The 72089-nt window shown below is 41.7% G+C and overlaps 1 protein-coding gene across 1 annotated transcript; it reads left to right on the forward strand.

Moving 5' to 3' along the window:
• The first annotated feature begins 4076 nt into the window (after window positions 1-4076).
• Window positions 4077-33064, forward strand: LOC117498881 (E3 ubiquitin-protein ligase Midline-1-like). Its single transcript, XM_034151040.1, has 10 exons — window positions 4077-4255; window positions 14695-15488; window positions 22722-22817; window positions 26481-26588; window positions 27980-28128; window positions 28541-28668; window positions 29687-29830; window positions 31586-31747; window positions 31899-32106; window positions 32194-33064. The coding sequence occupies exons 2-10, from the start codon at window positions 14763-14765 to the stop codon at window positions 32540-32542; spliced, it is 2070 nt and encodes a 689-aa protein (XP_034006931.1). The 5' UTR covers window positions 4077-4255; window positions 14695-14762; the 3' UTR covers window positions 32543-33064.
• The last annotated feature ends 39025 nt before the right edge of the window (window positions 33065-72089 follow it).

Raw genomic sequence — 72089 nt, forward strand, 5'->3', positions numbered from 1 at the left:
TCCCCCCTCTGTATCTCTTAATCTGTCTGCATGGCTCCCCCTCCCCCTCTGTTCCTCTCTTAAACCTGTTTTCGGGGCCTTTCTGTAGTTTGTCCCTGATTAGATCAGTTTATTCCCTGATTCCACTTGACAGAGACAGATAGCTCACAGACTCCACAGCATAATCTAAAGCCACAAAGTCTCTGTCCGGCTGGCACCAGCTGCATCTTCTCCTCTCTGATTGAAGCCACGCTTTACTGCCCGCATGTGAACTTAGTTAAAAAGGCCAGAGGTCAGTGAGAGGGTAAATCTGTTTTGCATTTCACGAAAGTGCCCAAACTTTGACTAACTTTAAATGAGTAAAATACAAATGTAGTCAGGGCGCCAAAGGGAGACACGAAAGCACTCAAATGTATGCAAGACCGGCTGCCAGCCTCCCATGAGTCATGCCACATGAATGCATATCTAATGTACTGTCCAAGATAGTGATCAGCAACTGGGAGGGGTTTTAAGACACTGTATATCTAAGTCGTAAAGATGCCTCTTGAAGATGGAGCTCATGGATATGTGTAAGTAATGGATGTGTCTTTTTGCACAAATGAAACCTGGAGGGGATTGACTAAACCCTTAAAAAGATCAGTGTGTTGTGGTCACGTGTCTATTTGCACATGTGTGATGTAAAATCCCACAATCCCAGACTACCCACAGCGTCGGTGACCTCTCCAAAGGTCCTGGTCGTAACCCTGTCTTGCTTGATCCCTGAAATGGTCTCACCCCGAGAGAAGAGACGGACTCCACCACATTCCACTCATTCCTGGTTGTTAAAAATAAGACCTCTTTAAAGTCAGCCGAGACTAGCTTTCCTAAACTCACAGAGTGGTCATTGGCAGGTTGGGAATCAAAAGCAAGAGGAGGTTTTCCCCCCCCCCGCATTGCACACAAAGCAGTTTATGTTAAGCAAACAATAAAAAAAGTAGTTTAAAAGAGGCTTTGTTTCCATAGCTGAGCTTTTATCGTCTCTTTGCTTGATTTATCTTGTGCCATTTCAAGTGAAAATCATGATAAAGTATGCCAAATAACTGCAACATCATCTTCCTGGTATTAAGTTTTCTCCTCAAAAATAAAAAAGTTGTCCATCGTGCGTGACAAATTACGGCTGAACTCAATACCCTCTGTCTGCACTCACACAATGTCATTTGAAGCTAAAACTGAAATATCACCCGGAGCAAGGCGGGAACATGTAGTTCAAGGTGAACAACTCGACTTTGCGGTGTTGACGTAGAGGACGCCTGGAAAAGCTTCAGTACGGAGGCTGATGAGACTTGAATGGATGAAGAGGCTTTGCATCTGTGTGCTTTCATTCTGAAGAGTGCTGCTGGATAACCTCCAACTTTGGGGAAATGTAACCACTTTGCAGTATCTATATCTACTTTGTGTGTGCATAGCTGTGTCCCTGCAGGAAAAAAAACGTTTTATTCAAGCTCATGGTACCAGGAAGTCCCATTGGGATTAACCAAAAATACACTTACAAGAGAGACCTGTACAAGGTCTCCAACTTCCAAAGAGTTGAGTTTTATTTGCACATGTTTACTGCTGTGCTAATAGGGTCACCAAACTTAGTGCAAACACTGTATTTGTGTGGTGTCTCTTCCCAGATCGTAATGACATCATCCTTAAAAGGATAGCATTCAACATGGAACAAATTACAGAAAGTAAGGAGACTTCTTGGAAAAGGCCTCCACCCATTTTGTGTTACTTGTAAAAATGTCTCTATAGCAGAACACGATGCATAAGGACACATTTTTACCAACTAGTGATTTTTGATTATACTTGCCTTTGCCTTGCAGCTATTGTAAAACTAACACTGAGTAAACTACAATTATAATCAATTTAATTTCTAGTATTTCAAAAGCAAGCCCACACATATCAAGTTACAAACTAAAAATGTGGTTAATGAATTCAGCCTTTTAGATCCATCCATCATAATAATCTTATAGAATAGAACAGTGTGTGTGGTTATATTTTCCTTCTTGGGGATCTAGCAGTTTTCACAAAGCCTGTCTTCCTCTCGCAGGGAACTGACCCGAGTTGGAAACTTTTTCCTTGTCCTTTTCCAAAAGTGCATTCTTAAGCAGCAGCCTCACCTCGACTGATCCCACTCCAACTGCTAGACACACACCGCCACAATCCCCACCACAGCACACACACACACACACACACACACACACACACCAAATCTGTACATGGACCTAACAGTCCACCCAGGATTAAAGTTAACAATAAATAGCATCCACACCACTGCTAATGACCATGATCAATGGAAATCAATGGAATTAGGGAGATCTAAGAAGATTACATTTTCACTGTATTAACTTAATCAACTTTAAATTGACCTAACACGTCGTCTAAAACACTTTATCTATATCTATTAAAAGGTGCATTCAAGTTTGGAACCACTTTCTAAAACGTATCAAACCTAAACCAACCGTTTAAATGTAATGCATAAAACTTCTTTGTTTTCCAAAAACCTCTATAGGATCCTGCATTCTAGGATACAGGATGGAGTTAATCCATAGTCCTCTGCAATGTTCTAAACTTCCAACTCCATGACTCACTTCCCAACGGCAAAATGTCGGGGATTATTTGGGATCTAGCGACCAACGAACAGATTTCAAAGTCCTTCGAGTCCCATTTCTAACCCATCACACACTCTAGAAAGTCCTAAATAATGGTTGGCTCTGACAATTCTTTTTTTGGCTTCACGCTTGTTTCTGTTATGCACAATTGGCAGGACTAAGAGCAGCATCCTCCGTGAATCAGACATGACCGTGAGGTATAGTTTGGAGCGAGAGAGCTGAGGACTGCTGATCAGACTTTGCACTCAGTTTGGCAGGGCAGAGTGCTTTGTGTGGGAGGCTGAATGACTGACTAGAGATTAATTTAAGCTGCTTTCCTTGTGGGCCGCATAAAGAAAGGGGGTTGTTTTTTTTTTTTACGAGAAGCGGCCAAAACAGCTGAGGTTTCAAGGTAGAAGGGGAGACAGGGGAGGGACATTAAAAATTACAGAGACTGAATTGATGCTGGGGACGTGTCACGGATGCAAAAGTGGAAGCAGATGAAGGATACAGCAACATCTCAAATAGTGGCCTTTTAATACCTTCAACTACAGAGATCCATCCACTTGAAAGAGGCTTATTATATAGACATTTGGGAGTTGCTGTCATTGGTTTTTGTGGTGATATAAATCCAACTTCTGCATGAGCTTTTATAAAAATGTATGTTTCACGTCTGTGAACAACTTGCATTGGCAAGTCGGACAATTGTTAGTATGTCTTTGATGACTCTCTTTTGGTATTCATCAAGGGCGAGAATTATTCTAAATCCACCCTTATAGCAGGTCATTTCCACCCCAGTAGTGTTTTTCAACCCAGCCTTTTTAAAGATGTGACACGAGCCTTCTGTTGGACGGAATTGTCCCACCCTCTGCACGGAAAATGGATGTCATGGCTCCAATGTGAGTAATGCATACAACTGCAACTGCTGGAAAAGTTCAACTAGATGAGATTGCACCAAAACAGGAAAGACATGCTTGAATTTCACTGAAGTGAATGGGAGGACTTGGGGAGGGGCCGTGCTTTATTTCTTCCTGCTGGGCATAAAACACAACGGCAGATTTGAGACGCAGCGGTACAAGGCGTTCAGATCACGGTGAGGTCCTTTTAACCGAAGCATGATGTATAACCTGGCTTTGGATGTGTACACACACACATGTCCACATATGACTTTGCATGCAAGCCAGTGTTTAAGCAAGGACATGCACACACACTTACTCACGTATGGCTGCAAACTCACACACTTGCACACAGCCGGGCCAGACTCCGCCCCCGGTGGCTCAGTGATTGGCCTACTTAAAGGCAGGGCAGCCTACTGGCAGATTTGAATACAGGGACACAGAGAGGGAGGGATGGACATGAGGAGGAGGAGGAGGAGGAGGAGGGGAGATAGAGAGGGGGGTGGTTTGCTCTCTCCCTCTCTCTTTCTCTCTCCCTCCCTGCCGGGTCAGGATGGAAAGGCTTACACAGGCAGGGGAGGAAACATGTCATGAGAGGTGATGACACAGCCACGGAGACAGATCCACATCCTCGCTGACTCCCAGGTTCTCCGCTCGCCGCTGCGTCTGCTGCGTCCCACAGAGCAGAGAGAGAGCCAAAGATAGCCTCCTCTCTCCCCCTCTCTTTTTTCACTTTGTTTGTGGAGGATTTTAATCATGTGGAAGGTAAGAGGAGGGAGCTTGTTTTTGTGTCCTTTCGCAGACTGTACACAGGGCCTGTCTCTGGGGGAGTTTGTGTGCTTTTTTAGTTTACTTAAGTGTGTGTGTCCCTGGGGGATTCCCGCATGCTTTCACCCTCCGTCTCAGGTTTTCTTCTCAGTGGGAATGTGGAATGGGACCTTTGAGTGCCAGCAATACAGGAATGATAATGATAGAGCAGTGGCTTCGGGACGCAGCCAATGAAAGCGGTGGAGCCATCTGTATCATGGTCAGGGAGAAACTTCTGTAGTAACCAAATGTAGATGTTTAACAATGAGTTACGAATGAGTCCTGGAGTTCGGAGGAAGTTTAGTTATGTAAAGAACTTCAATTTTCTGTTTCATCGTCCATGTTTATTCCCTGAAAAGTGTAATAACTTGATGCTGAATTGTTTGGATTTTTGGAAATGGTTGTGTTTGAGTGAAAATGGAAGATTCACTGGTATGGACTGTGACACTTTCAGATATTGACCCAACACACACATCCAATTATGTGTGTGGTGGTGGCGGGGTGGGGGTTGGGGTCTAGGTCGTATATGAGAGTCTGTTTTGCGTGACCTAATTTCAAGGAGCCACTGTGTTTTGGTGCTTGCTTAAAGCCTAAGATACATAAAGATTGAAGACAGCGCCTTGAGGGATGCTTAAAATGTGTGTGTACTTCAGAGTGCTGTGTGTGTGTGTGTGTGTGCGTGACTTTAAAAGGTCCTGAATGGTCTTTTATGCACTTAAGAGGCAGCATGTCTGACAGTGTTATTTAACAGTTAAAGGGGAAAGCTGGACGGGACTTTTTTCTAATGTTTTCAATGTGTATGTGAATGTAACACAGCGTTATGCTCATACAGCCACATGCTATACACTCTGCATGTCATTCTTCACTCCGTCAGTTTAAATGAATCACCCAGATGTCAGATTATTCAGTTGCACAGCCTCTCCTGTGTGCTGAGGCGTGTTTATGAGTGTACAGTAACTATGCAAGTGTGTGTGCATGCGTCTTGTGGGCGCTGAAGCGTGTGTGTGTGTGACAGCTGGCTGCCACAGGCTCAGTGCTACTACTACTGATCCCTGTTCACCGGCTCCGGGTCACACGGATCAAGGAAATCCAGGTTCAGTGTTCGATCTGTCGGACAATGAGAAACTGAAGGAAGGGAGGCCACTGTACTGGGACTGTGGTTTAAGGGAGGATGCAATTAAAATAAACTTGTGCAACTTTCGTGGCAACTTCTTAAGATTTTAGTCTGACATAATGCAACATTCTGTACTAAAAGTACATGAAAAGTCTCAAATCTGTCGCACAATTAACCAGATTTGACCTACACCATATGTGTTTAGATCACATATGGGTCTTAAACAAAGTTGCTTTCAGGCCTTCAAATCCATAAAAGCTTGCAGGTTGCCACATGCATCCCACATTTGCTTTGACAAACAGAGACAAGGAAGGCTATGTCTGATGTTTTGTTGGTGGTTGTCACTACACCGACCGATATAGCAACAATAGTATTGTTTGCCGTTTCTTTTCCTGTTTCCCCCGACACTTTTTAGTGGCATTGTCAGCCTGGGCGTGCAATCATCTCAGCTCTCGGATCCTTCTGTTTTTAAACCTGAAGATTAACTGTGGGAACCACGTAGACAAATATAGCCCTGGCTGTATTGTCATGTCTCTTCCTGAGTGGGGCACATCTGTCACTTTGTTTAGGCTTGGTAGGGGGAAAGGTGCCCTCTTGGGTGTTGTTGCCGTAATCACGAGAAGAAAAAAACAACCTTGTTGTTGGTTGCTGATAGCATTAGCCCCCATGTTGCCCTCTAAATATCCTGCTATCATGTTAAAATGGGGAGGTGTAACTCAGACTCTTATCTCCCCCTAATTGGTTAATTTGATCTTCAAAGTGTCAGCAGTCTCCCACCTCAGACGCTGGAGGGGCTAACTGCTAATTGCTATCTAAACATCCTTCAAAAAAAGAAGACAGACTGGAATACTTTTTCCCTCTCTTCCTCCCCCCCCTACTTCCACTCCAGTTCAGTTCATTTTATTCACCCCAGTGCGTTCTTTAATCACCAACCGCATAAGATGAGAGTGCAATGTTGCCATGGAAACTTGTGACAATGAGTAAAAATCGGTTTTGTGGGACTTGGCAGCGTGTGCAGTCCTGTGGTGAGGATAAGTGATTCCTCAAACTTTTTTTTCCTACAGTGTGCTGTAGTAGGCTTGTTTCTGGTGCCATTTGTCGTATATATATACATTTGTTTGCTTTTTTAGTGCTAAAAAGTTGCCTTTTGTGTCATATTACAAAGTGTAACCCTTAACTCACATAACTTCCTCACAAAACTCACCACTCTGCATATAAGACTGTCCTCCAACTTGCCAAACAAAGCTCACATCCTTTGAATTATTTAATAAAAACATGACCTTTTACAGCTTTTCCTTTGGAACCAACAGCTCTGCCTGACAAACAACCTTCACAGGTGTCCCACGCAGCTCGGTGTTAGTCATTTCCCTCACCAGATTGTGAGTTTGAAGATATGTCGCAGCCATTTGATATGCATCAAGGCTTTTTGGGTAATCTGCTGCAGACCGGCAGATGTTCAAAAAGTCAGATCACATACTTTTGGAAGATCTGCCACTCGAGGGGCCTCTCAAACTCAATATCATCGTATGTGTGTTTTTTGACATTCCTTCCCTTCAGATTGAATGTAAACACAGATCATGTCGAGTCTCACTTCACTCTGAAAAGTCATACTCCAAAAATGCACGCTTCAAAAGCCTGTGTAATTGTAAGCATATTCCAAAGCCGTCCATATGGTGGGTGTTTTGGTATAAAGGTGCTCTATGAAGCAGGGTCATTGTAGACATGCTCAGGTTAAACTGAGGTCACATGTGCAGAGAAACAGCTTTTAAAGGAAATTCCACTCAACAGCAACTCTTAACAAAGTTCCTATATCATCAAGATGTGTCTCTCCATAATTGAGACCTTATTTTCTTATTCTTAGCTCCATAAAAACCCTCTTCCAAAGAGCTATTTAATTTTGACTGAGTAAGTGGGGATTTGAACACTTAAGTATTTCAACAAGTTACATTTTTTTAAATGAGGAAAATACTGAATCAAGAAAAAATAATGTAAAGAATAATACATAAATTGAAAATTGCATTCAAAAAAATCTAAAGAAACATTTTCAAATTATGAAATGCACAACAATAATGTTAAGAATGATACATAAATAAAACAATACACACAAATAATGTAAATAGTAAATAAATTAAGAAACAGAAAGAGATAGAAAAACAGGTGTCAATAATAACATTTAAAAAAAAATATTCTGCACTTGGAAAAATTGGATTGCAAATGATTCAAATACGGCACTTTGGCGGTGTCTACTTTGAAGTTAACATGACTGTCTTTGCAGCATATGTATTTATATTCATCCCACTACTGATGTGTGTATATATGCATTAAGTAGCTCACCTCGTCTGCCAGCTCTCTGGGGCCGCTTTAATGCTGAAAACATTTCATTATCCAATCAGAGTCACGATGATAATTTAGCACATTGGGGAATTACCGCTGTTTAATCACTTTCCTCTCCACCAGGGGATCCTAAGCACATATTTTGAGGCAACATTATAGAATAATTGTGATCACAGAGGGAGGCGTTAACTAAATGTGTCTGAAAAAAAATATATAGAACAAGTATGCTCATCAGTTATTGCTCCATCATCCAAGGCAGCACTTTATCTATATCCCCCCTTGGCACATGTTTAAATAAAGACTAAAAGAAACAAATAAGTATCACATGTTTGTCTTTTCAGTATCAGACACAGTCACCTTCATTATTCAAGATACAACAAGCACTTTCATTTCCATCTCACACTCTCCTCCCTGTGTGTGTGTGTGTGTGTGTGTGTGTATATCATGGGGTGTGGAGATTAATGACCCTGATTCAATACGTCCTTGACATCACCAGCCTTGTTTTTGTCCCCTACTGTATAATCTCTTGTCCCCAAACATCACATCTCATTTCACATGCAGCTCTACACACAATCTGGGTCACACAAGCAAGAGTCCAGACAGACCCTGCCACACACACACACACAAACACACACAGAAAATCACAAATGTCACCCTTTATCATAATCACTAATAGCCTCGGCATCCCTGGCTACGACCAGCCAATCCTGTTAGGTGTGACTGACCGCTTCGCAACATGAAAGGCCACCATTGGTCACGGCTAGTGTGGTAGGAAGCGGATTAGCGATCAACATGGCGGGGTGTCTGGAATCAGACAAAGACATAATGTGTGTGTGTCTAGTTAACTGGACAGGGCAGAGGAGAGGGAGTTGAGATGTGAGGAGATGAGGGAGATTTTTAAAGCTAATTCTCCTTTGATTTTGACTTCAAACACTACCTAAAAGTGTAGTTTTTAACTAACTATTTCATTGCGCTCCCACCTGCAAGCCGATATGCAGTGTAGACGACATTTAATTCATTTCTTCCAGCACTTGGGCGGCACAATTTACTTCCTACAAGCAGTGCCAAAGACAAACATTTAGCAAGGAAACGCTTCAGAATAATATTTAGCTCCACATGCCAGGGAGCACTTTCTGTTTGGCTGCATCTGAACACCGTGTGCTGGATGATGACATTCTTGTTTTCCGAGCAAAATATAAATCTGCAAGGAACATTGCTTTGACCTTGGCCCTGGAGAGCGTGACCCTGAAAAGACAACGTGTTCTCCACGACTCCGTGAGGTCGAGGTTAATCTCTCCATGCGGGCTATCCGCTGTTGCTATGAAAGCAGATTATGAATCACAAATCCCATAAGCGGGTTGAGGGTTCTTTAAAATTATTCGACAGAAAGAGAGGTAAACAAGGTGTGGAAATGTTTACAGTAGATGTTGAAGAGTGGGGACGTTTTTAAAGGTTGTGTTTTATAATTCAGGAAAAGTTTCAATCATTTATGCAGGGTTTCACAAAAAACTTGAATAATTGAGCACTGGGGAGTGTCTCTACTGTGAACGTAAGAGATGTTTGTGCCACAAACCTTTGCAATAAGCTGTAAATGTATTACATGTCCGAATTGTTTCTTAAAAGTATTGCCACCTTCAGTTTAATTCCATGTGAAAATATTTCAGAGAATATTGCCAACGTGGCACTGGAGAGGCAGATTTGATAATGTTTGCGCTCAGCTGCGGATGGTTTGCCCTCTTTCGCTTGGTACCAACATATCACTGTGTGTTTGCTATTTTCCGCCTCCTGTGATTTAGGAGAGAATTGGAACATCATAATCATACAGCTACACACACACGCAGTGTATGATGATTGTGTGAGTCAGGTCAATGGGGATGACCTACTTTTAGTTTCTGCTACATGGACTGCCACAGCCGCTCACATCAACCCACCAAATGCCCCCTCCACCCACCAAAATGTGTTTTTTTGAGGAGTGTTAAATAGCTTTTGGCTTCTCGCTGTATCTTTGTGAGTGATATTGGAAATTGAATGACTCCCCTCTGCCATTGCGGAATAACTTCTTCAGCTCAATTTGGCAAAAGACGGTCTTGTTAAAATATTAATCAAACCGAAACGCTAAAAGTAAAATATAACCCCCCTGAAGCAGAGTTTAAAGAGGACAAAATATCATAAAGTCAGACGAATAAAGAGTCCTCCAATCATTAGGAGTACATCAGCATTTTTATCTACACCATATATTATGGAGAACCACAGAAACCACTCACATTATTTTCCCATTTCAGAAACACAGCCCCTGTTTTTTGCCCGCATTGTGCTCATGTAGAATGAGTTTTTAGAAGATGGATAGAAAGAGCTCCTATGAAAATTTGAACAGCTTAAACTGCGAGTGGAAGGGAGAGCCACAACCTCCCTTGACCCAAAGTCAATCAAATATTTAGTAGAAGAGCGCAGACTAATGGCGAATTCTAGCCAAATACAAACAGGTTGAACGAGTTTTAAAGGGGCCCTATTCTGCTCATTTCCAGGTGTATATCAGTAGTGTCTCTACTGTGACCACCCCTCTGTCTGAAACCAAAGCCCAGTCTGCTCTGATTGGTTAGCTGGCTGCTCTGTTGTGATTGGTCAACCGCTTAGATATGTAGAGAAGTAAACAAAGGGATTGTATCCTTTGCAGACCATTTACATGCACAAAAAACCTGTTTAACACACTACAGGGCAGTTAAGGGCCCCTTTCATATCTGAGTGCTGAAATGGTTAAGTGTTTACTTTCTTAGGGTCTCTTCCAAATATCAAAAGTGAGCTTTCTCTCCAACACTGAAAACATTTCTAAAGCAAAAGGTTATTCGCTGACATTTACGGATGAGAGACCATATACAAGGTTTTATTTCAAAATAAGGACACTACACATTTGCCAGTAGCATCAGAGAAATGACATTTGGACTTTGGTTACACGGCTCTGTAACCGGAGAGAGGCAGAGCAATACACATAAGTGCCAGGAATAGAAGGAGAAGAAGAACATGATACAGGAATCTGATTCTTTTTGAAGGAAGGGCATATCTCGTCTAACACACACCAAAGCATATCATATCTGTCAGATATCATTCTGTTATCTGTAGACGGTAAGGACGTGAACTTGAATTGCAGCTGTGTGCAGAGGTTGACACGACAGTATGTCAAGTAAAAGTACTGTAATAGGGCCAAACATTTGATTTTATTTGACTGGTATATCTTCCCATTGAACTACAAGATGTGCACATTTAACTGCAATTTGATACAGCCTTATTTTGTAGATGTCATTTCATCTTGGTTTCAGTTTTGACCAAACACCGTCAACTTGACCTATACATTCCCCGACATACTGTAGACTCCAGTTCATTCGACTTCAGCTTACTCTAGCTGATGGCAACGTACATGAACTTGTGCTAAAATATTAAAAGGTGAAGCTGCATGCCCCGGGCAAACAGTCACAATCTTTCCAGCTGATGATTTAAAAAAAAAAAATGCATTTAAATGTTGCTTACTAAAAGGCTTTAGGATAACTCATCAATGTTTTGGAACATGTAGTACCATGCTGGTGAACATTTGCTCGGGTTGCTAGACCCTACAATTCCCAACATCAATTAAAGGTCAGGGAAAGGCTCTATGCATCCAGACGAGGCTACAAAGGAAATTCAAAGTAACAGAAATCATTATATAAGGAACTCATAATGAACAAATATGATGAAGCTGTCCCCATGACAGTTGGAGAGCTGACATATTAGCAATTAGGTTTCAAATAGTATACATACCGATACATGATGCTTTAGAAATATGTGGTGCCAATTTTGAATATTAAATAGGTTTTTAAGTGACTTTAATGCAAAGCAACACTTGTTACCATACTTGGCAGAAGAAAAACTACAAAAAACACATATCATGTTTGTGTATTTTCTTACATTATTATGGCCCATTCACATAATGCACAAGCATATAAACAGTCTTTTTCTGCTGGGTAAGACGCCTTGTTTATTGCTCACATGCAGACGCTGAAGGGAAATAGCTGGATGATGCTCCCACTGATGCTCTGTTTTGTATTGCCCCCCACTGAAGAGAATTGGTACTGACGTTGCCAGCACTTTAGACGAGTCTTTCTACACAGTGGCAGCTCTGACAGTCATGAGGCGAAAGGGGATGGTGGGAAAATAAACAACTTGGATTTGTTTCCTCCTCCAGTCTGACTTCCTGTTCCTCTCTCTTCCTCCGGTTTTGTGCCTCGTCACCTCGATGCACGGTTCAACAGTGTCATCTATGGTGTGCTAAGAGGCATTTCACCCAGCCAGTTTGGATCCATCTAACTCTGTATGTCAAATGTAGGATTATATGTTTGTTTTTTGTCAGAACGAGATGGATTCATTCCCTTTATGCTTTGGCGCCCCCATATTTCCACTTCCTGTCAAGGAGTCAGCTGTCAGAGCTCCATCAGTGTCAAACGTTGCCTTCTTTGTCAACTCACTTCCTCTCTCTGCTTCTTTAGAATGCTGTGTATGTTTCCTTGCTGACATTTGTGCACAGGGATCGACTGCAGCATATCACCTCGATTTATACACTAACTTAATGCACATTACACACATCATACATTACTGTTTGTTATAGATGTTGATTGAGACATTTCAACATATTATAACTGGATACTGTAAACAATGAGGGAACTGTGCTGCAGGATTTTTAAACGGTGTTAGCATGTTATGTAAGATGATGGCCATATTAAACATGTTATAATTAAATCCAGGTGTTCAAACATTGACTTTAGGTTATTGCTCGTATTCAATAACAGTCGCCAGCAGTGAGACTTAATGAACCAGTGCTGGTCCTTTTTATTGCTGGAACTGGCCTCCTACATGTTAATATGCCAAACCTTTCAATAATAAAATATTAAGGACACACCAATATGTGCTGTATTACCCCAGAAAATACCAGACAGAAGACTGCACACTTGTAACAAAGCTTGATTTAAGATGACTACTCAAAAAGTACAAATTGGAGACACGCATGATGATTTTCATGTATTAATGTTGTTGGTAAATTGAGCAAAAAGGCTAATACATCATGATATTCTGAGTTTTACTGGACTGATATAATATCTCTGGCAACACAAACACCTGAGGGAGGCTCTTCTGTGTCTCATGCTGTGTGTTTGAAGGAATCTAAGTGTGTATCGATGCGTATGGACACGTGTAGATGTGAGTGTCTCTGAGGATTTGCTGTGTTTACAGGCCCTCCAAACACATTTCATTTCATTTGGAGTGTGTGATTGCTGCCTCTCTTCCATCTCTCCTACTCAATATCTGGCCTCTTCTCCCCTCTAAACGCTATCTGCTATATGTTAACATACGGACTATCTTGGACATCAGAGTTTCTTGACTCGCACAATTCTAGTTTTGATGATAAACCTAAGAATGTCATTTTTCCTTCAATCCGTTTACTGGTCCTCCTCTGCACTGCAAATGAATGTTATCTAACCTCAGATATGACGGGCGACTTAGTTTATCAGAGGCACAGAGGATGAAAGGAAACCACGCATGAAGATGGCTAGAAAGCAAATCAGAGGGATAATGTGAGTGTGGCGATCCGAGCAGACGCACTCAAGCCCAGTAAACAGTGACATCTACTGAAACAACAAATACGGTAGACTGGCCGTGCCTCAGTGACGCATGCATTCGATTCAGAACAGTAATTACAGTGATTATTATCATTTGTAGACTAGAATTATATTAAATATGAGTTTGAGCTATGCTTCAATTTGCATAAATACGCGTGTCCACTTGGGAAAAACACATCTTCACTATGTTTGAGGCTTTTTCTTTTATGCATTCAAACAGCACAAGTTAAATTGTGTTATTTCATCTTCAATAGTTTGCATTTGGGCTAGTCTTATCTATACATCGCTTTCTTTGCTTCTGTAGAAATCAATTTCTTCAAATCTAATTTCCTTGAAGGGTTTGTTTAGTTTTCATCTAATCTTAAAAAGATAATAACTAGATGTTGATTGCATTCATATGCTTTGAGTGTAGGCTTTTCCCTCTGAGGCATAACCAAACTTCAAATGAAAATGCAGACACACACACACAAACTTATCCCACGTGTTGAACATGGGTGACTTTCAGCACCAGGGTCAAACAGAAATGGAGGCCGAGTTCCTCTGCGGGGGAATAAATGGACATTTGCACTAATTACCAATTGACTACAGCTGTGCCTGCAGCTGCCACTGCTGCACCCAAAATCAGAACTACACCCTCCTGCCACGACGCTAAGTGCTGAAACTTAAAATTAAAAGGATCAACATTATACCCCTATGGTTCCATTCTCAATTACTGACATGCACAGTTTAACTTTCTAATCAAACCACGGAGCTTCACAGAGGGCATTACTTTTACTGCAGAGAACACATGACTACGCATTGACTGCTAATTTAAACATGGGGATAAACTATTAAACAACATGGTGTCTGTCCAGGAGCTTTTGGAATGCTGCTGTAAGCGTGCACTTTTTGAACACTCTTCCTTAGTGGTGCATTTAAGGGTCTGCTGTGAAAAACAGTCTTGTTAAACCAAGCTCAATCTGAACTAAAGTGTTGCAACTGCAAAGCCAGAAACAATACCGGTCACATCTGCAAACATTGGTCAACACACAGCATGCCTTTACCTAATTATTGCATCATTGCCGTTGATTTGAAGATGTCACATTTTTTGAAGCTATTCTATTTGTCTAGTATTTTATATCAATTGCTTTCATGGTCCGTTTTCACACAGACTTAGATAATCCAGCAGTTAACACTTCCATTCTTTAAGTCTGCTCAGTGATCTGCTCCATTGAGATATAAAGCAGTAAGAAGTAAGCCGTTTCTCACCATTTAATCACAAATCCCCTTTCTCTCCTTCCACCATCTATCTCTCTGTCTCCGGCCTGCAGACAGCTGAGCGGCTCTTCTGGATTTCGCTGACGCTGCGCCTGGTCCCGCCTGGCCTCCTCTGAGCAGGATGGACACACTGGAGTCAGAGCTGACTTGCCCAATCTGCCTGGAGCTCTTTGAAGACCCACTGCTGCTGCCCTGCGCTCACAGCCTGTGTTTCGGCTGCGCCCATCGCATCCTCATCTCTCACTGTGCCACCAACGAATCAGTTCTGAGCATCGGCGCCTTCCAGTGCCCCACCTGTAGATATGTCATCTCCTTGAGTCCTGAGCGTGGACTAGAAGGACTAAAGAGAAACGTGACCTTGCAGAACATTATTGATAGAGTACAGAGGGCCTCATCCTCGGCTGGGATCCCTCTTCCGCTGGCGTTGCCTGCGCCCCACAGCGGGCCCAACTCTCCCGGAGAGGAAGGGAGAGACCGGTTGGCGTTGGTCCCGTTCAGTGCCGCCATGTCCAGCCCGGGCACGCCTCCTGAGCCCATCCAGTGCCAGTTCTGTGAGCAGGACCCGCCACAGGATGCCGTGAAAACGTGTGTGACGTGCGAGGTGTCGTACTGCGAGGAGTGCCTCCGAGCAACGCACCCGAACAAGAAGCCGTTCACCGGCCACCGGCTCATCGAGCCCATGCCAGACTCCCACCTCAGGGGGCTGCAGTGCCTGGAGCACGACGAGGAGAAGGTGAACATGTACTGTGTCACGGACGATCAGCTGATCTGCTCGCTGTGCAAACTGGTGGGAAGGCACCGAGACCACCAGGTGGCAGCGCTGAGCGACCGCTATGAAAAACTCAAGGTAAGCACAGACCTTGGTTAACTTTTCTTTTGTTCCAAGTTCTTTTTAATTAGTTCCTTTGTGAATAATATGTCTTTTTGGGATGATTTGGCTTTAAAATATTTATCAAAGTTCTCTAAAACCTGAACTCTAATTAACCTGGAGCCTTTAACGGCAGATACATCAAAGTTTTTATATTAACATTTTTGGACAGCTTACACTCCATTAACACATTTTTTGTATTTTAAGCTGTAATTTTATGCTGCTCTGCAGTATGCAATCTCCTATTATCCTTACCCAGCTATCTAACTCGATTATCAAGTGAGATGTTATCATCTCATGCTGACTTATTATCTCTGCTGAATAATTAATCAATTAGCATAATCACTATATCCTGCCAGTGTGCCAGGAGGGTATTCAGAGGCATACACACACAGTGAATATGTGGAGTGTCATTAGTGACGAGGCATGGTGTCTTCGATGAGGCTGCAGGTTAATGAGCGCCAATTGCCTGCAGGGTGTAGGTGTGCTTAATTGAGCATGGCTATTAGAGTGTGCTGGTAATGGCCATAGAGGCAGTGTGTGTGTGTGTGTGTGTGTGTGTGTGTGTGTGTGTGTGTGTGTGTGTGTGTGTGTGTGTGTGTGTGTGTGTGTGTGTGTGTGTGTGTGTGTGTGTGTGTGTGTGTGTGTGTGTGTGTGTGTGTGTGTGTGTGTGTGTGTGTGTGTTACATCAGAGCTCATGGAGAAGGATGTGTTACTCTGAATGTCCACCGGATGCTTTTCCTAAAATAATCCCATAATCATAAAAAATAAAGAACATTTCTTAAAGGGATACGCAACTATTTTAGAATCGCATACACTTCGGGGTAAGGGTTAGGGTTAACCCCTTTACTGCCAGTTATTTAACTCCTATAATACAGCAGATGCAGCAAATTAAGGTCAAATTCTGATAATCCCATATATCACAGACTTTCTCGCAGAACAATGGCCGAGAAAAAACAAAGCGTTTCCAAAGCGTGATTTATCCATCAGTACCCTCTTGCACGCTCACTCTGAAAATGTTTGTTCAGCCTTGCTAAGCTTAAAATGCAAAGCTGTGGTTTGACTTCTATGAGAAACAGGTTTCTCTTTTAACAGAGGTTTGAAACACATGTTCAAGTGGGTTGTTTGTAATACTTCCTCAGAGCGGAGGCACAACTTTGGTGGTACAATGGAAGAAACAGACACACAGCAACAAAATCTTAGTTGTGTAGAATAAAAGGTATTACTGAGACATGTGTACATGTAGCTTTGTTACATTAGTAAAAGAGAAGACCAAACAATAGCCAAAAGCAACACTTGAAAACGTTTTTAGTGTCAGCTCTTTTCTTGTTTCTCACGAAAAAGAAAATCAGCAAAAAAGCATCCCACTCATTGATCTGTTATTATACGCCCGCTGCTGGTTTCCAAGTGTTTCTGCTCCACATGACGGGCTTTATGTCCTGTCATCACGGCTGACAAGTGTGTCTGTGCCTCCTCATCTTGAGTGTATCAGCAAAAGAAGAATAATTAGCGGGGAGGCTACAGGTCAATGCATCATCTAATTATCCTGCTCCCTCCATTCATCCAGAGAGAGAACGTAACATAGCACAGGTCAGCACACCCAGCCGTTATCATACAGGCTAATTATCTGCTGTAATTTAAAAAGCTCTGTCGCTCTGACATGCTCACAGGTAGCAAAATATGGCCTGTGCACGCAAACGAGACTCAACAACCATGATGCCTCATAGATGCATTATGTACGTACTCTGAATCCCTGCTGTGTACTATTACTTGCAGTTTAATACATGTTTCCAACCCCTGAAGAAATACACTAAGTAGAATTAATCCCATTATTAAAGGTTGCATGCCACCATATACTTTACGCTATACATGTTAGTTTAAATGAACTGCCTGAGGACATTCAAACTGTGTGTCTTTTACAGTTTGAGATGATGAACATATAAACATTTGGGGTTAACAGCTTTAGTAGAATGTCCATATCAACTGCAGAGAAAGAAAAAAACGGTTTATTAACTTCCAAAATCCAAAACTATGCAATTACTTCAGAGACAGCCAACAAGTCAATCAGGATATTTCCATGACTAAACCAAGTTATGTTTGTGAATAAACCTAACCAAACTATCACCACAGTTTTGGCAACCATTTTTTTTAAATGTTCATTAACGTGCACTCTATTTGGAACTTACTATTTTAAAATGTATTGTTTTCCTTATCAAATCTTGCTGGTTCAGTGAAATTATCATTTACATTATTTAGGATTTAATTATGTTGAGGATTATATATAAAGTCGTAATGAGGACAGGCAGATTGAGAAACGATACACGTATGACTGCTTCATTAACTTAACTGAGCCTGCCCTCTGTCACACACCCAGGCACACACACACACACACACACACACACACACTTGAGACTACCCTCTACCCTTACAATAGTTGTATAAACACGGGCAGCATCTACTTTCTCACACAGAAAACAAATGTGCTCTTCCTCGCATCAGTTTGGGAGGATTTGACCAACTGTCAGGCCCTTAAAAATCTCACGACAGCCATCTGGCACATAACGTGAGTTTGATACACACTACGGGTTAAGACCCTGTTAGATTAAGAATCTAGGCCCAGCATTTAAGGGAAGACACGCAATATGCTTATTTTTTAATTATTTTGCCGCATCTTGAATAAAACATATCTCAGGCTTGGGCTGAATTATGTTTTAAAGTAGAGAGTTAAGTTCTGTATGTCAGTTCAATCTTAGTTTACTTAATCACAGCTAGGCTATTTACTTCGTACGTGTCAAAAACATGCAAACAAATCCTGACAGAAACACTAATCTCATCTTCAATTATGGTTATATAACACATGTAATCTTAATGAAATCTTTTTAAACTTTCAGCAAAACATGTCAGTTCTAAAATGTATAATACATTATAATTTACTATGCTGAGTTAGGTCGACGCTTTTAAGAGTTTTGTTGCAAATGGTCGCGGTTTTGAACGAGCGACAGAAACAGGGTAGGAAATAAATGGAGGTCTCGATGTACGCTAATTAGCTCTGAAAACAACCCAACAGCCCTGCAATATTCATGCTGAACAACACATTTGATTTTTAATTCATAAGTACAGAAGACTTTGGGGGAACTTCTTAAGAGAGAAAGTGCTAACAGGCACGAAACACTCTTGTCAGGTAACCCAAATGGTTCAAACTTGAAATACTTAAGATGTCTCAGACAGCCCTTTCCCTGAGATATGGTGCTTTTCTCTCATTTTGGAGTCTGACAAGTCAAAACTGTTTTGGTCATATTTTCCGGACCATTTCATACACATCGCTCTTTGCACTGATCTTCTGGAATTTGAGATATCCCCTCTCAGCACAGAGGGGGGGGGGGAAGAGTGTAAGATGATTGGAATAGTTTCCTCTTTTCAGTGACAGCGGTGGTGTGTCTGATAAGAGCCGTGGAGGTTATTGTGGGAACACCCATCCTTTTTCAGAGATAAAATTACCCCCGTCACAGGAAATTGACGGAGAAGGCGCCTGGAAATAGCTTTTAAAGTCCTTGGCTCTGGGTGTGAGGAGAAAGAACCTTGAGGTACAAAATATGGGCCCAGTTGTGTGTTTGTGTGTGTTGTCAGCTTTAGTTTCAAATCATAGGTTTGTTGTGTTTATGGAGTAATCAATTTCAGCCGCCCTTCAGTGTTGGAACAACAAACTTTGGGTTGTCAAGTGGCAACACGCACAATAAAACATGAACAGACACACAACATTTCAAAGCTTTGCCGATAAGCACAATATAACCTTGATGTCCTCCAGCTGTCTCATTCATCTGTTCTATCGTGGGTACACATTCCCTTCCTCATATTGTATATATTATTATGTTGACGTTTTTTACATCCTTAGTAATTCCTTAAAAAGCAGCCAAAGAAGTTCTACAGCCAAAAGGGCAAAACATCTTTAAGTCTTTCCACACATCCCTTATAATAGCCAAGGTCCCTTTAAAGAGGCCCTATTACGCTTTTGGGGTTTTCTCTTTCCTGTAGTGTGTCATATAGGCTTTGGTGCATGTGAATGTTCTGCAAAGGCTTCAATCTCAAAGGGATACATGCATTTAATTCATCGTAATACTTATAAATCACAGCCGGTTTAAGGATTATAATGTTGGGGCTGGATTCTGCAAAATCCAGACTAGTGACTTTGAATTAAAAATGTCTATAATGTCCTTTGCCCCAGTTTTGTTAGAGATCAACCAGTTTGTAAAAATCTCAAATAAAGCCCTGGTTCTCTCTCTTTAGCCATCACTTGAGGATCTACAGTGCAGCACCCACTGTCTCCTTTCTGCACAGATTGTTCCCTTTGCTGGGGGTCTTCTTGACTCTCAGTCAAACACAATCACAAACACCTCTGTGTCCTTTCAGTTTCCCCCAGCATAATGTTCTTTCCTTGTTTCCTTGTTTCTGTGTTGTGCTTTGCTTCCAAGTCAGGGCTACTTTCTTTCCAGCAGAGTCATCTCTGTTTCCCACAGACTGATACAAACAAACATATTGTTTCAATGTACACATGAGTTCACTTGTAGGAAAGAGTGTGTCGAGCAAACACACCGTCGCCCACCATCAAATAGAGAACAACCTATAAACTTAGTATTATAGTTATTTACAAAAGTATAAAAATATCAAGAGCCACAAACACTATTTTTAAGCCAGGAGGGAGACGTTCAGGATGAAACACATGCAAAGTGTGCCTCGGTTTCAAAGAGTGGATTCTGTGAGAGATCTGAGCGCTGCAGCACAGCATGATGCACACAAAACTCACTCTACTTCAGTCACAGGAAGACATCTGCTGCCATGAACTTCACTGAAGATCAGAGACCTGTCAACAATCCTTTCTTTTAAAGACATGGCAGGTTATATATCTATGTATGTTGCAATGTATACGTTTCATTAAAGGTAGCACCAAATAGTGATGTCACAGTTTACTGACACACCCTTACAGTAAGTACACTTGTACATCACTGCTGACTACTCCAGTAACCACTGGATGTCACCAAAAACAAGATTTATAGCTGCTTTTTCCCCTCAGAAATGGAGTAGAGTATATAAGGGAAGTATACAATGGAAGTACTCACTCCAAAAGTATACTTAAAGGACTAGTTTGTAGCATTTAGGGGGAGTCTAGAGGTCGTGGATCACACCCCCTTTCCAAGTGTAAACGGAAAACTTAAGGTGGCTTACACAAAATGATAAATATTCTTAGTTTCAGGTGATTTTGAAAACATAATGCTGAACATAATATTCCATTTCTCCCTAAAGATCCCCTTTTTATTTACCATACTGTTCCTTTGACTATATGTACTTGAATCGCGCCTCTGGTTTAGGGGTGTGAAATGATTTTACAGGCGTGCAGCTCAACACTTTTAATCCAAATCTATTGGCTTACTGTGTATCTAAAAACTCATCAAGTCAACATGGTTTTGCGTAGTTGGTTCAGAGCAGAGATTAAACAACTGTTGGGTACAAATCTGGCTTGCACTGGCACCGGAGAAGCAGGATAGCAGATAGATGGAGAGATATACTCAGGATAAACAAGCAGTGTGATAGTCAGGTGAGCGGCTGGATGGCAGAGATTAACACTAGTCAACATAGATGCTGAATATGTGGGTTAACCCCTTCATGACCATTTGTAACCGTGCATACAATCTACAAACACACAGATGAGACTGACAGCAGGTTTCATTTTTTAAATTCCCTTATGTCACAGGGTATTTTACTTACTGGAGATGTGCGTGTGGAGATGTCAAGTTTATTTTCTCAACATTTTATGCACTCCCATAAGCGTATACATGACTACAAATATGTTTTTCGCCCTTTTCGCTTACGTTTGCATGCGTGCGTTTTGCTGCATACACCGCTTAACATCTGCTGACTTATCGTTGTGATGCTTTTTCTCATCATCCCATACAAGCCTGGTTTATTTGTATCCCTATGGATGATAATGGCCATGACAGCGCCACATTCATCTCGGAGAAGACCTTTATGCCGCGTTTGATTTTGTGTGTCATCGGCGTATTAAGGCCACCCATTAAGCCCCCTAGTGCCACAGCAGCACACAAGCACACACAAAGACACACAAATCCCACAGTCTCTTTCTGTGTCTACTGTGGTTGTTGTTTATTCAATATTCCCCCTGGGATAACTCCTTTTTAATCCTCCACGTACGTAACATCTGAACCTGGCTGTGTTTACACTGCTGCTTAAAAAATGGGAATGTAGCATATCTAGCTAGTTTGCTTGCCATATTTGTTTGACTTTAGATTAAGAAAGTGAAGGATTTACCCGAATGCATGCTGTGTTCAGGAACCTGGGCTTTCTAATCTAAGCTATTTTTGGGATTTGACAGTCGGGCCTTGCTCCAATTCCCCTTTTACAGCATTTTCAAAAACATGCAGCATTTGTGAGTTGAAATTCTTCAGAAAAACAGTTTTGCACGGGACGGTGGAGACGTGGTATTAGAGCGGCTTAAGCACGCTCGGTTTGGCAATAACACGACGGTCTGGAAAGCAATAGAGACAGCTTGTGCCTTAGCGGATGAAAAGCAGCCAAAAGCAAAAAGGGGAGGGGAGATCAAAAAGAAGGGAGGAGCGTTAAGGGACAGAGCTGACGTGCTGTCACCTGTTTGCCGGTTCGTTAGCCGAGAGCGCTGCTTCGTGCTCTCATAGGGAAGGCTTTTGATGCCTAATTTGCCGCTTGGTCGGGTTTGCTCTTGGCTTGGTGCTCAGTGGAGAGGCTGTCCCAGTCACATCCTCTCCTAGAGAAGGCTCCTCTGTCGGAGGCTCGCACGGGGCAGGATGAGGAGGCAGTACAGGGATGATGATGGGTACCCGGCGCGCTCAGAGGTACGTGGAAACTGAACGCACCTTGTCAGAAAGACGGGGGAAAATGAGTTTGGGATGTTTGTTAGGAAGAAGAGTTGAGGGAAGATAGTCTTTGCTGCTGAGGAATCAAATATTCTTTGCTCAATTTATCTTGTTTAGTTGTTTTCCACTTGCTGTTGAACTTTGTTGATGCATCACCTGAGGTTTTCTTACAACTTCTTGTGTAAGCAGAGTTGCTTTTTCACCCTCCTTTGATTTACGACTCTGCCTTCCACGTCTGTTCCTTTGCGTTTATTTTTCCCAGCTATTTATTTTTACTTTCTCACTCCGTGTTGTTTTGTGTTTGCCACAGCAAGCCCTGGACTCCAACCTGAGCAATTTGATCAAGAGGAACAATGAGCTGGAGTCTATCATGGGGAAACTGATCCAGACTTGTCAACATGTAGAGGTGAGTCACAGCCGTCCTCTAAGTGCACTAGTGTCTATAAACTGTCATCATGCTGTTGTATGTTTACTTTCAGAACTATTATTTAAATACTTTTATATATAAAACATATAAATAGTTTTAATTCTACACTGACATCTCCTATTTTACTTGACATAATTGACATTATTTAGCCTACTGTTAGCCACAACATTAAAACTCTAAGAAATAATTATTCAATTGAAAAGATATTTGTAAAGCAACTGGTTTTGTCTAATATTTGTATTATGATAAATGTGTGGGTTTAGCATTACTGAAGGGAATTCAGTGTAAAGCCTGCCTGTTCATGTTACGCTGGCCCACTAAGGAGCTTTAAATAAAGCACTGCCACAGGGTTAAAACGCACTGACATCTTGGCTTAGAAATAATAGAGGGCAGCCTCTCTGCATGGCAGGCCATATAGAAACTGCAAGCAGAGGGGATTGTGATTTATTAAGCAGATTTAAAAACGTTTTCCTTAAGTGCAATTTATTTTGTATCTTTCAGTGTCACCATCCTGCTTAAATGTTTATAGTGCAGTCATTTTAAATACAAAAAAACACCCTCTTTGATTCCCTCAATTCTCACAAAAAGGAAACACTCCACTTTAAAAATCAGAAATGTATAAATAATGCTTTTAAGAGAGAGCATGACCCATTTTCCCCCAGTGCATTATGGTCACAGCGTTACACACACACCGTAGCTTGTGTACTGTGTGGGTGAGAAAAGACCTATTGCACAAGTAGAGGATGGAACTTGGTGGTGATCATGAAAAAATAAAAGCATAAACTCATAAAAATGCATAAAAACCTGCAGCTCTCCATGACATGGCTGAATGTGACTGGGATGAAAAGAGTAAAAGCATCGCACTGACAGCTTGCTGAATATTTCACATCTTCCCCAAAGCTTCTCTGGAGTTTGCTCCTGATACTTTCTGACATTTTTGAGACTCCATTTGTTGTTAAATGAAAAAAGCACATTGTTCATTCAAACTTAGAAAGGAAAACTATAATTGAGAAACTTTGCTGAGGTTTAACTATTTTCACAATTTAATTCTTCCGCACCACACCATTTAAAATCCTGGCTTTTCTTTATTGCTGGCAACATGTGGATCAATCGCACTATGCTACTATACAAACTGACATTTAGATGGTGTATCATAGTGGAATGAGCAACAAACTACCAAAACAGACAGGACTATTTACCCAGAAGACCTTTGTCGGTGCCTGTGTAAAACGAAGAACAACCCTAACCCTGAGAACATGATTTTTCGTCACCAAGTAGTTTTTTTGCCTAAACCTAACCAATGTTGTTTCAATTCACAGTGTTAATCATGTTAAAACCTATCCATCTTGTTTGACTCCAATCCATGATATAATCACAAATGGTCAAATGCAGCAGTTGTCAGTGTCTGTATACAAATGCAATAAATAAACTGATTCCAAGTGAGGGGAAATGAATGCTTACACTGGAGCACAGTCACACAGCTGAGGTCTCTGGCTTAATGTCGTAGAAAACACGCATCGTGTCACTAAATATATTGGACTTGTGACGTTACCTCCCTCGAGGAAAGCTCAGTTTGGGTGCCTTTCAACAACTTTGCATATCCTGGAGGACTGAGTCATTTATGAATGTGTGTGTGTGTGTGTGTAATGTGTGTGTTTGAGTTTCTGAGACTAAATGAATCACGTAATGTCTCCACCAGGGAGCAATCTGTCATACTGTTCACATGCTCCAGAGGGCTCTGCCCACAGCCATTAGATGCTCCACATCTTTGCACATGATGTACTTTGGTAAAACACTGTGCGTGCGTGTGTGTGTTTGGCTACTTAATCAGTCTACTGCATTAACCAATTACCCACAGATCGACTACTATAATGTTTGACACTCTTTGTCTAAATGTTAAAATATTCGTTTTTACTGGAATGATTTGTAAGTGACCGCAGTGTGTGTGTGTGTGTGTGTGTGTGTGTGTCCTTGCAGCCTTGTGGGCGGTGGCTCCAGTCAGATGAGCAATATTGGAGGACGTCATGTTTATTCACATTTAGTTTTTAATTATAAAATGCCAGGCAAAGTGAATCAGCAAAGAATACTTTCCCTTCAGATCTAGTTTAGTTGGGAGCTTTTGATGACCCAAATGTTAAATGTGTACAACATGCCACAAAGACATACCATATATACATGTTTTTTCACAGAGTAAGCCGTTTAACATCTCCAGCTTCCCAGGAGCTGTCACAATGACATCGGAGGCTCCAATTAGCTGTGTTGAAAACCAGATGCACTGGCGGTTTCATTATACAGCTTAGCACGTCTTCACGTACTGAAAGCATTGTAATCCAGGTGGCAAATTGTTTCTCTTGGCAACACAGGCCCAGAAAAGCACATACATGCCGTTTAAAAGGCCACGCTGAGGATATTGAGGAAGTCCTTTCCAGCCCTTGTTTGGCTCGATGTAGGAAAGGCAAACGACTCCCCGTGATGTCATTATTAAAACACCTGTCAACATGCGTGTGTGTAACGGAGAGCGTATGAATAACTTGGTGGCTTGGCAACCCTCACTGCAGACTTCACTTTCATTGCTCCCCGTGCTATCGCTTTACCACAGCGAGAAGAACACACTTTACAAGGTGCTGAAAGGAGCACTAGGAAATGACCAAAATGAGAAACTGCACATTATGGTAGGACCTGCAGTCTTATAATTGCATTTGAACAGCTTTTATAGCACACTGTACAGGCTCCAAGTGAATCAAACACCCCGCAGAATGCAGCTGCATGCTGGTTTTCCTCTAAAGACCCTCATGGCAAAACAACCCTGGATAAAATCAGCACGGCACTTTCCCAAACACCTTCTTAAACTAAATTAAACCTTTTCCATTAAGTTTCATTGCCATCATTGTTGTGTTTGAACCCACTGCCACCACTCCTTTAATATAAAGTTACGACAGCAATAGACTTTAGCTATAAAGTCAGTTTCTACATTTGAACGTTTTTACAACCCTAAGACGTGAATTTATAACAAAGATTGCATTTTAATCTTGTTTTTATCGGATAATGTGAACAATGATAAATGTTTCATTACAAAACACTATTATTTCCAAACTCGTCCTAAATGTCTACCATGGAAAAAATAGCTACTTCTTTGCCTAAATCACTCCCTTTTCCCCCCAAAACCAAGCCCTAATAAGATGGTCAGTCAGGCAAAAATTACATAATGTCATTGGAAATCGATGATGGTACTATTATAAGCAATCGAATTGAATCTAATGGTGGACGAGTGGCTAACACTAAAACTGGGATACTGACAGCTCTAGAGCCTCACAAAGGTAATTTAAAAATGAAATGCAACCTATTAAATTCTATTTTAGTCCCACACTGGTTCTTCTGCATATTCCTGAGTGTCATGTCTGCTCTCTTTCTGCTTATTGTTACTTGTCACTCATCCCTCCAGCCAGCGGGAGACAAAATGGCTGAATACGGCTCGTCTTCCTCAAGTACTTGCTTCAGACGCATTGGCTGATGGATGGAAATGACATTCTGTCCCTCGGCCGACACGTTACATAGCCACTAAATGTATATATCGCTCTCTGTTCGCAGCATCCATCAGTTTCTTCCTTTTATTTCATGCTCTGTGTGTGAATTGGTTCTCAGGTGAACGCGACCCGTCAGGAGGGCAAGCTCCTGGAGGAGTGTGATGTCCTGATCGAAATTATCCAGCAGAGGAGGCAGATCATCGGGAGCAAGATCAAGGAGGGGAAGGTGAGGTGAACACGGGGGCGAGGGATGACATTTATTTCGCTTTTCTGTCTATTTTATACCCACATTTCACTTTAATATCCTTTCTTAGCTGTGAATGGACTACAATGTGTCATCTTTTTAAAGGCTTCCATGCAGTGTTGTCAATTTCCTGTCCAACTACAAACAACATTAATTCATTTCACCATTTCCTCACATTTAATTATCATCAATTTGATATTCCATAGTGCAAAAAAAAAAAAAATCCTTTATTCATGCTTGGATACAATGAAATGTCCAAATGTGCTTCGAATCAGAGTCTGGCATTCACAGTCAAAAGATTGGATTGCAACAGACTGCTAATGTCATCCTCTTTGTTCCTCACTATTACATCCCATGTGCGTTGAAAGCACTCCAAGTCACCATCAGAGCCCATTTATCCGTCTATTGCAATACTTTGTTACAGCCACTTGACCTTCTATGGTGAGCAGACGGCAAACTGTTCAGCTGCCTCAAATTCAAACCCCTTCCATTCCAACAGAAGGGAGAAACTCTCAGACCGGCCAAAACTAGAGCATATGGGACAGCACGTGTATTACAAAACCCGGATCTTTTTCTCTTCAAAGCTGCATCTAATAAGACACGAGACCCACGAGGGATTGATTTCCATTGTGTCATACTTTTTTTTAGAGTTTCTTTTATAACACAATGAGGACAATGGATTTGGATTGCAATTACAGTGTTTTGGGTTCTCTGACTGCTGATCAAAAGTCCTTTAACCTCAACCCAGTCACTGACCTCAATCTGTCTCTTTACATCTCCGCTCATACTGTGTGGAGAAAGGAATGATACTGGGGGGCAATTGCGTGCAATAGAATCATCGTATCGCCATGAAAATCAGGTATTAGCACGGACATGGGAGAAGATTAACCCACTCATTTAACCCTTCACTGTTTCCTATTCAATCTCATGAAGCTTAGACGTGCAATCACAACCTCTTAGTTTCTCCACGACATCAAGAGAAAGAGGTAACCTTGAAGTGTCTGTTTCATGTAGACTCAAAAGAAACCTTTTATACAAAACCTCAGAAAACAGAAAACAAGAAGGAGGGCCAGAACATATGAGCTGTGACACTGAACACTATAGACGCCTTCATGCCCTTTGCTATAAGTCACCACCTTTAATGTTCATAGCATTAAGAAAACATGACGTAATACAAGACTATGTGCATCATGTGACCTTTTGTGTGTGACTTGGAAATGTTAACATCCATCGTCTTGTAGCAATAAAACCGTATTCTCTGGGGTCGTTTCCTGTCATCTGCTCTGATTATGTTCTCATCGTTAACCAACCCCGCCATCCCACCCTGGTTTTCATGCATTCTTGGTCTGAATATGTGATCCCTTCCTCTCCAGACACAAAGGATTCGGAAGCTCGCCCAACAGATCTCCAACTGCAAGCAGTGCATCGAGAGGTCCTCGGCCCTCATCACGCAGGCCGATCAGACGCTGAAAGAAACTGATCACGCGCGCTTCCTGCAGACCGCCAAGTGCATCAACGAGAGGTCAGAGAGCCCACACACAGTGATATTATTCTGCAAACTTAAGGTCTAGTTTTAAGGATAGGGCAAAGAGTGCACTTTCAGAAACAATTTAAGTACTTTTTGCACTTGAATTCCCCACGAGTCAACACTTTAAAGTTGGGAAGCCATCTTTAATTTAACATAATCTTATTCTCTTACCCCCTCCTCAAGCTTTCTGACTAATTAATTTGGCAGCTGAGAACAACACTTGGTGTCCATTATGTGCATCTCAGGAGTGACTGAAATAAAAATAAATCATTATGCTGGAGTCCTTCAAACTAAAGTATTCTTTCAGAAACAGAGGCTGATTTAATTCAACTTTTGAGGAGTTTGTTAATACTGTTTCTTAATTCATCAGATAAGCACGCTAAATGTCCTTGTTTCTGTGATCTAGGGTTTCAATGGCATCAGCATCAACTCAAGTGCTGATCCCTGAGATAAACCTAACGGACACCTTCGACACGGTCGCCCTGGACTTCACCAGAGAGAAGAAGCTGCTGGAAAATCTGGATTACCTTACTGGTAAACCTTTGTGTTTGAATCAAAGTCATTTCTTGATTGTTTTTCATTCATAGAAGTCAAAGTGAAAAGGCATTTTAATTCTTTATTATCTGCAAAAATGAATCCAAAGCAAGTAATACTTTTTGTCTGATTTATAGCTGGCCCTTTATTCCATTCCTCGTTGACCATAAAACCAAACAAGCCTTTAATCAAACTTCTACTCCGGCTTTTAAAAAAAAACACACTTTGTTTTTCTTTCATTCATTTGAAGTCGCTGCTGTCTTCAAGCACTGTGTTTGAAGGAGCACGCCCCAGCCCATTAACTCAAAAAATTAATTTTCAACATTAATTTCCGACGTCCCATTTGCGAGGACCCATCAAAATGTCACGGCGTGAATTATGAGCGCGCCGGGGACAAATACAAGGCATCGTATGTAGTGGATTTGAAGGTCTGTGAAAATGGCTGGCTCATATTTATTCTCTGCGACGCATGAGGGCTTCGCTGGAGGGCCTTTTCACTAAGTGAATCACTCCACTATGTGCAGCCACTCATGGCAGAGGGGTCGGGAGAGGGGGAGAGTGACAGACACAGAAAGAGATAGGAAGTGGCTTTACAATCAATTTAGGCTTGCCTTTGTATCTTACTTCAGTCCACTCTCTCTCTGGTAGAGGTTTTGTGAATACAAAAGTTTAGAACTAGAACACATGCATAGCGGACACATGAGTGTAAGAACGCTTATGTAACAACAAGGGTTATGATTTTTACTCTCACCACTGCCTTGATGTGAGACGTGTAAGTGAATATTTGATTATTTCTCTTCTGCAACGCTTTAATTGCTCAGCCTACCACTCTAGTGGAAAGAACATCTTCAGTCCGCTGTGTAATGAAGCTTTTGCACTCATAAATGAAAACGTACGAGGTTAATTGGGGCTACTCTATGTGATGATTTTGCAATATTAGAATTTGCAACTATGTTCAATAGAAAATTATAAGCATTAGATCTTGTTCGATGACTCTCCTTTTTCTCACTCTCTACAGCTCCGAATGCTCCGTGCATACGGGAAGAGTTGTGCACGGCGTCCTACGACACTATCTCTGTCCACTGGACGTCTGATGATGAGTTCACGGTGGTATCCTATGAGCTGCAGTATGCTATCTTTACTGGACAGTCTAACATTGCCAGTAAGTACCTCTACTGGGACATGTCTCCATGCTTTAATGTTCAAAAAGCTGCAGCACCTCTGTTCACCCTCTGTCTGAAACCAGAGTCTGCTCTGATTTGTTAGCTGGTCGGCTCTGTAGTGATTGCTCAACCGGTTAGATTTTAGCCTTTGCAGACCATTGACATGCACACAAACCTATATAACACACGCTGGGGAAGGGAGAACCCCAAAGAGCACAATTGGGCCCCTTTAAAACAAAATGTATCTAGTGGACTGGCCGTTGTCCCGCACCTTGCATTTGAATATTTATACAAATATGCTCTTCAGACTTTTCTTTTACCATTTAAAGACTTTGTACAGATCTGAGGTCTGGAAGTACAATCATGCCGCTCTACTTGTGGCCACGAGCTCCCCTAAGGCAGCTGAGTTGAAGTGCTTCACTAAAAGCCGAGGTAGCGGTGGAAGTGGAACCTCCTGAAGTGAAGCCTGCAGCCTTCATGCCACTCTCACCCTCTGATGTTGTCACACATCAATGGACTGTAGCCAGTGACAGATGAAAGGAGGACGTGGTTCGACAATGGTGCAGCATATCATTCAAATGGGTGTAAATAAGATCTTACGTCAATACTTCCTCAATGTTTAAATAGCACAGTTGGAAACTATGCTAACATCTTTGCATCTTCTTGTACTTTACCTAGTTGAAAGGATGTTTGGAACAGACAGCTATTAAGCTAATGTGACATTTCCCTTTCTTGCCTCTCTCACGTTCACATCCCTGTCTCTTTCTGTTCACCGGGACGCTGTGATTTCTCTCACCTTATGTTTTCACATCCCATAATGTCAGAGTGTTGGCATCCGAGTCACACTCCAGGAAATCCCCCCAGAGACTCAGATGAATCACTTAATGAGAAGGGAAAGGTTGATTGAATAAAAACACAGAAACAACATGCTTAAGCGTAATTGTTAAGCACAGTTATCTTAATTAGAGTTCCTGTGGGAAAGGTGTCTTAATGTGATAAGAAAGAGTGACTCTATTACTATGTGTGTGATTACAATGTATTTCATTTAGGTCTTTAAGAGTATACCAGTAGGAATAGCAGCAGTAGTTACTTTAAATGCATGCCTTTTTCACAAATGATTCGACTAGGAACCAGAAAGGAAACATGCATCTATAACTCCTGATATACAATCTGTTGTTTTCAGGCTGATATTCTACTCCACAAAAACATATTTGATACTGCTTAACAACATAAGAAGAGAAGCCAACAAAAGGCATCCTATTTCTTGACAGTTCTTGAGTAGCATTGTAAGAAAGGAAAACTGAGGCTGCTGGTTATGAAAGATTATTAACTTCTGTGTGGCCAACAAACAGATTGCCTTCCTCAGGGGAACAAAGCCACGACATGAACATGCATACAGTACATGCAGTCATTAGGATGTTGCACTGCAGTATGACGTGCAACTCAATGAAACACATGCTAAATGACCCACATAAACCTGAGTGAGCACAGTGCAGCCATGAAGCCAACGAGGTGTGAACGGTTTCCTCTTGTGCCTTTTCACACCCTCTCACCTGTGCCCACTGCCACAGGCTCGCACACCACGGATCATTGAGTACACCATCCTCTCACGCCACTCTACTGTACATCAGGGGCATTTTGAAGTAAATACATTATTTTAGGGTAAAAAAAATACGATTTCTTAGCGAGTCTTCCCTCCCTGTCATGTGTGCCTCTTTCTCCTTATCTCACCCTCCTCTCCCCTCTCTCCCCAGGTCTGTGTAACTCTTTGGAGAGCTGGATGATTGTTCCCAACATCAAGCAGAACCACTACACGGTGCACGGTCTGCAGAGCGGCACCAAGTATATCTTCGTTGTCAAGGCCATTAACCAAGCAGGAAGCAGGAGCAGCGAGCCGGGGACTCTGAAGACCAACAGTAAGCACAAGACCACTCCATATCGGGTCAATCTTTACTATAATATAAACGACAAGTGTTTTGTTTAAGATATTATGGAAATGGGAACATAAATGAGCCGTTCTGTGTAAAGCATGTTTCTAATGTTTCCAATCACTTTCTCCTCCACAAGGCCAGCCCTTCAAGCTGGACCCCAAATCGGCCCACAAGAAGCTGAAGGTGTCCCACGACAACCTGACGGTGGAGCGCGACGAAACCACGTCCAAGAAGGGCCACAGCCAGGAGCGCTTCACCAGCCAGAACAGCTACGGCGTGGTGGGGAACGTCTACATCGACAGCGGCCGCCACTACTGGGAGGCTTTGATCGGAGGGAGCACATGGTGAGTTTAACAGATCCAAACGATTCTAAATCAGAGTTTGTGGGGTTGTTTGAGTAAAGCTTCACAGAATATCCCCTTCCCTCTCAGGTACGCTGTGGGTATTGCCTACAAATCAGCTCCAAAGCACGAGTGGATCGGCAAGAACTCGGCCTCCTGGGTGCTCTGCCGCTGCAACAACTCCTGGGTGGTTCGCCACAACAGCAAGGAGCTGGCCATCGAGCCCTCGCCCCACCTGCGGCGCGTCGGGATCCTGTTGGACTACGACGCCGGCTCCGTGAGCTTCTACGACGCCGTGGGCTCCCAGCACCTGCACACATTCCACGTGTCCTTCGTGCAGCCCGTGTGCCCCGTGTTCAACGTGTGGAATAAGTGTCTGACGATTCTGTCCGGCCTACCCATCCCGGACCACCTCGAGGGGCTGGAGCTCGACAACTGAAATCTACGGACTGGCGAGAATAAATACGAATGAACTGGACGGTTATTTTGTTAAAGCTGCATTGGGTAGGACTTGTGGAAATGATCATCTTTGGATAGAGAACAGAAGAGTATCCCATGTTTTCAAATCAGATTTGCTCTAGTTATATTACATGTTTGCACCTAGAGGTAATACAAAAAACATTTAAAATCACTCTCTCTATCCAAATAATTCAAAGACCAGTTGTGCAAAATGACCTAGTGCAGCTTTAGTATGTGAAGAAGAGATGTCTGGAGTGATGTCTTATCAAGCTTCTCGTGTGATTTTCAGTTGATTTCTTATAGCAAATATAGCTCTGGTTCATGTATTGTTTGACTCAAGACGGATTGATAGGGAGCAGCAGTCGATCCAGGAGGACCAGGAAAAGGACGGAGCTGAGCCAGGAATTCTTACTCTAACGGAGCGTCCACACAGCAGCGTTAAAAAAATCTTCTAACGCTTCTGCCCATTCACTTTGAATGGGGTGACGTCACTTTGCCTCACTTTTCGCCGAACTGCATTGTGGGAAGCAGAGCGGAGATTTTCAGGATTTTCAGGATTCAAAGTTGAGCAATGTTCAACTTTTGAAGCTGAGGTAGAAGCGTCAGCCAATCAAATCCCGTTTATGCAAATCTGACAGTTCAAGCGCTAGCCAATCAAACCGCGTGTATGCTGGGAGAGACATACCGCAGGTCATTTCCTCATATTCCAAAAAATGGAGGAGAAATTAATTATAGCGGTAGGGAATCACCCGGTGCTTTATGACCAGTCCCTATTTACCTACCGGGATACAAACCGGAGGAGCCAGGCATGGAGGGAGGTGGCAGAGACGGTGGTAGGTTTACGCCTGTTTGGGGAGTTTATATCCAGTTTACTTCGGGCTTTTTTGCTTCGTATGTCGGGGGCGGGAGATTCATGTGATTGGTTGTTGGTCGCGTTGCTCGCAAAAAATCCCCAAGCTTCAGATACGCCCACCTCCAAGATTTTTTTAACGCTGCTGTGTGGATGCTCCGTAAGGCACTTTGGGCCACGATGGGTGCATTTGTACCATGGCAACTAGGATACAAGCCACAAATCAATTCCTACATTTCCTTTTTAACATCACCTTATCAGATATAGCACTTTGAAAACTCCAGAAAGAACACACATTAACACTGCATACACAAAATGAAATAGTGCACACACACACACACACACTACCCTAACTTTAATCAATCATGGCTGCAGACAGAGCAAAGGGACAGATGTATATTTTGTAAATGTGTCGCAAATCTCCCCTTATCTTTTCCTTGTTTATTATAAAGGAACCAAAGTAGCCATTACTGTCAAGATGTCTTTACATAAGTTTTACATAAGTTCAAAACATATTTTTAAAAATGACAGAAGAAGAAATAGAAGTATGCTAATATTAAATGGATGATTCCCTTAAATGTAGACCTTGTTTTTGCACATTGTTCCTACTTTATTCATTTTGGTGCAATTATATTTGGACAGTGTTGTGTTCTGTTTGATTAATTGTGTTGCCAGACAATTCAAGCCATTAGGCTCTGCAAGTTGAGCTGAGGGGTAAAATGCACATTGGGTCTTTCTCACTTTTCTATCAAACATATTCCTGTTTAATAGGACATGAGTGTGCCAGCTTCAATAATTTTTAATTTGTTTTAATAGTGTCTTCCCATTATCTAAATATGACATTTTACATGTCATGTTTACACTGAGGTCTTATGATTACATCTACATGCAGATTATTCTTTAAAAAGGTTGACTTATACCTCACTTTATTGACAGAGCCATGCACAGGCGGCTGTTCTCAGACCTGCCGCACATCAATGATATCAGTAGGGTCACTCTTCACTCATTGGCTGGCTACTTCAAAAAGGGACACATGATATTCAGCCATTGTTAGACCCCTATAACAGAAGGGGATATTGTTGATACGACGTACTATGATTCAAAAGTGTTATATATATAATTATGTTGAACAGAGGCAACAAAAGGCGCTCCTCAGTGTTAATACAAAGCTTTGGTTGTATTTCTAAATGTTGCTTTGTTTCAATACCTGGTACACATAAAAAGTATGAAGAGTATTCTTTAAATCTGTGTTTCCTCGGGAAATTAATTGAACTGTATGATTTCATTGTATCCGATACGAATATGTAGTGCTTAATTTAATGTTTCAATTTTTAACTGTATGGCCATGGTGTTGTATTGTTCCGTCTCTGTGGACATTTTGATGGAAAACAGGATATGAGAGCTTGCATCACTGTCGTCTGAGATAAGTCTATGAGAAGGTCAAAAATAAACGTTGTTCCTTTTCACATTAAAGTGTGCAATTTTTTTTACGGTGTGAGAATGTCAGGAGTCAATCTCATAAAGCAGGGCGGGGTTAAATGCCAGCAGACGTGTTCGTTTTCTTTCTGGGGGACAAACGAACAAAAGGAAATTCAAGCAATTCTCACATCCCACATAGAAACTACGCTCCATTCACAAAAACTACTCTCAGATGTTTAACAATGGACTAGATTTCGTAGATTCATCTCGCAAAGTGCGCTCTAATCATCACTTCACAGGAGTTGATGTAATTAGGCTTTGTATTACCATACTTTAACTACAAAAGAAGAGAGGCATTGAATCACTCAAGAGCATCTGTACTTCCACATGATGAATCATGCAGACAAATGCTAATGTCACACCTCAGCGAGTGCAGTTCACTAGAGAAGACGAGGTTCAGTTTATCAAGTGAACTACTCTACTGAGGTAAAAAGACCCAAGAACAAATGTCAGGTCACCTTCCCCTAACGATGGAAGCGTTAGTAATTCAGTGTTCATACAAGACTGGACTGTTTGTTTCAAAGCTTTGATACCTGTCATTAGTGGAGAAGAAAGTAGTCACTCAATGAGGTGCAGTACAAAAAGTAATATTGGCACTTTTCTTGGCTACCCCCCGATGATGCTGTATTGTATAAATCAGGAGTCACAATATTAGGCCATCTGCGCTTCTCTAACTATACCAAGCCCAGCACGAATTGTGTCATTTCTTGATGTTTGGTCCATAGAGAGCAATTATCTTCTGAAGACTTGCCTCTGAGACTACTTTCTATATACAATATGCCACAGATCTGTTCTTAAGTGACACGTTGTTCCCTTGACATGAGATAATGAATTCCTTGTCTAAAAAGAGGTATGCCTTCAGATTGTAAAACAACCCATCCTTTTAAATGCAAAAATACAATTGCGCTGGCCCTAAATTCTAACCTTTTCTACCAACTGAATCCAATTTGAGCTACAGTGAAATGTGCTTACTGACCCTTTCGTGTTCACATGCAAGACTTTGTATGACATTTAAAAAAATCGATACAGTAACTTAATGTCCCTTGGGATTTTGCTGTTCGGCCAAAATGTAATGCAAAGGTTGAGAACTATTATATAAAGCCAAACCTTTGCCAGGGGAAGGATTGCTGAGCTTGTGTGTTGTTTTCTCTACACCACCTAGGTTGAAATACAATGACATAGCAACACTATATTCACACTTGAGAGCTGTGACGGTCTGGCAGCTTAAAGAGCTCAGGCCTTTTTTGTTTTGCCTCAAGGGCACCTTCTTAAGCAAGAAGCAGAAACTGTTAGTCCTTCAGTTTTTCCCCAATGGATCTTGGAATTTGAACCACTGACCTTCCACTCTCCTTTAGGCAAACACTCGCCCACTTTTGCACACCGCCATTTGTGCTGCTACCACTGCAACTGCACTTGTAAGGGCAGCCTGGAAGCTCTGCCGTCCCCAGAGGATTTGAACAGGCGAGCCACAGCATGGAGAGAGACTTCAAAAGACACAGTGTCTCTGCTCCCAGAGGAGCTCTGCATGCATTGTATGGGCCCTCCTGGTCCTGATTTACAGTATATGTGGTAAACAAACTCATGTATTTGAAGCGACTGTGGACAAATTTCCAGCAAAAAGATAATAGCTACATAAGCAGAGAAGATATAATAGAAACTCCCTCAGGATTAGATCTGGTAAATGGGACAGATTTTTGTTATAAAAGCACCGTGAAGACCAAAATAAAACAAAGCTTTGTCAGATATTTTGGATCCTCAGACTAACTGCTCTGTTTGGATAACAAAATGCTACAAAACCAAACAGTTTTGAGCACACAGAATTATGATAATTCATTATCAAGAATGGAAAGAGTGCTACAATATCAGTTCAAATGTTTTCTGAATACATTATATTAATGTTTAGGGTGAAAAGTAAATTGCATTGAATGTCAATATGAGGAATAGCATCCCACCACAAACTAACAACCAATTATATATTTACAACCTGTGCATACATGTGATAAACAAAAACACCTGACAGACAAATGAAAGCGCTACGGACACCACGGCGGGTGCTACAAGCATTGTCAAGCCACATTCATTAAATATGACACTTATATAGTCAACAGCAGAATAAAACATCAGCAGGCAACACAGAGATCGTGCATAATAGAAAACACATATGCAAAAAGAGAAACTAATTAAGCCACACACAAATGCAAATAGTTGTGAGCACTCTCATCTGTTGACAACAGTAACCCAACAACAACGTCCCTCTATAGACATTTGCAGCCATCATACAACTGACTCTCATTCAGACAAATACAATAAGGTTCTAGAGTCAACAATAATAAATTATAAAAGATAAAATTATCAGCAATACATAAAAACAGCCATGAACACACCACAGGGCAAGCAGTATTATTGAACATCAATAACAAATGAGACTGCAGCAGAATAAAAACATCAACAAAGCAGACAACAACAATGTAGCCACAGTCACACAGCATCAAGTAACTTCACACTCAGCTGAGTCCACACAAACACTCTTTTGCAAAGCAACACGGCGGCTGCTAACACACATCTGTTCAATGAGTACAATAAGTTACTGTACTCACCGGTCTGAAGGTTGTCCCAGTGAGCCGGTCTGATTGGCCTCCGTGTCCCACAGCTGCCTCTGAGTCTGCAGTCCCCACTGTAACAGAGAATCAGAGTAGTCTCAAAAAGTACAAAGACCCCTCTGAAAGTAGACATTCCTCCACTGGACGCAGATTGAAGGATTCATCATGAACACTTTTAGCATTTAGCATGTTACTTAAACGCAGCATACTGTCAGTTGGTGCCTCAAATCAGTAATCAAGCCAGAGTCACCTGTCACCTCTCTGCACCAGGAGCTGACACACCTGAAGCTGCTACATGTGATGAAAGGATCTGTTCTTTTTTCTTTAATATTCTTAAGGACATTTGCTTGTTCTCCATAACAGATTTTAAGAAGCACACATTTAGCAGAAGTACATTTTTTCAAGTATATTTTAGGAGGACAACTACTGTACACAAAAATGCTCTGATGCAGCAACCGACTGTGTTACTTCCGCCCCTCACCGTATACCAGATGCATGCTATCCATATGGTAAAGACATCAAGGAAAGCGTATAACTATCGTGGATGAATTAGATACTTTTTAAAAGTTTTACAACATCTGCAAGCATATCTGATAGGCTATGCCAAAGATTGTCCCTCCATGCTGTCCTGTGGCATACATAAATGCAATCCTCTCAATGCCCAGCAGATGTCACTGTTTGGATTCAGAAAATAAGCAAACAAGCAGCCCACATAAATGTCATTGGATAATGAACAGTAATTGGAAAGAGAATGATTATTGAACTTCTCCCTGCTAAGACTTGGGAGAATATGTGAGTGTGTGTCAGTGCGTTTGTCAAAGAAAGATGCATTTTCCAAGCAGACAAATCAATTGATTGTTATCCATGGTAATCTACAGTATAGTCGTGCATTTCAATATTGCTGAGGCCTCTGGTCTGGCTTTTCGAAACCAAAAATCGATCATGTCCATTTATCATGTCATATCTCATCTCCTCATGCTTACTGATTTCAACTTTATTACACTTAAATGGGACGAATCCATAAATGAAATGCGGGCAGATCTTGTGTCAGTAATTCATTTGGACCTCCATCAAGCGTTCTCTTCAAGTCACTATCTGTTAAATCCTCAATTTGGTTGGGAGACTGTTACTCACAAGCTATTGCAGTGGTAAAAGCCACGGTTGTGTCTATTTTAACGTGGGCAGAGAACAGTGATCAGAGAAAGTCATAAGGCGTGACTGTAGTCGTAATGTTTCATGAGTGTTTTGTAGAGATCAATATGCAATCAGAAGGGTTGTTGGTCATTTAATTTGATTCCTAAACAAGATTCAGGCTCAATACTGAGTGTGTATGTCAACTTGCCCTCACAGGCTAATTGTACGTAGTTATTTTAAGAACACAGCAAATGTTATTAGCTATTGTGACTAACAGTCAGACAAAGCATGTGCAGTGTCTGTTGCTTGTTTGCAGCAGAGATTCACCATTATAGCTAGTCAATAATGGCCTTAGCTATCGCAAACCTGTTCCCCCTATCCAGTCAGCGTCTGTTGCTCTAGCAAGAGACCAGTATATTGGCTGACATCTGTGAAGGCCAGGCTGCTGTCTCTTCAGGGCCTGGTCTGGATTTAGAGTGGCCCTCCTCACTTGGCTTAAGGACATCTGGGAGGCTGCTGCAAGGCTTTTAGCTGCTAGTTGGGCCTCTTCTGTGAGGAGGTGGAGTAGCCACAGGGGCCCAGAAGCTGTCTGGACAGTGTTACCTACTGCTGACCTCAAGACAATCCTCCAAGAAGGCTGTCTTTTCCCCCTGCGTGTTGGGGTAGAAAGCTAAAATGAAAGCTTTAGCCTGCAATTAGCCTTCATCCAGTCTGTGCTAATTACAGGCTAGCTGTTGGGGGATTTGGAGTTAGCAGGTATCCCATTGTTGCCTGTTCATCCCAGCTTTTAGCACCACTAAGCCTTACCACAAATCAATGCAATTCAACACATGTGTTATCCATTCCGGTATGGTGCTCATGACTTGCAACCCATAGCTCAACAACCGCTCCATGCTCCCACAATAGTGTTAGTCCCATCGAGCAGACAGATATAGGGTTGTGAGTGAGAATGAGTTCTGGCGCAGCGTCTTATCAGGACTCTCCTTATTTTCCCCCCTACCTTCCAAAGAACACATAACCATACCCAGTTCATGCCAAACCCCCATTTAGCATCTTGTGAATTGGGCCACTAATTTCATCCTTATTGCATTGATCTAAATCAGAAACTTGCTATGTATGCCCCTGCCTTGCATTCTAATCTTTTGCACCAGACGGGGCACCAAAGGCTTTTGTGATAAACAATTTGGTTTATTGATCAAAGAAGTCTTGGGGCACAAGTAAGGCCCAAAGGAAGGAATGATCACTTGCCTAATGTTTTAGGAAAGTTCATCCAGGAAGTAAAAAGTGACACTCTCAAGCTGCAAAACATTTTCTTCATCTCGTTGCTGTATGTACGAACCCATATCCTTGATTTCCATTTCCTTACATCCTCTGCCATCTCCCGCCTCTCTCGCAATCTGTATGTCTTTTCTTAAAACTCACCCACACACTGTATTTCTATACCGGCCTTCACAATCACTCACTCAATGCCTCTTTGATATTCGAGCAATTTTATCCAGACAGCCAGTCATGAATCCAATTAGTTTGCACCTTTCAATCATAAAATCTTCAGTGAGGTTGAAACAAACTTGGACGGACATGCTTTTACCGCCTCCCGGCCTAATTAGGAGACGATAATTTATTGCGCTCCAAATGGGCAAAGGCTTTTGTGCACTCAAGTAATTGGAAAAAAAATATATAAGGGAGACAAGAGAGGGAAGCAACCAAGCGGCGACAAACGATAAAGGCGAGAATTAAAAGGTAGCAGAGACAGACAGGGTGATAGCTAGGTGTTTGAGCCATTTCTGCTCATTTCCCCCTTGACTAAGTCCAAACTAAGAGTCAGACAGCTAGTGGGGCAGTGTGCAGGTCCTTCAAGGACTCATGTGTTTCATCTCTCTTTTAAGATTCATGGGAGTTGTGTCAGCAATGCATCGCCTTAGATTTTTTTACAAGGAAAGTACCAGAGAGCACGTCTGACTCGACAAGGTGGAAGAACAAACACGGCCGTACGTCTGTGTGTGCTTGTGTTCTTTTACTTTAGTACTTGAGACAAACAAATTGAGTTTTAGACCTATCGAGGGACAACGTTTCTGAGACGTGAGTAGATTTGGTTTAGTGCTCAGCTGTCATCTGAAATATTCATTCTAATTTACAGGAGGTTGGTTTACCTTAAGGGGAACTCACCATCAACCATAAGTCCAACTTCTTTCTTCTAATATGATTGCATTACAAATCATTTAAAATGTACAAGGTACAGTGTTAAGACACTAGATACAGATGGTTGTTGAAGGGAAAAGGAGTGGAGTCTGGTTATAAAGAGAGTGATTATCAAAGAGTAATTATTTCATTAGGAGATCAGGTTTACATTTCATGTTTCAAATCAATCAATTGCTCCTTAAAGTGTATTCAAAAGGAATGTTGGTGGGTGTGCGAAGACGAGTAGGCCGGGACAAGGGGGAGACAGAACGTGAAAGGAGTAAACATGAATTTTGTGAGCTGGGAGAGTATGTGTGAGATTAGGTGTATTTGTGTGTGAAGGAGAGAGGAGGGAGGGAGAAAAGGTGAGAGCAAGATGCGCTTTTCTATACGGATGCGCAAATGTGTGGGTGTGTGTGCGCGCCTGTGGTGGCGTTCGTTCTTGCCTGAGTGCATTTGCATAGAGGAGAACGGATATGACAGGTCTGTCTGTTGTCTCCTCAGAATAATTGCTTATGGATTACCTGAGGCGAGTCCCCCTGGAGATACTGAGAAATGACACTCCCAGGTGACTCCTTGAATCATGTTCATATCCGGTCTGAGCGAGAGTACGATTTCTCTTTGCCTGTGGCATGCATCTCCTTTTACGTTTGTGTGTTTGTGATCCAAGGGTATACATTGTCTCTGTTGTCTAGAAGTACCTGCAAAGTCGTCACAGCTGTTCATTAAACTCACCTACTGTACACACATATCAAACCCATCTTATATGACTCAGCTAAATTCCATGTAGATGACTGACTTCTAACAGGGACATTTCTTGTGCTAACTGCATTGACATCCGGTACATTCCGAGTGGTTTCTGCTTTAGTGCCACTCAAAGACATTTTCTTGCTCAGAGAGCCTTCAGAACAAGAGTGCAAATGGACTGAGAGCAAGTGTTTCTGCTTGCCCGATAAGGACGCACAGTGGAGCTATTACATGTACCATTAACATTCCCAAAAGCCAATCAATGGCCATTGTTTGTGTTGGGACAGTCGGTGAAGAACCAAATAGCCCCAAATTAACTCACTTGCTGCAGTTATTACTAGCAGGTGTGCTCTGCATTTTAATCCCTACCACAGCAGATAACACATATTTCTAAGACATCGCTCTTAATTTAGGCTACTTTTCCTCCACTCATTGATGTTAGCTCTGCACAGAATTCATTCTTCATGATGCAATCCCATTAAGCCAGTAGAAATCTTTAACACTGGCTACTCAGGAGGGGTGAAAACTTCCCTTAATAGCATATCAGACTTAAATGCAGCTCATGCTTCACTCTGCAGACTGTTGCGTTTCCTTGTTACCAAAGCTGTAGTTCAGAGGGGAAAATATGGCCGAAACATAAAAGTAAAGGTTGTTGCAATTTCCTCAGTCGGCGATAAGCTTGCTTTATGATTTATAGCAAATTAGGATTTCAAACAGAGACAGTTGCCAGCATTAACAAATGGAGGGTTTTCAATATCATGCATAGAGAAGAAAGCGTTAAGGTCATTCCATTTATTCAAATGAAACACTTTATGGAGAAAAATATATAATCCAAATTTTAAAAGTCTAGCACGGAGGTCTTCTTGCTGGAACATTTATTGATTCAAGTGAAATATGTCCCCTTGAAAGTACCCTCCCTATAATTGACTGGATTCAAATAAACGCCCCTCTACTGCAAGGTGAGATAGGGAAGTGAATGACAATGTGTAAGGTTGTCCCCTAGTTCACACATTGTGTTAAACACCATCTTCCATTTACAGGCCTTGCATATTCCCCTTTTTCTTGCAACCATTACAGTCTGAAAGAGAGGAGGAATCCCGCAACAAATGGAGGGTGATAAACGTTCTGCAACAAATTATTTCATCGTCACATAAAAGCTGAGGGAGTTTGACCGAAATCCCCTCATCAAGGGTTCACGGCAGAGGGAACATTGCACTAGAAAACCTTTCCAAAACGGATACATCACTCACAAACTGCTCTAGTGAACTTAAAGCAATCAGATAAAGGTAAGATGTCTAAACTCAGGAATTATTACACATCTGTCAATCATTTGGGGTTTTCCCAGAGTGCTATAAAGGTTTTTGCATAGGCTATATTCCCAAGTTCAAGATATCACAGCCACTATTAACAAAGCAGCAATGCTCATACTGACATATATATGGGTCTGAGGAGGCTGTTTGTGAGTGGATAGAGTTTCAGTGCTCACAGTGACAGTGAAAGGTATAGGTAACATTCAATTACATACCTCTCTACACACAGAGTGCACTGAACCGTGGTAGGCCTGGAGTAGATGAGGGGTGACAGGGATATGCTCAAAACTCACTGGTCCCTGGATTTCTTTACTCCAGCAGAATCACAGTGTGGCTGTGTGGTTGATACACTGTGCCAAGAGTAAGGTCACTTTGAAGAAGAGGACCAAAATGTGTGTATTGCTTGATTTTAAGAATTGTATTAAGCAATGTGGAATTGTTAATACCAATTTACAGTATTTTTGTTATGAGAATATACAGTATCTTCAGTATAAACATTATATTCCATATTTTGCTAATGAAACCTGGATAAGCTACCCTGCTCTCCAGGGTTATTGGCAAAATAGGGAATTTCAGTTTTCGAATTGAAGGTGATTTGGGTGGAGATTACCATTACAGATATCCGTTATTAATTACTGATTTACAGGTGGAAGTGTTTCTTAATAAGTGGCATGGGAGGGCACTGTATCCTGTTTTCTTAGTCAGTTCAATTCTGCACTCATTTTCGAAAATATTTATCAGATTTCCCATGGCCCTACCCGCTGACTAATTCTTAGTCCCCCCTTTACCATCTCATCAAAAATAAACAAGTCCTGGAAAAGACTCACCGGAACTTCATATCCTTATTGAAATATTTCCAATCCGTGCTATTAACCATTGTGTTTCATTTCGAATGGTTTCACGTCTAAATAGGCCCCCAAACCCAATACTAGTCTAAGGGAAAGGGGACGTTAAAAAGGGACATATCTTTAGCTGGCAGTTCTGAGGTATAATAAAAGGTGAAAATGTGCAGTGCTATGATTCAGGATGAGACATGATGTGTCAGTGAGTGGAGCTGTGTGGGTGCAGTGCACACAGGGTGCCAGCAGAGAGTGATACACACACTGTAATGGAGCTTTCCCAGACTGCGGCTTTGGGGGAAAGCTGTAAGCTACTCTCCCACCCTCTGTAACAGAGGGGAGCTGAAACTGTATGTGTGTGCACACCCGTACATGTGTGCATCTGTTATAGCACTTAGCTTCAACCCTCTCCAGCACAGTGAGAGCTGGAAGCCGCTGCCTGACATTCACAAACAATGGCCACGCAAGACAATGCAAACAAGAAGCCTGGGATCATTTCCCTGTCCCCGTGTGCAACAGCTTGCAAAGCTTCTACTTCCTCCACCCACTCCTTTCCAGCTGCAACACAAGACATCGCCCAAGGTGTGGATTTATGTAACCACGCAGATCCCTTTTTCCAAACATGCTTTAACCAAATCATCCTACATTCAAAGCAACTTTTGTATCTCAGCTCCAAATCAGACATGTAAGCGCAATCGTGGTTTTTCGGGAGAAGCCGGGCAATCACTTCAGGGTGTTTTGAAGCTGACTGCATTTTGCAGGGCAGCATAAACATCCCAAGGGTGTTGTTTGAGTCAAACATCCATTTAGCTTAGTGATTTTATGGGTCAACTGCACACTAGTGGAAGGGCGTAAAAACTCCACAACACCTTGAATAGTAATGCTCCCTGGGCCTCCTCTAACAGATTGTGTTCATGTATGAATGCATATGAGCACACGCATGTTCAAGCGTAATAAAGCGGCAAATAATGTGTCTGGGAAACTTTTGAAATACACACATGCAGGTTTTAAAGCTGTGTGAGGGAGTCTCAATCGGGTGGGTCACAGTGCATTTGGATATAAAAGACAGAAGAGGATGGTTATGTGTCTTGATAGTATCATTTTGAGAAGGAGTTGCAGGAGGTAGTCTCCAAGTTTTTAGGGTGACTTTACATCATCTGTCCAGGCACTATAGAAACAAAATAGCTTCATGGCACATTTACAGAAATGTCTTTTAATGATCTCTGTTACATAAACTAATACAATAAAACACATTTGACAAAGCCGTGAGCAACTAAGTAACAGTCGAGTGAGCATGACTAAGCAGAATTGTACTTTAAGACACTGGTATTATTTAAACGTTACCATTCAGACTTTAGCTTTAAAGGAGCCCTATAATTATCAGAGGCACATATACATACACATATAACCATGAAAAGGAGCGTAATAGGGCTCCTATATGGCAAAATACGCCCACAACGACTAAATGCAATCTTGAAGAAACTTGTGAAAAAGCATACTTTTAGCAAAATAACACCTACAGTTCACTGCCTTTACACGTCTTAAGATGTGGTTATGACAGCATTCCTGCTATATCTTTTTTCTTGCACTCACACCACCATGTTTACTTTGAGAGCTTATGGTTTTGTGCCATGTTCACACCATTACATTTATATTTTACCCCCAACAGCCTCTCAGTGATTTCTTCTCTCAACCATTTCTCAGTTGATTCTCTTCGTTGTTTACTTATTTTATGCCAAAATCCAGTAAACATTATAGAGAAATCGCTCAAACAGGGTCTTGGCCTATAAAATGTGTTAAAAAAACAGAAAATCTATCATGCATAATTGCAGTTTCAACGAGGTCCCAATTCACAAACTGCACATGAATCTACCATGAGTCCTGTGCTGTCTCTTATTGTACCATCAATTATTCAGAGGAAAAATAATAATTCATAGAAAAACTAAGATAGCAGCTAGTTTCCTTCAGGTGTGTACATCCGAGTGCGTGTGCACACATCCTTAGAGTGATTATTACTATGGGGACTGATGCAGTGGAAGTAATGCAGACTGAATGCACATTTCAATCCGGTGAGTCAGTGTGTTTTCAGGCAGAATCGATGCCCTTATATGCTATGCTCTGTATAGTAATGGTATTATTGCCCCGATGGATCGTAGCTCGGGGCGTATAGCTCCTAGCACCGTGGAAAAGCATTTCAAGGTAGAGATTTGGGGATTTTAGTCGCATTTGAGGCTGAGAAGTGGAGGGAAAATTCATCTGTGTAATGATGGTAATGTTATTACTTGGGGGAAACGAGGCTATATTGCAGCGGGGCCGACTGGAAGTGAAACTCAGCCAGACAATCAGGGTAGATTTTCAAGCGGAGGAACATATTGAAATTAAAAGTCATTTCAGGCAATTTAGTAACTTTTTCTTGCCGAATTTTAATATCCAAAATTGGATAATTATCATTGTCATAATGGACTCTTAGTTCCAGCAACCAATCAACTGAGAGTGCGTTTAGTTCAGGTAGTGTTGCCTGCAGATATGAGCGAATTTCAGGAAGTGACTTGCATGTGAAGAGGCACTGTTTCCCCTCGGATGGAGTCATAGCAGCGGTTCTAAGGCACACGGGCCTATCAAAATGTGAGTGCAGAGCGCGTGGAATATTTGAGTGTGTGTGCGTGCGAAGTGCGCCCCGCCACTATGTTTCTATGTGTTTGCCAGCACAAGAAAGGCTCTTGAGGCTCTACAGGTGTATTTTGCTAAATCACCTTTATTGAACATACAGTAACACAAATACTACACATCCACATAACAAACAATCAAAATAAAATGTATGCAATTTAATTATTCCAACCTGCTTTATTTGGGGGTGGATCTCACATCCTCTAGGGGGGATTATTTGAATGTACCTGGCAGGCGCCCCGAAGCAGCGGCGCGCATACATTCTGAATGTATATAGGGGAAACACTGAGAGGTCTAAAAGTGCATCATACTGTATAGAAACGCATGCTTGGGTCTGTTTGCATAGAGCTGGACGTGTGCTGGACGTGTGTTTCAGATCTGTCTCCTGCAGACTGCTTTGGGTGAACTTCAAAGCGTTGTGAGAACCAGTCAGACTGGAGAATCAGCTTCCAATCAACCCTGATGATGAGAAGCCAGCTATTGAGCCACAACAATGGTCACCCCTTATGGAAACCCTGCAGCATGTATAACCTGAGTAAGCTAAAATACAAAAGCAAGATAAGCAGAAAATATAAGAACTAAGGAAAATAACATAAAAATTAGTTTTATGCCCAAAACACAAACCTAACTTTGGGTTTATTTACTAGCTCCCGTCAGATGCCTTTGAAGAGAGGCAACTAGCCGCTGGTCTTGGTTATTTTCCAAACAAAGACTGCTGTGAGTTTGGAAGCCTTAGAACCCAAGTTTTCAAATTCACTACTTGTTGGAATAGATCAAGCCCGCTCTTTGAATCTCCCCTCCTGTTTGCTGCTTCTTTTTACTCGCCAAAACTTTAAAATGCAGGTTTACGCCACAAAGGAATATTGGAACATAAACAGTAATGGAAAAGTAAATAACAGTACAAGTATAGGCTTGAACAAGAATGTTGAGCATTATTTCAAGGCTTTTCTTTTGTCGTAAAAACATCACAAAAGCTTTGTGAACTTTATAATAATAGTTCAGTACAGGCTTTCACATTCACTGTTTTACCTCGAGGTATGAAAAGAAATGCACTTCACTTTGGAATAAGCCAAATAAATCGTGAGCCAGGGACGTGACCAGATGGCGCTAAGGGATTTGAGCCTTTACAGACCATTTACGTACACTAAAACCTACATAACACACCAGAGTAAAGGGAAAACCCCAACTGTCGTATGAGGGAGCAACATAACAAAATAGATACAACCTATTCATTTGAAATCCAAATGGGTGCTATATTGAAAAACCTATGTTTGTGTAAATTGCTCATCAGCCTCCATCGTGATGGTAATATGATTGGCTTTCTTGTGTCTCACTAAATGAAAAACAAGCACCAATCCACGCCTTTTGACGCCACCGTGGACCTTTAAATGATTACAAGCCATGCAGATTCAAATTGGAGGTCCAATTCTTCTCCGGCTCAAAAAGGAGCAGGTGGATAATCACCACCGTCCTACAAAAGCTAGCTTCCATTCTCTCTAATGATCAAATCTATGTGGAAGCCATTAGCCTGCTATTCTACTGAAGCCCCCATCAAAAATGCTGTCAGAGGCCCCGCGAATATTATGATTTCAATTACTGTGGTTAGATGTGTTGAACACTGTAATAACACTGAATCTGTGAATGTGGGCGGATGATGGGTGGGATGTACAAGCTACTTTTACTGTCTTCACAAAACGACAGAATTCTACCAATGGACACAGGGACACGAGGAGAATAGTACATATTTGTATTTCATTTAAGATACCAAAGGTGATTTAAGAACTTGCATGCTTAGGAACGCACACAGGGGAACAAACTCAGCTGTTGTTCGGAAAAATCATGAGAGTCCTTCAGATGATTGCCAAACCCTGGGTGATATGTCTCAAGAAATTACTCAAACATGAGAAATGTAACCTTGACAAGCCTGTGTTTAAGTGTCAGCGGGGGGGAGGGTTGTTGAGTATATCCATTAGAGTTAGAGTTATACCTTGTTCCATAGCAACACTACCCCTTAGGTTATCTCACTCACCTCCAATTAACACATGTCAAAGATGTAACAATTGGCATGACATAACTGTCTGTTTTTTGCATGGCTTCTGCCTGTTTTATATCTCCGTGCAAGTAGAATCCAATAAAATCCACTAGTCTTGCCTAGCCTTGTTGCCATGACCACTCCTCAGGGGTTTGCTGGTTGGCCACGAGCATCATCAACCATGATTGATCAATATGAAATGGACATGAATTTCAGTCCATTGGTGGATCCCTGGAGAAATGTGCACTTGAAGTCTTCACAGGTCGAACAATTCTTGCCTAAGCCCAAAATAAATGAACCCAGAAATGAATCGAATCAGTTTTTCTTTCAATAACCGTGAAATATAAGATCCAGTTGATTATAATAACCAATAACCCAAACCTGGAGCAGAACCTAAGGTTTCAGAGAGCCCATATTATTGGCAAATGGTAAATGAATTATATTTATACAGCAATTTATCCAGCTTTTACAACTACTCACAGCGCTTTACAAATCCAAGTCTTATATTACCACCATGACAAGTACGTTTATATTAAGGATATACACAATACAGAGTGTTTAATACCTGATTAATCATTATGCTGGTTAATTTCTGGCTTCAATCATTGTGGCAGACTTTTGTCTGAGATTAAATGAATGAATAATATAGCTAAAACAAAGACAAGTTGCCTTTATCGATGCAGTCTTCCACTTTGCTCCACTTAACAGCGTTGGGAGATAGGTAAAGTGGGGGTACACTTGAACAGGATCTGTTCCAATTGAGACTTTGCCATGCTGTTTTCAATCAGACTCCCCTGATGCAGTTGCCAGCCCTTCACATTAACCCCCCCTGTTCACCTGACCCTTTCATACCTCAATCCCCCCCCCCCCCTCCTCATCCCATTCTCAACCCCAGCTTGCCTCCAAGGGATCAATTGTACAACAAATGCAATGAATTCTTTGGCAGAGCCTGCATTTTCCTCTGAGAGCGTTGGTTGCTCTCACGGTGAACAGGTGCCGGGAGAAGGAAAGCTTTGGAGAAACAAGTGAGTGAGAACCAGAGCGAGGTGGCGATAGAGAGATACGGAGGGAGGGAAAGAGCACCTTTGAGGTCACCGCATATTTCGAGGCAGACTTTGACAAGACTTGGCAGGAAAGGTGCTGCGTTGTGGCGTCTGAATGAAAGGCGCAAGGCGGAAATGAAAGCGGGTAAAGGATAAGATCAGGAAATACAATAAGGAGCTGTCTTGTAAACACCTCGATGCCAACAACAGATAATAAAAGGAACAGGCTGATGAAGCAGTACTTTTATTTCACCTGACAGAGGGGTGTGTGCAGGTCATTATCTTTCAGGATGGATTTAGGTAGCGTTTCGAGAATTACGCTGACACCAACATTATTTGTTCGAGGAGTTAAATAGCTCTTTGTAGTTGTGCAATACTTCCTCCCTTCCTCTACCTCCTCCATCTCCTTTCACAATCTCTTACGGTGAGACAGCAGGAAAAATACCTTATAATACAATCCGAGGCAGACAGAGTACTTGTTATTCAGTGCTGCGCATTAAAAGATCCCTCAGAGCCACACACACAAAAAGCAACCAGCTAATAACATTCATAATGCGTGTGAGCAGAATATGTAAGTCAAGATTTAACATTATTATTGATTTTATTCATACATTCTGTAAAAGGCCATCATTGCAGTTAATTAGCTTTAGTTGGCCTTATACATAATGTATCTTTTCCAATAAAGAACAAAAGAATAGATGGGGTTTCAAAAATACGGCTCCAAATACTTAACAGTGATACGAAGGGTAATTATACTTGCTTGTGTGTGAACTCGCTACTTTTTAAATTATGATGTGTGTGAACTTTCTTTCCTCAGAGGGACTACCAAAATGGCAGCGCTCGGTAACTGTCCGAAACACATCATGTATACCAAAGGGTGTTCCAGCACACTGATGAGGAGAGGGGAGCGCTGTGACCCTTTCACACAAAGGAAACAGCCCATAGATCACAACGATTGGTCTAATTGCATCTAGTTAATATACAAGGGGTTTCTATGTAAACATATTATACTCAGGCTGGAACTTATATCAACAAACAACACTATTCAAAGTGTCTCCAGACTGCAAATACACAGGACATGCAGCCCTTAAAAAACAAACAGCAGATGCATGTAATCAGTAACCTAATCTGAGTATACAAATATAAAAGTAATGTATCCTGATCAGTCACTTTTGGGTTACCTTGATATGAAATGCATCCTGATTATGTAAAGTAGTCACTTTGTTACTCCCGAAGCCACCTCTGGGAAACCATACCCTATGTTATTATTGTCATTGTGTGCATGATACAATGACAATATTAGCATTTACCCATTATGACTGTAAGGGTTTGACTTTATATTTTATAAAAGCCACTGCAAATCTCAAGTTTGGGCTGTCAGTCATCCAACATTTGGAAACAGACTGTTCCCTTGTATGGAGTCAGTTTACTTCACACTTACTGTCATCCTCCACAGCCCATGACAGTAAGTGCTCCACGCACCCTGCAGCTGCATTCTTATCAAGTGGATGACATCCACACTCGTATCAAATGTTATATGGTGAAAATATTTTATTATATACACATATAATGTTTCAGGGGCATCAGCACAATACAATATTATTCCAGAGAAAACACTGGACTATATATTTATGCAGTGTATTAAATTCAGAGATCAAAAATAAAGTATTCATTCTATGCAGCTCAAGGGGACAAGGACATTATGTTGCAGGCACTGAGTGATATAAAGGGACACATTTTGAATATTGAATGTAGAAATAAGCAATTAAGTCTGCAAATATTTAATTTTAGAGAAAGTGGTATGATTTTTGTGGCAGCATTACTTCTCCGTCTACCCTATGATGCTTTGTTTGTCTGCTTCACGTCACTAAATGTTCTTGTAACAGTTTAAGTGACTTGAAAATTAGATGATGGTCAGTGTGACCTGGTACACATGGCACGAGTGACACCTCTATCTTAACAATGCTGTACATGGCACTTTAAGAGGGAAATAATTGAATTACTGCATATAGTGAAAATGATTGAAGGTCATATCTCCTACAAAATTCACATTATCTGAAACAAAAACAGCTACTTCTGCTCGAATTGTGTCGTTTATCCAGGTTATTGGCACTTTATTGAAAACTACCCCCTGTAGTGCTATACCAAACAACAATTCTATACTAACAATATTTTCAAAACGAAAATAATGTGTAAAAACTTAACCTACTGTTGAAATAAGTAAGAGTACAAGAGAACATTAAATCAAGATACCAATCAAATAAATACGTTATGAGTTTGTGCATAGCCTATTATTGCCCTAATTTGGTCATGTTTGGTTCATGAGATAAATTCATTCATCAAAGGAACTATCTTTGTAGCATGGGGGCTGAGTTGTACAAAAGCTTTCACCGCTTCTTATACATTTGTGAAAAGACTGCATGCTATACATTAAAACAATAGTTACCAAAACTGCAGTGTGGATAGAAGCTAAGGGTAGGAAATCTCCTGAACGCAGAGGTTACAGATTCATGTAAACTAATAAAAGACAGGTTTGATTCGATTCCTTCCCGAAGCGATCAATATGTTCATTCATGAAGCAGCTGATCAAAGGAAATACAATATGGACATATGTCAGCACGTGCAGAGATTTGACAGAATTGGTTAATCTGATTTGTAGGTCTTTGTGAAGCATCGGAAAAAAAGCATGTATCAGGCCTTGGCAGTGAATCCACGGGGAAAGTATTTGTATGAATGCTGACAGAAGCCGCGCAGCAGAGACAAATGAAGCGGCCGGACGGCTGGGCGTGATACATGGAGCCCGTTGCACACTACAGGCACCCACATCCATTGCGTACTTAATGGTGTGTTTAATTAGCTTTTAATCATATTTTGATTCAACCTCTTTCACTTCTGTGGAGTAAACCTGTATTTCTCGCAGAGTGAATTCGCTTGGAGACCGATTTCCCCGTCGTTTGCAATGACATTCTTCCGACCTCAGGTAACTTCACTTAGATCACTCATGTGAATAACGTGACGATTTCCGACAAACACCGACAGGCCGGATTGTGAAGAACATTCATCAGGTGAGAAATTAAGTCATCTGGCAGAAAACATTTGAATGACTATTAACCAGATTTCCTCCGCAGCTCTTGCAGTGTATCAACACCTTTCTCAAACCCTAGAAAGGTGCCAGACCACTGCACTATTTGTTGTGTCTCAAATATTATGTTCATTTTCAGGCTCCTATTTATATTTTGTGCCTCTACTGTTCAAAATGTGCTTTATTTTCTCATACTTCCTGTGTTTGCAGCACCTCTTCTCACCCTACATAACAAACTACTGTACAGGAAAGGGAAAACCCCAAGGAGCATAATCGGGCCTCTTTAAGGATGTATAATTCAAGCATGGTGCCCAGATAAACTCCATGCTCCAGTGGTAATTGCAAATTCTCTATTGAAGTATAGGTCATTTTCTCATAGAAGACAAAAAGCTACAAAATATATAAATAAAACATTCATTTTTTAACTTTGGCTCAGCCCGTCCTTTGTGAGAGTGGTTGTTAACTCCCCAAAGTCACTTTCCTTGTCTGTCTCAACAATGGAGTTAGCAGAATCGTTTCCGCCTCATTTCCTAGGCAACCTCTGAAACCGACTCCTGTGTCAGGCCAACCTGCGCTGACAACCCCCCCGCTGGAACACACACGCATACACACATGCGCACGGCCTGAAATCCAGCATGATGTCTTGGATCTTCTCCCTCTCTTCTTTACACTTGATTGACTAGCTTCTGCTCACTGCCTGCCAACCCTCCAGGGTCATTTACGCTGCAGAGAGAAGAAAAGAGATGGCGAAAAAGAGACAGATCAGTAAGAAAAGCCCAATAAGGGGAATGAATAGCAGAGGTGAAAGAAAAGAAGAGGCCAGGTTCATCTGGAGCTGTCAAAAGCCCCGGCTTTGAGAAGCTGAAAAACCTGTCTCCTCTTCCTCCTGATTTTCTTTTTACTTTAGGAAGCTCCCTCTGGGATTTTGTCATTAATTTATTTCCACGGAGCCAAGTTGGACTACAGCAGGGGGGAATAACAAGTTTGTCAACCTTGGAGTCAGGGTCACACAGGAGACGCTTCGTATGGAGATTATGTGGGAGATTTCAAGGACAGATATAGACTTTGTTTGATGTTAAAAGAAAATGGCTGGATTACCATTGAATATTATATTTTCTGAATAATCAGTGCATAGTCCTCTTTGTGCCTTTGAAAACAAAACATTTGAGACGATAGTAACTGTGACTGAACATCTCTGCATTGTGATCTACAACCCTCTCTGGATAAGTCCAGGTTGTGGATGGGCCACTCGAGGACATGGCAAGAGTCACTCCAGCCTGGACTGTCTGCTCCATGTCATCGTACTTAAGGGGAATCTTCAACCTTTGAGATGCGGGCACTCTAAAGTAGGCTTCTTGCAAGGACCCCTCAAACCTAACACTAACCCTCCATTTCCAATTTCTAACTTATGCTGACTCCACTTGAGTTAATTTATTAGATTTAGTGCAGCTCCCTCAGGAGCCATAACAGGCTTTATACAACGGTTGTAGTGGTACTCCCAAAGACCTGTAAACAGAGTTTGATGTCAATAATCGATTGAGCAAATGGGGCCTAAAAGCACACGGTAAAAAGTTTGGCCAAGTTCTCTCAGAGGCTGCTTTACAAGCTCTAGGTAAGCGTTCTCTGCTTTCACATTTGCACCATTTGGTCACTGTGCAATAACGTCCTGATTTATCGATAGCTCCAGCCATGAGTTTCCTTTTGTCTAATACTTCCATCGCTGCATTTTAAAGCTTGGCTACGGTTACCATTATGTTCTTGATCACCTCCCCTGAAACGATGGTCAATGAACAGGCATGTAAGGCAAACATACTGTCTGTAAAATCATACGTGTAAGATAAATAAGGAATGACGCACCAGGTGTGGGTTGAGGGATAGGTGTGGGAGGGAAGCAAGTGGTATGATGGGGAATGGCAAGGACATGGACATTCTGTAGCTGGACAAGGATCTTAGGGCTGTGCGATTATGGCAAAAATCATAATCACGATTATTTTGGTCAATAATTGATATCACGATTATTAAATACGATTATTCATTGACTTTGAAAACATCCATTTATTGAACTTTTAAATACAAATAATAATTTGAACAGTATCTTTTTAACTGTTTATTTCCCTGAGCGTATAATTCAACTGAAAAACCAATACAAAAATAAATAAAATAAATGATACATTTATATCTACATTTAAATAAATAATATCAAAATAATAAATACCAATAAACAAGATCAACAAATATTTTGGAGCGCACTTCAACAAGCTACTAAACATATATAAATATGATAAATACAAATAAATTAGATCAAATATGTTGCAGTGCACTGTCACAACCTAGCAAAGCAAAATAATCGTTTTTTTCGATTATGTTGTTTTCGTAATTGTGGCAGGCCAAAATCGTAATTGCGATTAAAATACGATTAATTGCACAGCCCTAAAGGATCTTCAATGGTTGTTTAGATTTCGTATTGCAATTTTCCCAAAATGTCAGTGTCATTTACACAGCTGCTAAAAGACAAAGAGATGGACACATGTGATATGGCCGGTAGTGCTTTTAGTGACAAGTCTGCGGAAGGAAAATGTGTCATGCCAGGCAAATTATGTGTCATTTTGAAGGCATCTTTCTGGGCAATTTTGTTGAAAATAGCGCCCATTTTACCTCGACCCCTGTGCTGCATGGAGCCAAAGCTTACGACGTACAACAACACATGCTGAGCCCAGAATAAATAATAAATAATAGTCGGTGAATAATGCAGGAAATTAATTTGAGGAGCGCTAATTTCGATGGAATCACATGTTTACTTCCACATCTGCTCTCATTTTCATTTCCTCTCCTTCCTTTCATCATGCCACGTTGGTGTCCTGCTGATTGTTCACGCTTTGAAAAAAAACTCACAAAGAGAATACACATGGCGGAGAATTGCCTCCATGTGTTTCCTTTTTTCTCCAGACACACACCTATGCTGACACACACATATTGAGACTCATCACACAGGCTTATTAATACGCATAACTTCTCAGGGAGTATTTATTGTTCATTACACATACACATGCAGTGCTCACACTTCTCCCACACCTATATTCGTATAAGGAGCCTCGCTTGGATCTCCTTTTGCAAAGCTGTGTGTACTTTTAAGTCGAGTTGACATTTTGCCACATTTCTCATTTGTACAAACCCTTACACTGGTCTATCTGAATAATACAGTTGCATTACTGCAACTACAGAGCGCGTATTTGCTGGATTAAGTACATTCTCTTGCTTCATAGGTATTTTACTTTCTTCTCGCTGAAATGAATTTGAATTTGGCACCTCATAGTCTAATAGGAATACGCGGCTGAAAGGACTGAAAGGATGATAGTGAGGCGGCCGACGTGTTCTTGGCTGTTTAAAATGAAACATGAATTCTCATTAGGGTTAGAAGGGGGCTGTTGCAGATGGAGTAATCCTTGGCAGCAGCAAGCGCTAATATTTCCAAAAGCATTAATACGTGTGTGTGTGTGTGTGTGTGGGTCTGACTGGAGGATGGGAAGTAGGACGCCCGCAGAGGGAAGGCGACACACAAACACTCCCGGCGGCGTCGTTGTGAAAGAGACACACGCACCTGAAGCTGAATCATCGTGGAGCGGCAACAGCCTGTGCGATTTGCTAATGCAAATTTAGGCCCAATCACACCCACGCTGACTTTGTTTAAGGAGAGGAGGGGAGACACGTGGAGAGAGGTGAATGGAAGAAGGAGATGACTGGGAGATAAAATGGAGAACAGGGAGAGACCAGGCAAGTGTAGGGATGAGTAACTGTGATGTATGGGATTTTAGTTATCATACACAAACCGGCAGGATTAAAGGGAAGTGGCCCAAAGCAACAACTGTGCGGTAATGATAACATTTTCTTTCAACCAAAAATTCCCAATCATAAAGTTCCCAGTTATGTGTATTCACTCTGTCTGAAACACTTTTTTTTCCTCTATTCCAGATTATATTAAGTCAAGATGAAATGTCTGCAGATTTGCGTTCCTGCTGCATTTCTGACCTTTGGAAAAAGCCGGCTCTTAGTGCTGCATGTGGCTCCGGCCCAGGTTCTGCTGTGTGGCCCATGGGGAAATGCCAATCAGCCAGTAGGGACCGGTGAGAAGCCAGAGTACAGAAGCTCTGCCTGAGCTACAGTAGCCGCCAGCTAGCAGATAAGTCCACATTAGAAGTTTTAATATGATTCTAAACACTGATATAGGGCTCTCAGTGCCTGCTGCTGCTCCCTGGGCCGACAACTCATGGAAATACACCAACAGGATGTAGCCTACAGGGCACCAAGGTGACCACCGCTGATAGAGAGTGAGGACAGGAAGGGGATTCATCAAATGCAGATGTTGGGTGGCCAGCATCTATCTCTCATGGGAATGTGAAGCCACAGTATGGTTAACACATTCTTCATATGCTTTTCATCAATCTCATGGGTTCAAATGAGGTCACCTTGAAGCAGTGTGTTATTTGTTTCAGTTAAGTGCAAAGGTGTAAGGAGACAATCTGACAGATGCACATTGAATGCCAAAGAAATGGAACTTAAAGGTATCAGAGTCCCGCCCACACGGTTTGAGTGACAGGAGTGACAGGTGATCTCTGAGAAAAGCAGTGCGGAAATAACTTTAAGTGCTCTATTTCCAACCCTTTGCAACAGCAGATCATTGTGTCCCTGAACTTGTGTTACTATCAATAACACAACATATATCTACTTACTAAACTTTGTTTGTTAACATAGTTCATTGACTCGACACTTTTTGAACGTTAAAGCATGTAAACATGTCACAGAAGAGGCACAACATGAATATGGACCTGAAAATGAGCATAATATGTCCTCTTAAAATGTATTATTTCAAATGCCATTTTTGATACTATTTAAGGGCAGCGTTTTTTACTTCAACGGCCTGGCTAGTATGTTCAAGGGTCCAAATGACCCCTGTAGATTCAAGATGGAGAGTACAACATGTCCTTAATTGAATAAAATCCATCAACGCTGGGTATCAGTTGTTATACATTAAGCACAGCTTTCGAAATGTGCACTTACAAAGGATGCACTTCTGCTCTGTTGGACACTATTATTTATCACTTCAAAGGTAACAGAGATGTACACATGAAACATTCAAGGGCAATATTTACAGCCAGCTCACCGTTCCTCTCTCGATGCCTATTAGGCCTAAAAGCTATTGATTGATCAAATGTATCTCAGTAATGATCTGAAAGTTAGATTTCCAACCACAGGCATAAGGTTCTCCCGCCCCTGAATGCATCAGTATGGGAGGTTGAGTACACAGAATATTTAGGGTATCAGACTCGGTTGGGAAAATGCATTTAAATACGGTCTCACATATCTGCACCCAACGATTGCAATTTGTCATTCCAGACACTTAACCAGCTTCAAGACAAGACATGCCAGTGGCAGGATAAAGATGAAAAACACATTCTTCATGTTCACCCATGCATTCAAGCCGCACTCCACTACTATTTTCTCTCACTCTAAAATCTACTATGCACTGTAATTGCGAGACGACCCGAGGATCGCCACAGGAACACAACGTTTCTCGGTGTTTAACGCAAACAACAAAAAGTGCCTGCCATCTCCCCATCACCCTCACCTCGTCCACTTTTCCCCATACTCAAAATCAACCACCATTACCCTTCTATCTGCTACTGCTATTGTCCTCCCTCGCTGTATCCTCCCCCCCCCCACACCTCTCTCTCTCTCAGTGCTGGGCCGTCTCTAGAATGTTAAAAGCCTCTAACACTGTGATGTCCCTGCAGAGCCCTCTGTCCTGAGAGGGGAGGCTGTGCTGAATGCTAAATGACGCTCTCCACTGCCGAGTCCCGTTCCACGCACAACCATTGGCGGCAACAGGCGCTTGTGAAAGTGAAATAACGGACGTGGAAAGGGGTAGGCAAAAAGAGAATGAGAGGGGTTGGAGGAGCTAAATTGGGGTTACCAAGGGGTTTGCATATGAGGTCTCATCTGTAAGACTTCCAAAAGATGGTGCTTGAGGTTCAAATACTGTGCTGGATGAAAGACCCCCTTACTGTGAATCTGCTTGGTTTAAAGGGGCCATATTCTGCTCATTTTCAGATTCATATTTGTATTTTGTGTCTCTACGTGTGTGTGTCCATGTGTGTTTGCAAGCAAAATATTATCGGAGCGCCATTAACGGGTGGACATGCAGCCCCTAATTAAGCTCAAATTATACATATATTATACATGTTCTCCTTTTACAGGATGCGTTGTTTTCCCTGTGACTGCTAAATTGACTGTGACATAAACAATCAGTGGAGTGCTGCTCTGAATTAAACTCATAGTCAGCAACAACTAAAGGCTGACGGGCGATCAACAAATATAATCAGGATTTATAATGTACTGGAAAAACACCCAAGCTGGTTATTAATAAAAACTCCACAGGCCAAGTTAGATTTCAAAATAGAAAACATAGTATCACGGCAATATCAGAGCCCTAACAGCCAAACATGCATCCTCTTTCCATTACTTGGAAACACATCATGACAAGCGCTTAAAGCAAAAATGATTGGCCCAGCGTCTCGCTCAGCAGGCGGCAACATTGACCGAAAAGCAAACGGAGGAGAAAAGATGGTTTGGAAGACGACTGGCCAGTGGGTCGAGCGGCTCATCCAGTTTGTGTTTGTAGAACCAGGGACAACATACCAGGAAAACAAGATCCCGGAAACAGTACACACTTCCAAACCAACTTATCAAAGTATTTCATGAAGTGGGATTACATTTTTAATTTCGATATGTCCTACTGGTTATTGATTGCTTGTAAAACTGAACCTAGAAGTTCCTGTCATGGTATTTAAGACTCAACCAGTCTCGTGTGAGTAAAATCTCAATATGACCCGAGTCAGATAACACATGCTAGAAAGATTCATAGGTAACATTACATTACATTACATGTCATTTGTTAGACGCTTTTATCCAAAGCGACTAACATACATTCAGTACTGTGGACAATCCCCACAGGAGCAATTTGGGGTGAAGTGTCTTGCCCAGGGACACAACTACATGCTGACTGCAGTGGGACTCGAACCTGCTATCCCGTGATTCAAAGTCTATCATAGTAACCACTGGGCCACAGCCTCCTAAAATGTTCTTTAATCATGACTAAATGACGGGAACAGGTGCTTAACATGCATAGGCTGGGACCTGGGGATAGAGGAGAGAGCGTATGAGGCCGCGGGATTTGGTGACAAATAAAACCTCCTGTATACGAACAAATACAAACTCAGCAGAATAAGCTGCATCCCCACCTGTGCGCACACTATCTGCACACACACTTTGTCGCGCACACACCTTTGCACCCAAATGAACAGCTGCTGTGTTAAGCATTATCTAAATACAATCAGGATGCACTCACCAACAGCACCATTTGCATCCCTCTCACTCTGTCTCGGCATTTCGCCATGGCTCGTCAGCACTTTAGTAAAAGGGCTTTTCACGCACAAACACAATAAAGCCCCCAACAGGCGTCTCAGGTGGGTAGCAAAGCTATAATCCTCTTTCCATCTAAGCACCTTTTACTGTAGGTAGACGAGGACGGGGAAGAGAGAGAGCTGGGAGACAGAATTTGTCACCCCTCTCCTTCCCTCAGCTGCAGGAGTATTTGCATAGCCTATACACGAGGTGCGAGGATTGATTTAATTGGCTATCTTGTCTTTTTCACCCAGATATGATGCTGCAGAAGAAAAATAAACGAGGTTATGCGCTGGGTTTGAGGGAGAAATAAAGATTTCCATCCTTTTTGATTAATGTGTGTGTCCTGCATACGTGGCTGTCAGTGTATGTGGGCCCAATACGTGTGTGTGTGGAACGCACAGGGTTTTCAGAAAGAAGCGGCGAAGGCAGGAACACACACTCTTTAGCAGAGAACACAGGCCTCATTTAGGTTAGCACAGGATTAGCCACGCCGAGCCGCACAAGCACTGGAATTAAAATGCAAATGAGGACAAGGATTGCACAAGAGGGGTGCAACAAGACGAGGATAAAATAGCATGTGTGAGGACGGATGCAATATGTGCTCCGCTGGTATTATTTGTATTGTGTCTGATTGTAATTGCTGCTGTTGTGGAGATGTCACAGTAGGTGAAGCAGATCGAAGCATGTGTTATATTTCATATTATTTCTTTTCAAAAGAACATATTGCCAATTAAAGCGGTTGTTGTGAACAAAGAAGTCCAGTGGACACAGAGGGACGAAACAGTGTCGTGCTAATTATAGATGTACTATTCAAAACACACTGTATTGATGTTAATGCTCTCTTTTTTTAAACATGGGAAACCATATGAGAACAAAATATATCTTTGCTCCATTTACAAAATAAAAAAAGGTATCTTCACCAATTTGACAGAGAATCAGATCTCATTGTTATGGGAAGTATTGCTCAGTCTGTTAAACATTTGTTTAGGGCCGTTCTGTGGCTCTAAAGGAGTTAGGAGTGTAAAAATAAACCGTGATGATGTCCCATGATGTCAGCATCCTGGGCATAATGACAACAACGATTGCAATCAGTGTATTAAAACCTATCAAGTTGCACTTTGGGAAGTTTCGCTTTTAGCATCTTGGTATATTCGGGAGTAAAAGTCCAGATATCTCCGTTTTTACTGCACATTGTGACCGACCTTTCACAAATTTACATTTTTCAGTTAATTCCTGAACTTCAGTGCAGACCACAGACCGTGTCAGTGGAAGGAGAAAAACTTAATAGATGTTGACCTCACACTGTTTTCTCAACTGTATCTGTTTCCTGATTAAATCCCTCCTCGATTAGGCATTATTGAATAGGTGCTCTCTATCACAGGCTCGACATTGAGAAGGGTACGCAGTGCTGAGGCAATTATAAGTTTTCACTGCTTGCATCTGCCCTCCGGCTAAAAACACAGTGGCAAATTAATCATCTTAAAAATGGCCAAAACTAAAGGTTAGCCATAATCCTCCACATCATTGTCCATATGCGAGCATACACACACACACACACACACACACAGGGTCGTCTCCTTCTTGTCTCCTCGTGTGTCCTCTGAGTGGACATAATGAAAGTTAATGAATAAATCCATAACTTATATTTGAAAAAATTGGGACACCCTGCACAGACAGGAAAGGACATTTCTCTGGAAAATGTGCACAGATTTCATTAGGGCAAGAACACCGCCTTGGGAGGGTTCAGGGGTGCAAAGAAAACAGGCGAAGTTTCACGAGCAGTTTCACGAGCAGCAGTGGGAACAGTTGGACCGAGAAGAAGCCCAGGCGGACACTAAAGTCCCTCATATACTCCCGAGCAGACGTGTACACGGACATCTGCAGATACTACGGACGTGTATCAGTTCTGAGTCCACTTAAAGGACAGGATTCACACATGCAATACATCGGCGTCTACAAGAAGTCCATGGACAATCAGTGCTGTCACAACAAATTAGAGGTACAACAATCTCCACCTCCAATGACAACTTTTACGTCATTCAACCCTTGTATACTTGCGTATATATGGAAGGTATCATTTTAGCCCCTGAGCCAGTACAGTCCAATTAGACAGTGACTGAAAAAATATACTTAAGACAGTGCACATTGATTAACATTTCTGTAAATGCGCCAGTTAGCCAACAGGCTATTTTTCATCTGCAGTCCTTGGACAAATGTTGAAAGTCATCCTAAAAAAAAATGTCACTTCAAATGACAGGTAAATACAATCAGTAAAACAACATTCAACATAGATGCTTATGTTATGATAAAAGCATATATAAAAACTAAACTAAAATACATATTCACAAAGCAGACAGATAGCAACAGGTCAAGGCACATGTGTACAAACAGAGCGTTGTAAAGTGCAGATTGTGTCAGTGTTGACAGAGCTGATTTTCCACTAACCATGTTTTTAAATTAGATAAATGATAAATAAACTGCAGGTGTTTTGTTCTCTAATTGTTACTGGGATTGAGTTCCACTGTTGTGCAGCTTTAAAAGAAAATGAAGATTGGCTGAATGAACTCTTCCTTCATGGAACAACGCAATCTCCTCTTGTTGCAGCTCTTGTTGACCTAGTTACAGGTGTGCGTATGGTGATAAAATGTCTGAGCGGAGGTGAGGTAAGGCCGTGTATTATTTTGTACATGAGGCAAGCATTTGCATATCTAATTACATTTTCCCAACTCAACAAGTTGTATTTTGTGAGTATTGGGCAATGATGAGAATAAACCAGGTTGTTAAGCAGTAGGTGATGTGAGATATAACCATAGTCAGTGCATGTACATCAGAGCAGCCTCTGTTGACATGACCTCAAATTTGACAGACTGAATTTGACCCTGTTGCAGACCTTTTTCACCTGAGCCTTAAAATTGAGTCTTGAATCAATTAAGACCCCCAGGTATGTGTACTGTGAGACCACCTGTAGCCTCTCCCCGGACACAAACACATCTGGCTCAACGCAGGAGGACTTGGTTTTGGTGAAGAACATACATATATATTTACTTCAGTCTCAGTTGAGATTTGTAGCAAATATTAGCATGAGAAGATGGTGGATATAGCTATGAACGTAGCATGCACTGCTTTAAACTATGCTATGAGAGTCAATCACCCACTCTGATCCCAGCCTGATCTCACTATGTACGCCCAGCTGTCATCATATATTTGAGGTAGAATGAGAAATAGAGATCTTATAATAGCACATGTATACTATATTTTATACCTCTTCCATGCTTCTCCCATAGTTATATTTGTCAGACTTGAACACAGTACTTCTCAACATCAATTATCATTACCTTGGGTATTCAGCGTAGATAATGATGACTGACACATCTCTGTCTAACCATAGAAACCTACCACAGCTTTGAGTGCTATCTCTGAAAAAAGATTCTGCATCAGGAAAAAAAGCAAGAAGCTGATGGATCAGTATCAATCATCCAGACATGTTTTCCGTAAAAGTTTTTTTGCAAAGAGTCTGAACACCGCATCATACTGGTTTTGATCTGTATTCATTGCAGCCCTGAGATCGAAGCATTCGCTGTCCCTCTGTAAGCAACGGAGATTTATGACGGGTGTATTTGTCGGGGGCCGGCCTAATCCATAGGCTTTCCTCAGAATGGGAACTTGTCAGATAGACGGACAGTCAGACAGACTTTTCTCAAGGAAGGCTTGCTTGTCAAATTGCAGTCACACAATCAGGCATTTGCACACTCACACACACATTCTTCCCCCAGCTAGGGGTCACATACCCAATCAGGTACACACAACATTCACACACACTGCAGTGTACTGGTTTGATATGGCGCCCAGAGTGTGATGACAGTATCAGGTTCTGGTGTGATTGAGGTGACGGAGGCAGAGGCAGGATGAGGGCTGTCATCAACTGTGACTGACAGGAAGTTGAGGTGGTGAAGATGGTGGGGGGGTGACAGCTGAGTTCATGGCATGCAGTCGATCCCTCTGTTTGTCTATGTGTTGTCTCACCTACCTCTCTGTGTCTCTCTATCCATCCGTCTCTATCTTATGCCCGCCAGTCTGCGTCAACCTTTCCGTCTTTGTCTGTCCATCTCTCAGTTTCAAACACACTTTTTTTTTTCTCTCCTCGGGTAATGTGTGGATGCATTATGCCCTTTCTTCCCTTTGTCAGACACTGCATCAAGAAAAACAAAAGGAGACCCATAAATAGGGTTTAGAGAACATGCACCCAATTTATTTTGACAGTGGGGGAGGTGTGTGTGTGTGTGTGTGTGTGTGTGTGTGTGTGTGTGTGTGTGTGTGTGTGTGTGTGTGTGTGTGTGTGTGTGTGTGTGTGTGTGTGTGTGTGTGTGTGTGTGTGTGTGAGGATGTATGCGTGTGCACGGGTGTAAGTCACTTTGACAGCCGCTGCAAATGAGGCAATATTGCAGGTATTGACTGACATGGTCGGCCCCGGGCCCTCTGCTCACTAAAAAAGAGTGGTCATCATAAATCACAAGTTGTGTTTGTAATTCATGTACCTGCTGGAGATGCAGGGACTTAAAGCCTTAATCCAGGCACTGATTAAACAATGATGTGATACGTCTAAAACGGTTTTGCTAAATAAAAGGTCTTATTTAATAACATGTTCATTTCCATTACCTGTAGTGTGTTATGAAGGTTTTTGTGCATGTAAATGGTCTGCAAAGGCGAAAATCCGACAAATATCTGAGTGGTTATCCAATCGCAACAGAGCCGACCAGCTAACCAATCAGCACAGGCAGCACAAGAAAAATGTACCACTTTTTGAACAATAAAGCATCGGAACATGTCACAGTAGAGGCACAACATACAAATATGAACCTGGAAATGTGCATAATATGGTCTCTTTGTACTGTACTGCAGAGTGTAGAAAATCCCACCACTGAGACATGAAATTGAACGAGTGCAAAAAAAGTTTAAAGCCTTTGTCAGTGACACTAATGGATCTGTACAGGTGTTAAAAAAAACACACTTTTCTGTGGGCATAAAGAGTGAAATTCAGTTAAGTCAGCAGTGTGACTTGTCAACACTTTATTCCTGCCTTGAAACACCACTCTGTGCAAAAATAGCCTTTAAATGCTTAAGCAACTAGTAAAATGGTTACTGAGGAGAACATTCGGACAGAACGGTTTGTAAGAAGGAAACAACGGACAGGCTAACTATAGATTTAGGAGCACCATATTTTCCACTTAACGTGCATTAGACATAATTATACAAATCTGAAGAGCAGGTCATGTGGATTTCAAAATAAATATCGTAGAAGCTTTTTAATTCAAGAACAGACTGTACTTTCCTAATTTCTCAGGTACAGTAGTTCAGCAACACTTTCTATTCTTAGTCTCCTTTTTTGCCCGCCTTGCTTCCTCTCTAGTTTGGAACAAAGGCGGTGAGATGAGGGTCATCTTTCCTGACAGTAAGGGCGGTCAGCCTTACGAAATATGTCATACTCTGCCGCCTTTTACAGTACGCCGCTCCGACTGACCTCTTCGCTCGGGTGCATGTTCCCGTACGCTGTAAGTATGGTATGGGTGTGGGAAGATCCTGATCTCTTAACATCGCCCAGTTTCAACCTCTGCTGTTTGTGTGCTGGCAATGTGGCATTGTAAAAAAGACTGGCCTTTTAACATCACTCTGCTTTTGTTTTCTGTGCCCGCAGTGTAAACGTCCCACATTAACCGATTTGAAATCCTTTGACAGGGAGGGTTCTGACCTTTGGATATAAATAACACTCTATTTGACTTGTGAACAGAACGCACGCTCGGTTCTCCAAACGACTGTTGGTGGCCGGGCTAATTGCTTTTGTGTGCTTGTCTCTTCGGCTGCCAAGTTGCACTCTGCTGAGCCACAGACTTGGCCTGCGCATGAGAGAGAGTTGGACAACAGGGCTCTAAAATATGCCAACATCCATTTGACTGCTTGGCAGTAATACAAAGGGGATGTAGATTGGAGGGAGAGAATGAGCGAGAAAGGGAAAGGGAATGAGACAGAGAAAGGTGAATGAGAAACTGTCAGTTTCTTAATGTCGAGTATACCTGCTGCAGAGCCACTATTTCAAGTATACTACGTCATCCAGTGGCGCCGAATGCTGGGCATTTAACATGCATTTAAACAGTCCTTCGGCGCCACTCGATGACGTAGTATACTTGAAATAGTGGCTCTGCAGCAGGTATACTCGACATTGAGAAACGGCCACTGTCAGTGACCAGAGAGGTTGCGGAAATAGTGAAAAGCAGTGAATAGTGGATAACATTTTCTCAGCTGTTTAAGCCCTATTTTGAGTCTTGATAGCCCATGACGGTACAGGCGCTCCTCCGTTATGCGGAAATTTACATACAAATCAATACATATTGACTTGCCATTAAATGTATTCCCCTTTCCCCTGAACTATTTTCCCTCTTCCTCCTCCCATTCCTAATTCCTAATGATTGCCTTACTGCTCAGCGGGGAATTTGCCTCCAAATTTCCTCCCTGCTCCGTTTGCATCAACTCCAGCAGCTCATGAAGCCGCCTGTCATCCAAATCAGGCCGGGGATGAGTGACAGCATATCCAATCCCAATCTTTTAACTGGTTCTGGTTGGAAGGAGAAGAAGAGAAAAGCTGATGAAAAAGAAAATCTCCCCGAAGGCTGTCTGCGGAGTCAAAAATCTTGGCATGCCAGCAGAGGTTGATTTGTGTGTGTATTTTCTCCGAGGGTTGTATAATGGTTTTGACACTGAGCCTTCTCATTGTGACCATCAGTAGTAAGCCTCCGTGTTAGGTCACCTACCATATTTCCTCTTTGGCAGTGGTATTAAAAGTGTCAGTCTGGGAGCACCACGCAAGGCAAGTGATGTCCTCCGCAACATTTCTGCTCCAGAGTAAACACAAACTGTGTGAAATTCAAAGTTTGAAACTTTATTAATGAAGTGCAATATCTACAACATGAACGCTTATTTGATTGACTTTCTCTGTTGTGAAAACGAGTGAAATATCTTGAGGCTACAAACAGAGAAAATAGAATGAAAATCGTCAGACTGTGCTGCAATCTCTAACGACAGCTTTTTCACTGATGCTCAGCGATTGACTGGACCAATCCGTCGTTTCTTCTTCCAAACTGCCGAACATCTAATGGAGCTTTTTATTTTGATGTTGTGGAAAAGAATCTCTCCGTCCATACCAATTAATTGGTTATGGAGCTATGCCTTTGAGGGGGAATCTGAAAGCCGAGAAAATCGTGACTCTTTTGAACTTTCTCCCTAAACGCTTGCCATCAATTGGTGTTTTCTTCTCCATGGTTATACAAGCAGAAGAAGACCAGGCTGCTGGGTACATTTTGCCATGGAGAAATCCATATTTCTTAGACAAAGGTGGCTTGAACAGACAGAAAAGCTATACCAAAATATGATTATGTTCACAAATGTGCAGAGCTTATTCACAAGCCTTTCAGAGGGAGCCAAAGTGTTTCTGATTAAATGCATCTTTTAGGATTTGGATGGTGTGAATACTGCTGAGCGAACCACTAGCCAGAAGCCAGGATCAACATGAGAGGGGGAATGTCAATTACTAAATCACACATTGTAAGAGGTCACTGTAGAGGAGTGCAATTCTGGCTTGAGGGCTCAATGTCTCGATCTAAGCACGGGCTTCTCCCCACTGTGACCAATATCGTTATTCTCCATCCCCCTGTCATTATTGTCATTGGAAAGACTTCTCCTTTGTGATGCCGTGTTAGCCTCGTGCCTAGCGTGAACAGTTTGCAGTTGACACCAAAGTGATGATTCAACTCGCATACTGTAATGAGTCCGCCTGCAGGGGATTCGTGATGACGCGAGTGCAGGCTCCAATCTGTCTCTTCTGACAAGACGAAAGCGCTGAACGCTGGCATCAGGAAGAGAGCTGCGTTATGTGTCTGATGATGAGCGAGCAGATGACAAGAGAAAACCCAACAACACCAATCATTTGCAAGAAAACATTAAGGGCTAAACAAGTGATCACATACAAGCAGATCTACATGGCCTCTGATGCCAACAGAAAACAACATAGTCCGTTATATCAACATCTTAATTCCCACCTGTACACACGATTTAAAGGGAGTAGTGTGGGAGTAAGGCTTGAAGCAACATCGGCAACATAACCCTTCCAACCAATCGTTTGTCCCTTGCTGTTTAGAAAAAGGCACCGTAGCATTTCTACACTGGAGCAGATTTGACCCTGAAGCCATAAGACTGCTGAAGACGAGTGAACTTTACTGAACACTGAGCAAACACCACCCTCAGGAGCATGCACACTACAGCCCACCCATGGTTTTGAAGTGGGCAGCGATGCTAAACTGAACTGTCCACACACTACTGTATCTGTATTATGACCTTTGTCCAAATGTATAATTATATAATAGATGTGCACTTGCAGGTTAATCTGGAACTGCAGGTCTCAACACACTGGACACTGCCTCTGTTCAGATAACACTTCTTTATTTTCCTCCACGGTAACCCTCGTACACACGTCAACTCCTACAGGAAGTCTCAAGTTCAGACTAACCTGATTACATTGCAATCAAGCTCACAAGGGACATGAAGAACAATGAGCTGGCTGTTTGAATAGTCTGTTAAATCATTTATTTAGAAAAGTGAAAAACATTCAATGAAGGAAGGTATTGGGTTTCAAAGGCCGGCATACACACATACACACAATGAGGACACTTATTAGTGGATACATTGAGAGATTGAGGAACAATTGTATTCCCTTTTCAAGACGGTACAATAACAGCAAATAAAGAATCATATCAACCTATGATATCATGAGTTCATAAATGCACCCGATCCTTATGAATCACTTCTGCTATGCCTTCTATCACGAAGGAGTCCACAGGTTTTCCATCCATACAAACTGTCATAGCCTGATTCATGTCTGGTTGACAATCAGCTGCTGTACGGTTTGGTTGATTGGAAAGACTCACACTCTTGATGGCAATGGTGACACGTTGGCATGTTTTAGATTCTGGTATAATTTTAAGTAGAATCAATGTATTAATTGAAATACATTGGGTACAAAAACAATCATTTGAGGCCTCAATTCCTTACATTTACACAGGTTAAGGTAACGTGATAAAGAGTCATGCCGAATGCTTCCAGTCTGCATGTGTTTTACAAGGACCAAAAATATGCCTTCAACATGTTTATGAGGCCTGGAGGATACATAGATTGCTGTTGGTGAAGAGGTGTGAATAAAAAAACTGTGGCTACATTTAAAAACCTTGGACTGCCATGGGAAAATAGGCTTATAAAAATATATATTTGGTAATATATTTATCCTGCAGAAATGATCTGTCCAACAATTACACAATGAGCCAACAGCAGTTCTCTGCCCGGTGTGATTCAGTGTGAGTTTACCCTTTAACACAGATGCAGCAGCCATAATAAATGCTGTACGACCCAATCCATCATAGTTACATGACATTTCAGCACTTTATGGTTAACAAGGCCTGGTATACATCATGCCCCGGTCTGAGATAATGACTAGCCCATATGACATGATAGGAATCAGCAGAAGCAGAATTACGTTTTGCTTAGTTTGTGGAATACGACACAATATTGGACAATCAGAAATTGTACGTTTATTGAGCGATATTTAAAAAAAAAAAAAGGCCTGGTCGTGCACTCCGCTGCCCACCCACGCACACACACCCACACACACACACAGGCTTCTCTTCTCCCTGCAGAATCTGCTTGGACAAGATAAGTGTGGGACTTGTAATTGTGCGAGGGCCCTCATCTCTCCGCGCTGGCTAATAATGGTGCTGTGGAAGCCTCACGCTCATTACACTGGCCTTTGTTGTTTTTATTGCAAAGCTTGGTTGATTATTTTTTCAAGAGAATCCAGATGCTTTAATGTGCTTCCCCTGTTTACGAAGCTCTGAGCAAACTCATGCGAAATAAACCAATAAATAAATGGATGATTCAAAAAAGAAAACGTAAAAATCAGGGATTTATACATGGGGCTCTGTCAAACACCTATTTGCACACAGCTTCTTAGCATAAAACATTTGCGATAGTAGTCCTGGTGCTGATAGAGGGACTTCTCACTGCTTTCTAACTTGAGTGAACACACAGAGTGGCGCTCTCACAGTATTAATGGCAATAGCTCGGACCAATTCAACCGCAGCAGTGTGTGGAAGCACAGAAACAGAGATAAACTCTCCACATTCATTTTCCTTGCATGGCAAATGCTTAGTCAATAGCTTGTGCTGGAGCTGTGTAGGCTTTGGTTTCCCATTATCTTTTTGAGAAATATGAGATTAAATCCAACCTCGGGTTTAGCAGCCTATCACCCCGAGATGCAGACGCAGACACAGTCCAAAGTCATTCCTTAGAAGTCACCCTTCTCAGAGTTGTTTTAGATTGCTGAAGCAGTGAGCTGAACATATTATAGCTTTTCCAACTTTGCAACTAATCATTCATAGATAAAGCATAACGCCTTGAATCTCTCTGCTCACTGCAAAAACAGACCATGTATGCTGAAATGTTTTTCAAAATCAGTACAACGTGAAACCACAGAGCCCCATTTAATAATGTCTACTTTTTTCTCTTTAACTCCAAGCTTCAGAACGAACTTAACGCACTCAAGGCCACTTGCAATCATATTTAAAGAGGTCATTATGCTAATTCTTCAGTTATTACATACAATTTGTTGGAGAGCTAGCCAAAAGGAGTGCAAGTGTTAGTGATGTCACTATGTAAGGCAGGGGTCTCAAACTCAAGGCCCGGGGGCCAAATCCGGCCCGCGACTTCATTTTATGTGGCCCCACAAGAGCTTGCAAAGAATATAATACGTTTATTATACGGTTACATGCCACTTTACAGAAGCAGGTTGCTCATAAACTACATGTCCCACAATGCATCTCGTTTTGTGACATGCGCACTGAAGAGACTTGCAATTATTTGCCCTGGACTTCTGCTTTCAGATGTAGTTAATTAATATTAGTTAAGTTATTATCCTATCCGATAATAATCCAATTCAGAGGCAATAATGTAATATAATACATTATTTTATATATTATATATTTATATAGTTACAACCGGCCCTTTGAGTGCAACCTTTATGCGAATGTGGCCCGCGATGAAATTGAGTTTGACACCCCTGATGTAAGGTAAGTAAACAAAGTGGTCTAGTCTAGGCGTTGGAATGCTGGGTCAAAGCTCTTAACACAACATACTGTATGTAGCTCAATATGTAGCGGCCACTCAAGTCGAAAAACAACATCATGAGTTCTCAATGCTGCTAAAGGGTGAAGAGGTTGTATGTTTCATAATTCATGTTACAAAGTAAATCATAGCCCTCTAAAAGCCTGGCTACTTTCCTTCAAAGAGTGGAAAAACAAAAGGCAACATTTTGAACACCTCCAACAGGCGGTACCATTACTGTACTCAGCAACATCTTCCAGGACCCATTCACACAGCCTGTTCTTTGTTTCCAATGAAAAGGACACACTTCCCAGAATAGACTCTCAAACCAAGAGACGACGAAAGGTTGTTTTTGAGCATTTTGGGGCCTGATGATGTGGGCAGATTATAGCGAAGGGGATTGAAGTGAGGACATCTTGACAACGTTTGTTCTACTGTGTGTAATACACCATCATTAGCAATGAGTACATTGGGTATTAGTAATCTCAGCTATAAATGCATTTAGGAAATTACATTAGAAACTTCAAAGAGAATGTAAACAATTAGAGAATCATTGGAAATATCACATACATTGACCTTTGGAGACATATCAATTCTAATATTATATCGCTTTTAGAGTTTTGGTCTGGTTTGGTTGTGTTTTAATTAATGACAATTGTCATTTAGTGCTCAAGGAAGATCACAGTTCAGGAAATAAAACCCTGTTTGTTACTAATCCCCTCCTGATTTTGGATTAGTTCAGTAATAATTGGGGCTTTCCACTATAGACTGTTTCATGGTTTAAACAGGTAATAACAGATTACGTTAGGAAAGAAGTTAAATGTGTGTAGGAGCTACATTTAGAAAAAGGATGCTGTCAGAAATTAAACCGCACTGAAGTGTTAAGTGCACTGGCGCTCCTATGACAGC

The sequence above is a fragment of the Trematomus bernacchii genome, unplaced genomic scaffold (genome assembly GCF_902827165.1).
Source record: "Trematomus bernacchii unplaced genomic scaffold, fTreBer1.1, whole genome shotgun sequence".
NCBI lineage: Eukaryota > Metazoa > Chordata > Actinopteri > Perciformes > Nototheniidae > Trematomus > Trematomus bernacchii.

Bases quoted from the DNA above. Each gene is read 5' to 3' on its own strand.
- LOC117498881 (XM_034151040.1), top strand. From the start codon at position 14,763: ATGGACACACTGGAGTCAGAGCTGACTTGCCCAATCTGCCTGGAGCTC. The intron at 29,831-31,585 runs GTAAGTACCTCT...CTCTCTCCCCAG, and splicing joins TGGACAGTCTAACATTGCCA to GTCTGTGTAACTCTTTGGAG. The intron at 31,748-31,898 runs GTAAGCACAAGA...CTCCTCCACAAG, and splicing joins GGGGACTCTGAAGACCAACA to GCCAGCCCTTCAAGCTGGAC.